Genomic DNA, 72089 nt, shown 5'->3' on the forward strand with positions numbered 1-72089 from the left:
GCAACCAAGGTGTGATATCACAATGTGCACAAGTGTGCCAAATCTTGCCCCAATCCATGGTGGTTTGGTCAGTTTTTGGCCATTTCCCCTCTTTTCGTCCGAAAACCCCTCTCTCGACACATCTCCACCATGGGGACACCATGGTGCCAACTCCAAAAAATCAAAACCCATAGCAACCAAGGTGTGATATCACAATATGCACAAGGGTGCCAAATCTTGCCCCAATCCATGGTGGTTTGGTCAGTTTTTGGCCATTTCCCCCTCTTTTCGTCCGAAAACCCCTCTCTCGACACATCTCCACCATGGGGCCACCATGGTGCCAACTCCAAAAAATAAAAACCCATAGAAACCAAGGTGTGATATCACAATGTGCACAAGGGTGCCAAATCTTGCCCCAATCCATGGTGGTTTGGTCAGTTTTTGGCCATTTCCCCCTCTTTTCGTCCGAAAACCCCTCTCTCGACACATCTCCACCATGGGGCCACCATGGTGCCAACTCCAAAATATCACAACCCATAGCAACCAAGGTGTGATATCAGAATGTGCACAAGGGTGCCAAATCTTGCCCCAATCCATGGTGGTTTGGTCAGTTTTTGGCCATTTCCCCCTCTTTTCGTCCGAAAACCCCTCTCTCGACACATCTCCACCATGGGGACACCATGGTGCCAACTCCAAAATATCAAAACCCATAGAAACCAAGGTGTGATATCACAATGTGCACAAGGGTGCCAAATCTTGCCCCAATCCATGGTGGTTTGGTCAGTTTTTGGCCATTTCCCCCTCTTTTCGTCCGAAAACCCCTCTCTCGACACATCTCCACCATGGGGACACCATGGTGCCAACTCCAAAATATCAAAACCCATAGAAACCAAGGTGTGATATCACAATGTGCACAAGGGTGCCAAATCTTGCCCCAATCCATGGTGGTTTAGTCAGTTTTTGGCCATTTCCCCTTCTTTTCGTCCGAAAATCCCTCTCTCGACACATCTCCACCATGGGGACACCATGGTGCCAACTCCAAAAAATCAAAACCCATAGCAACCAAGGTGTGATATCACAATGTGCACAAGGGTGCCAAATCTTGCCCCAATCCATGGTGGTTTGGTCAGTTTTTGGCCATTTCCCCCTCTTTTCGTCCGAAAACCCCTCTCTCGACACATCTCCACCATGGGGACACCATGGTGCCAACTCCAAAATATCAAAACCCATAGCAACCAAGGTGTTATATCACAATGTGCACAAGGGTGCCAAATCTTGCCCCAATCCATGGTGGTTTGGTCAGTTTTTGGCCATTTCCCCCTCTTTTCGTCCGAAAACCCCTCTCTCGACACATCTCCACCATGGGGACACCATGGTGCCAACTCCAAAATATCAAAACCCATAGAAACCAAGGTGTGATATCACAATGTGCACAAGGGTGCCAAATCTTGCCCCAATCCATGGTGGTTTAGTCAGTTTTTGGCCATTTCCCCTTCTTTTCGTCCGAAAATCCCTCTCTCGACACATCTCCACCATGGGGACACCATGGTGCCAACTCCAAAAAATCAAAACCCATAGCAACCAAGGTGTGATATCACAATGTGCACAAGGGTGCCAAATCTTGCCCCAATCCATGGTGGTTTGTTCAGTTTTTGGCCATTTCCCCCTCTTTTCGTCCGAAAACCCCTCTCTCGACACATCTCCACCATGGGGACACCATGGTGCCAACTCCAAAAAATCAAAACCCATAGAAACCAAGGTGTGATATCACAATTTGCACAAGGGTGCCAAATCTTGCCCCAATCCATGGTGGTTTGGTCAGTTTTTGGCCATTTCCCCCTCTTTTCGTCCGAAAACCCCTCTCTCGACACATCTCCACCATGGGGCCACCATGGTGCCAACTCCAAAAAATCAAAACCCATAGAAAGCAAGGTGTGATATCACAATGTGCACAAGTGTGCCAAATCTTGCCCCAATCCATGGTGGTTTGGTCAGTTTTTGGCCATTTCCCCCTCTTTTCGTCCGAAAACCCCTCTCTCGACACATCTCCACCATGGGGACACCATGGTGCCAACTCCAAAATATCAAAACCCATAGCAACCAAGGTGTGATATCACAATGTGCACAAGTGTGCCAAATCTTGCCCCAATCCATGGTGGTTTGGTCAGTTTTTGGCCATTTCCCCTCTTTTCGTCCGAAAACCCCTCTCTCGACACATCTCCACCATGGGGACACCATGGTGCCAACTCCAAAATATCAAAACCCGTAGCAACCAAGGTGTGATATCACAATGTGCACAATGGTGAAAAATCTTGACCCAATCCATGGTGGTTTGGTCAGTTTTTGGCCATTTCCCCCTCTTTTCGTCCGAAAACCCCTCTCTCGACACATCTCCACCATGGGGACACCATGGTGCCAACTCCAAAATATCAAAACCCATAGCAACCAAGGTGTGATATTACAATGTGCACAAGGGTGCCAAATCTTGCCCCAATCCGTGGTGGTTTGGTCAGTTTTTGGCCATTTCCCCCTCTTTTCGTCCGAAAACCCCTCTCTCGACACATCTCCACCATGGGGACACCATGGTGCCAACTCCAAAAAATCAAATCCCATAGAAACCAAGGTGTGATATCACAATGTGCACAAGGGTGCCAAATCTTGCCCCAATCCATGGTGGTTTGGTCAGTTTTTGGCCATTTCCCCCTCTTTTTAGATCAAAGAAAACCCCTCTCTCGACACATCTCCACCATGGGGACACCATGGTGCCAACTCCAAAATATCAAAACCCATAGCAACCAAGGTTTGATATCACAATGTGCACAAGGGTGCCAAATCTTGCCCCAATCCATGGAGGTTTGGTCAGTTTTTGGCCATTTCCCTCTCTTTTCGTCCGAAAACCCCTCTCTCGACACATCTCCACCATGGGGACACCATGGTGCCAACTCCAAAATATCAAAACCCATAGCAACCAAGGTGTGATATCACAATGTGCACAAGGGTGCCAAATCTTGCCCCAATCCATGGTGGTTTGGTCAGTTTTTGGCCATTTCCCCCTCTTTTCGTCCGAAAACCCCTCTCTCGACACATCTCCACCATGGGGCCACCATGGTGCCAACTCAAAAAAATAAAAACCCATAGCAACCAAGGTGTGATATCACAATGTGCACAAGTGTGCCAAATCTTGCCCCAATCCATGGTGGTTTGGTCAGTTTTTGGCCATTTCCCCCTCTTTTCGTCCGAAAACCCCTCTCTCGACACATCTCCACCATGGGGACACCATGGTGCCAACTCCAAAAAATCAAAACCCATAGCAACCAAGGTGTGATATCACAATATGCACAAGGGTGCCAAATCTTGCCCCAATCCATGGTGGTTTGGTCAGTTTTTGGCCATTTCCCCCTCTTTTCGTCTGAAAACCCCTCTCTCGACACATCTCCACCATGGGGACACCATGGTGCCAACTCCAAAAAATAAAAACCCATAGAAACAAGGTGTGAAATCACAATGTGCACAAGTGCGCCAAATCTTGCCCCAATCCATGGTGGTTTGGTCAGTTTTTGGCCATTTCCCCCTCTTTTCGTCCGAAAACCCCTCTCTCGACACATCTCCACCATGGGGCCACCATGGTGCCAACTCCAAAATATCAAAACCCATAGCAACCAAGGTGTGATATCACAATGTGCACAAGTGTGCCAAATCTTGCCCCAATCCATGGTGGTTTGGTCAGTTTTTGGCCATTTCCCCCTCTTTTCGTCCGAAAACCCCTCTCTCGACACATCTCCACCATGGGGCCACCATGGTGCCAACTCCAAAATATCAAAACCCATAGCAACCATGGTGTGATATCACAATGTGCACAAGGGTGCCAAATCTTGCCCCAATCCATGGTGGTTTGGTCAGTTTTTGGCCATTTCCCCCTCTTTTCGTACGAAAACCCCTCTCTCGACACATCTCCACCATGGGGACACCATGGTGCCAACTCCAAAAAAATCAAAACCCATGGCAACCAAGGTGTGATATGACAATGTGCACAAGGGTGCCAAATCTTGCCCCAATCCATGGTGGTTTCGTCAGTTTTTGGCCATTTCCCCCTCTTTTCGTCCGAAAACCCCTCTCTCGACACATCTCCACCATGGGGACACCATGGTGCCAACTCCAAAATATCAAAACCCATAGCAACCAAGGTTTGATATCACAATGTGCACAAGGGTGCCAAATCTTGCCCCAATCCATGGTGGTTTGGTCAGTTTTTGGCCATTTCCCCTTCTTTTCGTCCGAAACCCCTCTCTCGACACATCTCCACCATGGGGACACCATGGTGCCAACTCCAAAATATCAAAACCCATAGCAACCAAGGTGTGATATCACAATGTGCACAAGGGTGCCAAATCTTGCCCCAATCCATGGTGGTTTGGTCAGTTTTTGGCCATTTCCCCCTCTTTTCGTCCGAAAACCCCTCTCTCGACACATCTCCACCATGGGGCCACCATGGTGCCAACTCCAAAAAATCAAAACCCATAGCAACCAAGGTGTGATATCACAATGTGCACAAGTGTGCCAAATCTTGCCCCAATCCATGGTGGTTTGGTCAGTTTTTGGCCATTTCCCCCTCTTTTCGTCCGAAAACCCCTCTCTCGACACATCTCCACCATGGGGACACCATGGTGCCAACTCCAAAAAATCAAAACCCATATCAAACAAGGTGTGATATCACAATGATCACAAGGGTGCCAAATCTTGCCCCAATCCATGGTGGTTTGGTCAGTTTTTGGCCATTTCCCCCTCTTTTCGTCTGAAAACCCCTCTCTCGACACATCTCCACCATGGGGCCACCATGGTGCCAACTCCAAAAAATAAAAACCCATAGAAACCAAGGTGTGATATTACAATGTGCACAAGTGTGCCAAATCTTGCCCCAATCCATGGTGGTTTGGTCAGTTTTTGGCCATTTCCCCCTCTTTTCGTCCGAAAACCCCTCTCTCGACACATCTCCACCATGGGGCCACCATGGTGCCAACTCCAAAATACCAAAACCCATAGCAACCAAGGTGTTATATCACAATGTGCACAAGTGTGCCAAATCTTGCCCCAATCCATGGTGGTTTGGTCAGTTTTTGGCCATTTCCCCCGCTTTTCGTCCGAAAACCCCTCTCTCGACACATCTCCACCATGGGGCCACCATGGTGCCAACTCCAAAATATCAAAACCCATATCACCCAAGGTGTGATATCACAATGTGCACAAGGGTGCCAAATCTTGCCCCAATCCATGGTGGTTTGGTCAGTTTTTGGCCATTTCCCCCTCTTTTCGTACGAAAACCCCTCTCTCGACACATCTCCACCATGGGGACACCATGGTGCCAACTCCAAAATATCAAAACCCATAGCAACCAAGGTGTGATATCACAATGTGCACAAGGGTGCCAAATCTTGCCCCAATCCATGGTGGTTTGGTCAGTTTTTGGCCATTTCCCCCTCTTTTCGTCCGAAAACCCCTCTCTCGACACATCTCCACCATGGGGACACCATGGTGCCAACTCCAAAAAATCAAAACCCATAGCAACCAAGGTGTGATATCACAATGTGCATAGGGTGCCAAATCTTGCCCCAATCCATGGTGGTTTGGTCAGTTTTTGGCCATTTCCCCCTCTTTTCGTCCGAAAATTCCTCTCTCGACACATCTCCACCATGGGGCCACCATGGTGCCAACTCCAAAAAATCAGAACCCATAGCAACCAAGGTGTGATATCACAATGTGCACAAGTGTGCCAAATCGTGCCCCAATCCATGGTGGTTTGGTCAGTTTTTGGCCATTTCCCCCTCTTTTCGTCCGAAAACCCCTCTCTCGACACATCTCCACCATGGGGCCACCATGGTGCCAACTCCAAAAAATAAAAACCCATAGAAACCAAGGTGTGAAATCACAATGTGCACAAGTGCGCCAAATCTTGCCCCAATCCATGGTGGTTTGGTCAGTTTTTGGCCATTTCCCCCTCTTTTCGTCCGAAAACCCCTCTCTCGACACATCTCCACCATGGGGCCACCATGGTGCCAACTCCAAAATATCAAAACCCATAGCAACCAAGGTGTGATATCACAATGTGCACAAGGGTGCCAAATCTTGCCCCAATCCATGGATGTTTGGTCAGTTTTTGGCCAATTTCCCCCTCTTTTCGTCCGAAAACCCCTCTCTCGACACATCTCCACCATGGGGACACCATGGTGCCAACTCCAAAATATCAAAACCCATAGCAACCAAGGTTTGATATCACAATGTGCACAAGGGTGCCAAATCTTGCCCCAATCCATGGTGGTTTGGTCAGTTTTTGGCCATTTCCCCCTCTTTTCGTCCGAAAACCCCTCTCTCGACACATCTCCACCATGGGGACACCATGGTGCCAACTCCAAAATATCAAAACCCATAGAAACCAAGGTGTGATATCACAATGTGCACAAGGGTGCCAAATCTTGCCCCAATCCATGGTGGTTTGGTCAGTTTTTGGCCATTTCCCCCTCTTTTCGTCAGAAAACCCCTCTCTCGACACATCTCCACCATGGGGACACCATGGTGCCAACTCCAAAATATCAAAACCCATATAAACCAAGGTGTGATATCACAATGTGCACAAGGGTGCCAAATCTTGCCCCAATCCATGGTGGTTTAGTCAGTTTTTGGCCATTTCCCCTTCTTTTCGTCCGAAAATCCCTCTCTCGACACATCTCCACCATGGGGACACCATGGTGCCAACTCCAAAAAAATCAAAACCCATAGCAACCAAGGTGTGATATGACAATGTGCACAAGGGTGCCAAATCTTGCCCCAATCCATGGTGGTTTGGTCAGTTTTTGGCCATTTCCCCCTCTTTTCGTCCGAAAACCCCTCTCTCGACACATCTCCACCATGGGGACACCATGGTGCCAACTCCAAAATATCAAAACCCATAGCAACCAAGGTTTGATATCACAATGTGCACAAGGGTGCCAAATCTTGCCCCAATCCATGGTGGTTTGGTCAGTTTTTGGCCATTTCCCCCTCTTTTCGTCCGAAAACCCCTCTCTCGACACATCTCCACCATGGGGACACCATGGTGCCAACTCCAAAATATCAAAACCCATAGCAACCAAGGTGTGATATCACAATGTGCACAAGGGTGCCAAATCTTGCCCCAATCCATGGTGGTTTGGTCAGTTTTTGGCCATTTCCCCCTCTTTTCGTCCGAAAACCCCTCTCTCGACACATCTCCACCATGGGGCCACCATGGTGCCAACTCCAAAAAATCAAAACCCATAGCAACCAAGGTGTGATATCACAATGTGCACAAGTGTGCCAAATCTTGCCCCAATCCATGGTGGTTTGGTCAGTTTTTGGCCATTTCCCCCTCTTTTCGTCCGAAAACCCCTCTCTCGACACATCTCCACCATGGGGACACCATGGTGCCAACTCCAAAAAATCAAAACCCATATCAAACAAGGTGTGATATCACAATGTGCACAAGGGTGCCAAATCTTGCCCCAATCCATGGTGGTTTGGTCAGTTTTTGGCCATTTCCCCCTCTTTTCGTCTGAAAACCCCTCTCTCGACACATCTCCACCATGGGGCCACCATGGTGCCAACTCCAAAAAATAAAAACCCATAGAAACCAAGGTGTGATATTACAATGTGCACAAGTGTGCCAAATCTTGCCCCAATCCATGGTGGTTTGGTCAGTTTTTGGCCATTTCCCCCTCTTTTCGTCCGAAAACCCCTCTCTCGACACATCTCCACCATGGGGCCACCATGGTGCCAACTCCAAAATACCAAAACCCATAGCAACCAAGGTGTTATATCACAATGTGCACAAGTGTGCCAAATCTTGCCCCAATCCATGGTGGTTTGGTCAGTTTTTGGCCATTTCCCCCGCTTTTCGTCCGAAAACCCCTCTCTCGACACATCTCCACCATGGGGCCACCATGGTGCCAACTCCAAAATATCAAAACCCATATCAACCAAGGTGTGATATCACAATGTGCACAAGGGTGCCAAATCTTGCCCCAATCCATGGTGGTTTGGTCAGTTTTTGGCCATTTCCCCCTCTTTTCGTACGAAAACCCCTCTCTCGACACATCTCCACCATGGGGACACCATGGTGCCAACTCCAAAATATCAAAACCCATAGCAACCAAGGTGTGATATCACAATGTGCACAAGGGTGCCAAATCTTGCCCCAATCCATGGTGGTTTGGTCAGTTTTTGGCCATTTCCCCTCTTTTCGTCCGAAAACCCCTCTCTCGACACATCTCCACCATGGGGACACCATGTTGCCAACTCAAAATAATCAAAACCCATAGCAACCAAGGTGTGATATCACAATGTGCACAGGGTGCCAAATCTTGCCCCAATCCATGGTGGTTTGGTCAGTTTTTGGCCATTTCCCCCTCTTTTCGTCCGAAAATTCCTCTCTCGACACATCTCCACCATGGGGCCACCATGGTGCCAACTCCAAAAAATCAAAACCCATAGCAACCAAGGTGTGATATCACAATGTGCACAAGTGTGCCAAATCGTGCCCCAATCCATGGTGGTTTGGTCAGTTTTTGGCCATTTCCCCCTCTTTTCGTCCGAAAACCCCTCTCTCGACACATCTCCACCATGGGGCCACCATGGTGCCAACTCCAAAATATCAAAACCCATAGCAACCAAGGTGTGATATCACAATGTGCACAAGGGTGCCAAATCTTGCCCCAATCCATGGTGGTTTGGTCAGTTTTTGGCCATTTCCCCCTCTTTTCGTCCGAAAACCCCTCTCTCGACACATCTCCACCATGGGGACACCATGGTGCCAACTCCAAAATATCAAAACCCATAGCAACCAAGGTGTGATATCACAATGTGCACAAGGGTGCCAAATCTTGCCCCAATCCATGGTGGTTTGGTCAGTTTTTGGCCATTTCCCCCTCTTTTCGTCCGAAAACCCCTCTCTCGACACATCTCCACCATGGGGACACCATGGTGCCAACTCCAAAAAATCAAAACCCATAGCAACCAAGGTGTGATATTACAATGTGCACAAGTGTAATGTCCCAGGTTTAGAGATGATCGAGGGGTAGATTTTAGAAAGGGATGTGCATTGCAAGGTAAATTCTGGGGAAATTTCGCGCTTTTGAACAAAAACTGCATCGAAGGGGGACAAGTTTTTCTCTCGACACCTTACAGGGTTAGGGTTTCGAGAGTGCGACAAACTTGCATCTCACTCAACTAGTTTAGGGTTTGGAGAAGAGAGGGGAGAGTTTGCATGATTGAATTATTTATAAAGTGACTTGGTTGAATTCAAACCAATGTTGAATTTGAATTTCAAATTCAAACATTAAATAATTACCCTAAATAATTCAATTGTGAGGAAATTCATTAAGAATATAATCAATAATAAACAATATGAACAATTATAATAAAGTAAAGCTCATTAGGGAAAACTTTGAGCTTTATTGATCATCACACAATTTACATTGTCATTACAATATTCAAAAGAGTAAATAAATGAATTACAACACATTACAAGAATTGTATAAATAGAAAAAGAAAAAGGAAAATTACAAGATATCTAAATGACCTAAACTACAATGTGATCTTCATGAATTCTTTGATTAAGATGATCTTGAGTTTCATCTTGATCATCTCCAAGTTCCCTGCACACACACAAAGAAGAAAGACAAGTTATGCCAAGTGGGCACTTGGCAGGTTAGAAATCAAATGAAAATATGAAATAAGCAGATAGGACCAAAGTGGCCGAGCTGATCCATGCCACAGTCAAGTTCCAGGTCCAGGTGCACAGCACCTGTCTACACACACACACAGCCTGCTCACAGGGCTGTGTGCATGCAGCACACACACACAGTGAGTCACCCAAAGAGCAAGGTGGAGCTGTCGACCAGGGATGCAATGGCTGGCCACATATAAGCTTTTTCCAGCCAAAACCCTAGTCATATGCTTCATCCATCGACAGGCAGCAGTGGTAAGCCACCAAGAACAGCAAGAGTAGCTCAAGAACACCAAGAACAGATGAACAGCTAAAGCTGTTTCATCCACTCCACAATCACCAGAAATTAAACCAAGACCACAAGCTTGCTAGGAGGAGCAGGGCAAGCAAAAGATCATCACAGAAGCAAAACCTCTACAACAACACTTTAATCTAGGAGCTGGAGTGAGGTATACCACACAAGAGCCTGAGCAAGATCATACCTTGCTCATACTTAAGCATGCTTGTATCACATGAGCACTGAAGGGTAGGAAAACCCTGGATGTATCATCATTTGGTTACTAAACCAAATGGTGCCAGCAAGTATAATCAGGGCTAGAAGGAAACTAAACCAGGGAACACTGGTTGTGACAACACAGTGTCAAAACCAGAGAAATCCAGCATGGATTACCCCTTGTAGCCATCCAAATTTGCAAAGCACCTATTAGCCTAGCTAAACCATCAGATTGACAGGCAACATGTGCCTATCCTGTTTATCAACATCAAGGCTACTGGAAGTTCACTAAGTGACTAGCCAGTGAGCATCTATCCATCACAGAAAGCCACCAAATAGGGGAGCTACCCTAGGGCAGCATATGAATAATGCCAGGGTCACCTCAAACCCTAGAACAGCCAAACCAACTAGCCTGATACCAATATCATCACCCTGGTTGGGTTCAAAGAAGGGCTAGGGTTCCCAACCACTGTGGGCATCCATCTAGCCTAAGCCAATCAAGTGTGATGATCATCACTGTATCACAGTTCACATCAATTATCCACTCCATCAATTAAAACAACACAGATAATTGATGTTAACAAGTAAACCTTGGAATAAACAATAGCTAATGATCCAGAGGATCACTGCAAGCATCAGCTGATGCTTGAGTAAGCACCAGCACTGATCTGTGCCACACACATACACATAAATAGGTAACAGCAATGCACAGGCACAGGTAAGCAAACCAATTATCAGCTGTTGATGATCACATGATCATCAGAGCTTGCCATAGCATGCTAGGGCATGCTAGAGCTTCACTAAGCAACAGAGCATGGACCAGGTATTTAATTGGCCACAGATAATCAACAAGTGTTGCACAGACAACCAAATAGATAATTAAATGATTGTATCCAGAAGCACATCCAAGGCAGGATGAACCCTAGATCAAGATAAATAAGTAAAGCACTTGGTGCTCATCACTGAATCATGCAGTTAACCAGCAGTAATGCTAAATCAAGCTTACACATGAAATTGAGCACAAGGGACAGTATATCAGTGCCCTGGAACTTGCAAATTGCAAGGATTACACATGGTAATCAAGCCAGGGCAGCCAAATTGAATACACATGAATGTCTAGCAAGAATAGTAAATAGAACAGAGGCACAGGAAAGGTTCCAAGCCAGATATGCAAGATTCAACAAGCATGTGGCTCTGGAACATGCACAGAACTGTGCACAATCAAGATAGCAAGAATTAAGCCCAGCTAATAGGCAGAATAGGGCAACACCATAGCTAGGATTCATGGCAGTAGCTCAAGCAGCAGCAGCACACGCCACACAGCAAGCTAGGCGCAACAGAGCAACAGCAACAGCACGGCAGGCCCTCCATTAGGAGGAAAGCCTTAGCTAGAGCTACTGAGAGAGGAAGAAGAACAGGCACATAAGGGAGAAGAAGAGGTGGAGGACGTACCAGGGTCGAGCAGGCCAAGCCAGGCCATGGCGGCCACAGCACCACCCCATCATGGCGGCCACAGCACCATCTCGCCCGAAGCTTGGGGAGCCACGGGATCAAGCGGATCCCGAACCCTAGGCATGGCGGCGAGGGTCGATGACGAGCGAGGGACGGCGTCAGCTCCAAATCGACGCGGAGAGAATGAATCGCTGTCGTCTGGCGGTTCGATTGCGCCCCATGGCGTAAGCCATGGTGGCCGGAGACCGCCGGAATCGGCCGGCGACGGTGCGGGCGACGCAGGTCGCCAGTGAGAGCGGAGGGGATTAGGGTTAGGTCGAGCGGCGCGAGGTGAGGGAGTGAGCGAGCGACCGCTCGGGTCGGTTGGACCCGAGCTAGTTTAGCCCAACCCACTGGGCCACCCTGACAGGTGGGCCCAGGGGCAAAAAGGACTTTTCACAATTCGATAAAAACATGAAACTTTGAAATTCAATAGAAAATTATTAAAAGCTCTTAAAAATAACTTAAAAATATGAAAAAGGATCAGCATAAAATTCTCTATTTAAATAAAATATCAAAGAGAATTTTTGAAGACAATTAAGAATAAGTCCTATTTTAAGGATTTAAATAATGATTTAAATCACACATATTATTTTCAATAATGAAAATAAGTCCATTAATGTATTTGGACTTTAAAAACACCTTGACAACATTTCAAGGTTGTATTTTACTTTAAATCAAGTATCCTCAAATTATTCTTAGTATCAACCTCTTACATGAAATAATAACGACATCGGAAGGGGGGAACAAACCCTAAAACTGGAATCATGCATAATCGTTTTCTTTAACCATTGCCCTTATCGGACAATGATGCTATTTTTCAGAGACAGAGGACAAGGGTCAGTCCACACCTTCCAACTGCAAAACTTTGCAGTGTTCAGGCAAGTTCATCACTTGCTCATGTCAATTGAGTATTTTTATCAAATTACTTGCAAAGTATTATGGTTATCTGTTGTCGTCAGAAACCCACCGGCGGGCAGCGACGGGCAACACCGTAGAGCCGGGAACAACCTAGAGCTGCGGCTGGCTGAGGTCCCTCCGAGCGACGGCCCGCAAAGCCTTCTGGTCACACGTCCGATGCTGATGCAAGGGCATGCCACCTGACCTATACCTGGTCAGGAAGGTGATGGAGATGCCTCGCTTAGTTTCCTGCATGGCATACACGTAAACATTAAATATGAGCCTCGATCGGCTCTCAGGTTATCCTGTGAATCGGCTCAAGGAGCCGATCCACCCATGATTCGTACGGGGTGCACGAATATATGGTGGTCCTGCTTGATCAAGATAAAGCTAATTAGATCTACGACGATTTAGGGTTTTCACCGCATAATCGGATCATCCTACTCCAGGTTGGGCCTCGCGGCCACGCACGGTGATCGTAAGCCGATCCTAAACAAGGCCTAAAAACCAACACGAAGTTGATCCCCGGAACATCCTGTTTAGGACTAGCGAACGACACCCTACGTGCCGCTGGATCCTCCCCCCCTTTGTAAGGCCTAACTATTGCAGATATTAAACTAATCCTTGTAGAACAAGGAGCAACCGTAACGGATCAGATCTACTAAATAATGATCAAGCGGAGTGCCGCCCCCACACCTAAGATAGGTGTGAGGGCGGCTAGACATGCAAGGGTTGCACTACGATAGCATGTTACGCGAAGAACTATGCTAACCCTAACACATCTATGATAACTACGTTGCTCGCCATCAACAAGGCTTCAGTACGAGCAACGCATGAACAACGTGGAGCTTGTGCTGCCTAGATCGCAAGATGCGATCTAGGCAGCATGTCGCTTACCGGTAGAAACCCTCGAGACGAAGGAGTTGGCGATGCGCCGAGATTGATTTGTTTGGTTGAACGTTGGTTGTTGTTTATTCCATAAACCCTAGATACATATTTATAGTCCAAGGGACTTTCTAACTTTAGACGTGCACCTAACCGTGCACGGGCAAAACTCTAACTAATCGACACGTAACCTAATATATTACAGATACAAGGGCAAACTAGCCCAAACTCAGCATAACAGGCCGATTCACGTAATTCTTCCATGTATATTTCCTTAAGTCCATCTTGATCGCGGCCCACCTCTTGACTCGGTCAAATTCTGGTGATAACATATGCCCCCCTGGTTTTGGAATTGGTAATTCCAAAATCACTCTGCTTTCCTTCGTCGGGTCATGTCGTGGCAGAACCGTTGCAGTATCCTTCATCATGATGCCTTGCCTTCTCAACTTCTCTGTGGGGACCCCGGACTAGCTGTCCGAAATTCCCTGTTATGTATACAGTTCACGATCCCATGATCAGTGCGCCGTGAACACATAACCGAACTGATATCAAATTACACCATCCATTACAAAGCGGAATAAGAAAATTACAACATGGTCACATGACCAATACTTACATAATAGCCTCGAAGGGCCTAACTAAACATCAGAGTAGCATCATCACTTCAGAACATAGCACCCAAGTCATCTCGCCATAACCCTACATGTAATCGATCGGGAAGACGTTCCTAGCTCGCATAGACGTCGCCAACTCCTTCTTCATCTGTCGAACTCCTTCAAGTCTGGCCAAGTAAATAGCCAGGGACAAAGCCGTGAGTACATTTGAATTGTACTCGCAAACCATCAAGAAGGTGATAACAATTCTAACTAAAGAAGACAAGAGAGGAAGAGTAGTTTCTCTTGTGGATATAGCATGTGGAAGAGAAGAGATGTTTTTGGTGGAGATAGCATCCCAACTTCTCAATCGAAGGGGACACTCCAAGAATTTATCTAAGACATCTCTATTTCTCTATTGAAGAAGAGTCCCTCTACATGAAACACTAGGAAGGGTCACCCAATTTTGTTTCATTTTCCTCGACCATCTCCATATGGTCGGCACCAGCCTTTCCGTACCTTCCGGTACATCCAACACACACATTTCCTTTGGAAATCATTTTTCAAAAACCAAAACTCGACACAGCTCGGTAACGGCCATCCCAACCATCCATGACCGCGGACGCGGCTATTCGAATAGTTTTAACTCTGCAGAGTGTGCGCACTTTCCCCACAAGATCTGATAAATCCGCCGGGATCATCCCCGGTTCGTCATACGAAAGTATGCGAGTCTCGGATAATCAGTCGAAGCCTTTCGCCTATTCAACTTAGCAAGAGGTCCTACCCTATGGAGTATGTACCTCCCCGGCACCGTGGTAGCTCACCTCCCTTTGAGCGTGGCTCCACCGCCAAGCCAGGAGACCCATAGTGTCTTCCAGACGGGTCAGCCCCGAAGGCCTCCCGTTATACGATTGTCTCCAACTACGACAACCCGGACTCGGGGGTAACCGTACCCTTGTATAGTTGTGCGGTGCCTCATGCTAAGAAGAACAAACGTCAAGCTAAGCCCCGTGCCCACGTTGGAGTAGTGTGGTTGCGCGGGTTAATTGTTCCGGGCGAATACAGAGAACCATGTGTCGTTTTTCTCAAAAACCCAAGTCACACACACATTTCCTCTTTCCAACCATCTTTGTCAAGATCCTTTCCTTTCATAAACCATACGCTTGGGTTAGATTGCCTCACCCAAGGTTTTCATAAACATTTACAACAAGGTAAACCTTGAGGGGTTCCCAACCTATAGTTTCATGAGTTGAACTAGTATTGCACTACGGCCGAGATGAGAGTCATCCCGCCATAGATGAGGTATAAAGGGGTAGTGGAGTGGATCATACTTGCTTAAGGTAAGCATGTATTATGACAACACAAGGAGGAATATACTCTCAGATTTGTGGTGCTAACTACACAACTTAGATAGTGGAGTGTCACTATCCAACATATTCTCCAAGATGGTACACGGCATACTCCTCTCAAGTTGAGAATACACCAAGATCATGACATTGATACCTCTATACTACAAAGGGGGTGGGTGTGGTGTAAGTTAATATCTTGAGATGGAACATGCTCAAGTTGAGCATACAAGATCACCAAGTGGAATAGCACGGCCATGTTACCATCCATCCCATAACACAAGGACAATAGTGGAGCATCACCACTAGGGAGTACCCCACTTGCAATCACACATAGATGACATAAATGGAGATAATAACACACATAGAATGAAGGTGCTTTGAACATCAACAAATGACATCCAACTAGACACCGGATCAGAGATCAAAAGATGGCTTGCCTTGGCTTATTTGTCCCTGTACTTCTTCAACTCCATCAATATAACAATCCCAACAATATAAATAAAATCTTCTCATCCGATTCCACTTGTTCTTCTTCTCCGGAATTGTTCGCATCTATCGCCGGAAAATATAAAAGAACACAATCAATCACATTGCACCAACAAACAAACATACAACAATCAACAACTAACCATGCAGCCAAGGTATAACATACAAAGAACTTATAGATACCACAAACAACTTAAAGAGAAACCATTTTATTTACCTAGTAAAGGTATGAGAGTATCACAACTTAGCAATTGCCTCTCTCGGTATCACCATGGCACAAGCTAAGTACCCCTGGTAGATAACATCATAAAGAGGACAAGAGCATTAGTTTGACATCAAATACTTTCACAAAACATTTTCAAACACTTTTGGAAAAGTAGAAAACAGTTTTCCTAATTTAATTTGCTCACTTAATCACTATACAAAAATAGGAAGCAAACCATATACCACATCATTTGAAAATTTAAACAAAACAAAAGAGATAATGTTAGGTTGCAGAGGTTTTGTTTTACAAGCATAAAACAAAGGTTGCCCATCTCTACTAAAAGAGTTGGTCAAGGGTTTTAAATAAACCGAAAAGTTTTGCTTCAACAATGCATGTCACACATAAACATTACTAACAGCAACAAATATGTATGAACAGAGACTAATAATATTTTTCCTAGATAGCTAATACTAATACAAGACTAACCCAATTGGAATCACCTAAAAATATTAAGCCTACAATTTTAGGAATTTCCTTGAATCTGACTGTACAGAAAACAAGATCTGTAAGCCATAAATCGTAGAAAAATCCTAAAAATATGAGGCTACTTGCATTTGAAAGGTAATTAAACAGAGATGCAAACACAATTGGATTTGGGTTCAAATTATTTCTGAAACTCTCACAAATGGATTGACAAGTTTACTGCATGTTTTCACCATTTGCTTTAACTATGGAGTTGCAGAACAGATAAAGGTTTGAAACTTGTTGGAGATGATTAAGAAAACATTCAGTAATCCTACAGAATTGGAATCACTCAATTAGGTTCAAAAATGGATTTTTGATGAATTAAAAGCTAACAGCCATGTCTGCAGAACATACAGAACAAGTTTAATTCGTCAAAAATCATACACAAATCATAAAAATATGAGGTCTACTGCATCTGAAAGGTATTGAATAGGTGGTTCTTACCCAGTTGGTTTCATTCAAAAATTCGTCTCCAAGCTCCTGGTTTAATTCGACAAAGTCAGATCTGACCAGATTTTGATCTGTGAACCATTTCAATTCCATTAGGTCATTTGAAGTGAACCCAACGCCAAAATGAAGGTACGGGAGAGGGCTTTCACCCAAAATTGAGTTTGCTCAAAAAGGTTTTGTAAAACGGAAGAAATCTAACAAACAATGATTCTGCATGTTTGCAGAACTTTATTTATCATGCAAAATCCGTAACGAATTTGAGGATGAGACCAACGCCAAGTTGTAGATATTTTCAATACCTATCTGCAGAACTTTGAACCACTCGAGTTGGATCTGCACACGAGATTTGGCGGATTTTACAAGATCGTACCAGAATCTGAAACAGCAAGAAACAGAAATTACTGCAAGGTTTTGGACGAACTTTGCTCAAGAACTTCAGATCTGAGGATAGCTCAACCTTCTCCATGCTTGGACCAACATGCACCTGCATCAAGATCCAATCTTAGCAATGGAGGGAGAAGAAGAGGAGATTAAACCATCTAAGGTTGGGGAGAAGATGGAGGGGAGGCTCTCATGGTGAGGATGAGCTTGAGGGAGGAAGGGAGCTTCATCTTGGTGGCTTTCCATGGCCATGGCCGGCCATGGGAGCAAGGGGAGCACCATTTTCGTGGGGAAGTGGAGGAGGAGAGTGTGAGGGAGTGGAGGAAATAGTAGGGAGTGAAAAGAAATGAGGCAAAGGAGAGGAGTGGAGAGGAGTGGAGAGTGGGAAATGAGAGCAAGTGAGGAGGGAGTGGGCTGCCAAGCCCCTTTATATAGAGGGAGAGGGGGTGGGTTGGCTGCCTCCTCATTGATTGAGTTGGTTGGGAGGTAGCCTCCTCATTGATTGAGTTGGTTGGGAGGCTGCCCATTTATGGATTGGGGTAGGTGGGAGGCATGGCTTGTATAAGAAGGAAAAGGGGAGATAGTGCTGGCCGAATTTTGAATGCAAACACAAATTGGCCGGCTCCATTCTTGCCAAAAAAAAATGAACAATGAGAGAGAGATGCACATCATCCATGTGCATGATGTTGAGGAGGTAATGTTGATGGAGGTTGAGACATAGAGATAGAAATGGAGAGTGAGAGTGATATGCATTAAAAGGAAAATTTGTTATCACTTTGTTTGTGGCAAACAAATGATGGAAAGAGATAGATCCAAGGTTTAGAGGAGTAGTGATGGAAGTACAGATACAATACCAATGGTGAATATGGTGGCATAAAATCAATTCAAGAGGTCAAGGTGTTGATGGAAAAGAATGGGGGAGTGAGATAGGTATGAGGAAAAATAAGTTGTTCTAAAAAAAAAAAGAGGTCAATTGGGAGTGGTTTGAAATACTCCCTGAGTCTAGGGTTCAGTTGAAGGGAGTCCATTTGAAAGTATCAAATGATCATCCATTTGATCAAGAATTGGAGGATGAGGGGATACAATGTGGTAAATCAGTGATGTGCATAAGATGTGCAAGGATTGTCATTTGAAAAAAAAAGAATTTATTTGAAAGGGATTTGAAACACCTCAATTGGGAATGAACTCAAGTGGAATGGAATTTGAAAATGTTGAGAGAAACTAGTTGGAACATAGGAGGTCAAAATGTTCTACTTACTTTCTCAAGTGAAGTAGAGTTTTTCTCAAATGTAAAATAAGCAAGAGGAAGACAAGAAATTGTATAGGTACCATAAACAAGCCTTTTGTAAAATGGACAACAAAATAGAAAATAATGTTTTAGAAAACAGTACTTGGTAGAAATGGGATGAAAAACAAAACCCGTTTCAGTTCTTTGTTTTCTTTGAAGAAATATCCTGAAAAGATTTTATAAAACTAGAAGTAGTTTTGTGATCAAAACTAGAGAAGGAAAAACAATAGGGTTTTTGAGAAAGAAAACTAATTTAGGGAGGAGTGTTCTCAAGGGTAGATGGTGGCCTCAAAATGTACCCATCATTCCCAATCTTGGTTTTGTGAAGATTAAACTTGAATAAAAACAAGAGGTAAAAGTGAAGGAAGTGATCTTGAGGTAAAACATTGGATAGGGTACAAGATCAAGTTGAATATATGAGCTGCAAGGATTGACTGAGACATGCAAGACGTGGAGGTTGAAGAGGATGTTGCATAGATGAGATCCATGCATTGAGGTCAACAATAACAGTGGTGGTTGCTTAGATATCAACTGCCAAAGTCTGGAACTTATAAGCTTGCCAAAACAGATTGTTGACTTGGCTTCAGAATCAACCTATGATGAGTGGGTATAAGAGAAGGATGTGATGAGGGTAGATGATCCCAAATTTTGGATTCAAGGATGGTTTGAGCTAGACTAACACAAATAGGAATATCAAGATGGCACACTCATGTTGCCATCAGGAGAAGAGTTTGATGTAGTAAAAAGGAAAACAATTTTACCTAAGTCACACATGTGTTTTATTAGGTGAGTTGTATGTCTGACCACTAGAGGTGTTGTTCTTTGAGGTACTCAACACAGAACTCAACAAGAAATCAAGACAATATATCTAGCGGCAGATCAAAGCAATTCATCACAACAAACAAATCAAGGCAACTCATCTAAATTAGTCTATAGAAAAAGTTTTTGTTCCCCCTAATTTTTGAAATATGGACAATTAATCAAGGTTGCAAAAGTTGGGGTGTTACAGATCTTCCACCCTTAAAATAATCTCGTCCCGAGATTACTGAGCGTAGAACTGGAGGGGTTGTAAAGTTTAACGAAAATTAGACTCCATTTTTATGTAGACATGCCTTTGTGTGGAGAGGGTCGCAACTTCAGCTTGTGAGAGACATGATGGATTTCTGACGATGGCGAGCTTCATGAAGAGGCTGACGACTCCGTGCAGATGTTGGATCTATACCTTCTTAATGATCCTAGCGGGGTTCATGATTGTGGGAGAGTTAGTGCACCCAATGGTGCTTGAGCAGGGTTGAAAACTTTTTAGAGTTAGCTTAAATTTAGTGGAAGACGAAGTCTTCCACCCTTAAAATTGTTCATCGGGGAGGGGGCGTTAAAAACTGTAAGCTTCGGCCACGAGTCTTGTCGGGCGCTTTTTGGAGAAGCCATTGATCTTTGGAGTTGAACATCTTCAGCGGGCGTTGAGTAGTCCACGGCTTCAAGAGGGGTTAGTGCATCCCACATTTCCAACGGTGTGTTAGAAAGGTTTAAAATGTTAGGGTTAGCTCCAACTTTTAGTGGAAGACTTCCACCCGTAAGATTTTTCATCCGGGCTTTCGGAAAATCTTAGAGCTTCTGCCTTGCGGTCCTGTCGGGGGCTTCTGAAGGAGTCATCGATCTTCCGTACTCAGTTGAAGAATCTTCAGGGGCGACGTGCAGACCGCAACTTCAAGAGGCACTCACGGTGTTAACTAAACCATAGGGGACGCGCCGTGAGTTAATAAGTTGATGAAACGCCTGGTTGGTACCCATATGAAGCAGCAACAGGGGTCGTCGAAGACAATCTTCAGCTTGAGGGTCGGTGCTGACTTCAGTAGCAACTAAGAAGTTAGCGGGTAAACTACGCCTAAAGTCTTGAGTCTTGAGGTATCTTCAGGAGCCTTCACTTGATGAGGACCAGACGAACCATGTGATGTAGCTTGGCTTTGACGCTATTGTTCTCTAAGCTTGTTAGACGGTGTGTCAGAGGATAGTTTTAAGAAGATATCCTCGAGGTTAGCGCGATTATGCTCCAAGGTTAGTCCAAATTAGTATGTCTCCTCGCAGAGGTGCAGTCATTCTTGAAGGTAGGGCTTCTTCTTTCTTGGCGTAGTCGAGATGCTCCAGCTGATATTGAAGGAAGTTAGCGTAGATGGGGGTTTGGGTTAGTTTTCCTGATGTTTGAAAAACAACTGCTAACGGGGGTAGAGTTAGAGCTTTTCGTTAACTTATCCAACTAACTAGCAGTTAGCAAAACATCGGCGAGGTAGGTGAGGGTGAAAACATCTTTGGGAGGCTTTCTAAGCTAGTTTATCACACTAAGGGTGTTTTTCAGACCGAAAAGCCAAGACAATTATACACACAACAAACAAACAAAAGACACTCAAGGCAGCACACAAGGGAACTACAAGCAATCATCAAACCAGGCATGGTAACCTAAGTACCCATGGAATGCCTAATGCGTGGGGGTAGCTCAATCAAAGCGATTGAGTTTGTCCTATCCATCCTATTCGCTTGGGGGCTGGTCACATATGTTGCCGTCTTCATTTTGCTCTTATGGACTCCAACATGGATTTTCGGGGCAGTTGGTTGCGAAGCAGGCCTGGTGTTCGGTCTTCTATGTTGAGGCGGAGGAGAAAACTGCGTAGTCTTCTTGCTCAACATCCCGGGGACGTGAGGTCTTCGAAGAGGTAGTTGTTGAGGTACTCCCGAAATCGTCAACTTCTTGTAGCTGGCCTAAAAATTACTAGTCAAGAACTGAGGACTTGATCCCAGATGACTGCAAAAAGTGCAAGTCCACGGAGGAAGAAGGTCAGCTCCTTGACAGACTTTGGTGACAACCAAAGACATGATGTTATCATCCCAACAAGCACACGGCTACGTCGGCATCCAATCTTCAATAGCTGCAGTTGGAGATATATGAGTCTTCCTGAGGGATTGAGCCATCTTCGAGTTCGAGTCTCCAGTCTGAGTTGGGGACATCGTCCAATATGTAGGTTTGAATTGGCTGAGACAATAGAGTAAGAATTTTCAAACCTTTTTATAAAGCGGAGAGGTAAGAATTTTAGAAGCTTTGAATAAATAAGAGGAGTAGAAGCTATACTTCCGACTAAAGAAACAATTTGTTTTGTAAATAGTTTTGTCCAAGTACTTGTTTCCTAACTAACGTCCATGCTAACTAAAGTCTCCTACAGTCAGGATGGCTCTGATACCAGCTCTGTGGGGACCCCGGACTAGCTGTCCGAAATTCCCTGTTATGTATACAGTTCACGATCCCATGATCAGTGCGCCGTGAACACATAACCGAACTGATATCAAATTACACCATCCATTACAAAGCGGAATAAGAAAATTACAACATGGTCACATGACCAATACTTACATAATAGCCTCGAAGGGCCTAACTAAACATCAGAGTAGCATCATCACTTCAGCGCAGTACCGAAGTCATCTGCCATATCCCTACAGTGTAATCGATCGGGAAGATGTTCCTAGCTCGCATAGACGTCGCCAACTCCTTCTTCATCTGTCGAACTCCTTCAAGTCTGGCCAAGTAAATAGCCAGGGACAAAGCCGTGAGTACATTTGAATTGTACTCGCAAACCATCAAGAAGGTGATAACAATTCTAACTAAAGAAGACAAGAGAGGAAGAGTAGTTTCTCTTGTGGATATAGCATGTGGAAGAGAAGAGATGTTTTTGGTGGAGATAGCATCCCAACTTCTCAATCGAAGGGGACACTCCAAGAATTTATCTAAGACATCTCTATTTCTCTATTGAAGAAGAGTCCCTCTACATGAAACACTAGGAAGGGTCACCCAATTTTGTTTCATTTTCCTCGACCATCTCCATATGGTCGGCACCAGCCTTTCCGTACCTTCCGGTACATCCAACACACACATTTCCTTTGGAAATCATTTTTTCAAAACCAAAACTCGACACAGCTCGGTAACGGCCATCCCAACCGTCCATGACCGCGGACGCGGCTATTCGAATAGTTTTAACTCTGCAGAGTGTGCGCACTTTCCCCACAAGATCTGATAAATCCGCCGGGATCATCCCCGGTTCGTCATACGAAAGTATGCGAGTCTCGGATAATCAGTCGAAGCCTTTCGCCTATTCAACTTAGCAAGAGGTCCTACCCTATGGAGTATGTACCTCCCCGGCACCGTGGCAGCTCACCTCCCTTTGAGCGTGGCTCCACCGCCAAGCCAGGAGACCCATAGTGTCTTCCGGACGGGTCAGCCCCGAAGGCCTCCCGTTATACGATTGTCTCCAACTACGACAACCCGGACTCGGGGGTAACCGTACCCTTGTATAGTTGTGCGGTGCCTCATGCTAAGAAGAACAAACGTCAAGCTAAGCCCCGTGCCCACGTTGGAGTAGTGTGGTTGCGCGGGTTAATTGTTCCGGGCGAATACAGAGAACCATGTGTCGTTTTTCTCAAAAACCCAAGTCACACACACATTTCCTCTTTCCAACCATCTTTGTCAAGATCCTTTCCTTTCATAAACCATACGCTTGGGTTAGATTGCCTCACCCAAGGTTTTCATAAACATTTACAACAAGGTAAACCTTGAGGGGTTCCCAACCTATAGTTTCATGAGTTGAACTAGTATTGCACTACGGCCGAGATGAGAGTCATCCCGCCATAGATGAGGTATAAAGGGGTAGTGGAGTGGATCATACTTGCTTAAGGTAAGCATGTATTATGACAACACAAGGAGGAATATACTCTCAGATTTGTGGTGCTAACTACACAACTTAGATAGTGGAGTGTCACTATCCAACATATTCTCCAAGATGGTACACGGCATACTCCTCTCAAGTTGAGAATACACCAAGATCATGACATTGATACCTCTATACTACAAAGGGGGTGGGTGTGGTGTAAGTTAATATCTTGAGATGGAACATGCTCAAGTTGAGCATACAAGATCACCAAGTGGAATAGCACGGCCATGTTACCATCCATCCCATAACACAAGGACAATAGTGGAGCATCACCACTAGGGAGTACCCCACTTGCAATCACACATAGATGACATAAATGGAGATAATAACACACATAGAATGAAGGTGCTTTGAACATCAACAAATGACATCCAACTAGACACCGGATCAGAGATCAAAAGATGGCTTGCCTTGGCTTATTTGTCCCTTGTACTTCTTCAACTCCATCAATATAACAATCCCAACAATATAAATAAAATCTTCTCATCCGATTCCACTTGTTCTTCTTCTCCGGAATTGTTCGCATCTATCGCCGGAAAATATAAAAGAACACAATCAATCACATTGCACCAACAAACAAACATACAACAATCAACAACTAACCATGCAGCCAAGGTATAACATACAAAGAACTTATAGATACCACAAACAACTTAAAGAGAAACCATTTTATTTACCTAGTAAAGGTATGAGAGTATCACAACTTAGCAATTGCCTCTCTCGGTATCACCATGGCACAAGCTAAGTACCCCTGGTAGATAACATCATAAAGAGGACAAGAGCATTAGTTTGACATCAAATACTTTCACAAAACATTTTCAAACACTTTTGGAAAAGTAGAAAACAGTTTTCCTAATTTAATTTGCTCACTTAATCACTATACAAAAATAGGAAGCAAACCATATACCACATCATTTGAAAATTTAAACAAAACAAAAGAGATAATGTTAGGTTGCAGAGGTTTTGTTTTACAAGCATAAAACAAAGGTTGCCCATCTCTACTAAAAGAGTTGGTCAAGGGTTTTAAATAAACCGAAAAGTTTTGCTTCAACAATGCATGTCACACATAAACATTACTAACAGCAACAAATATGTATGAACAGAGACTAATAATATTTTTCCTAGATAGCTAATACTAATACAAGACTAACCCAATTGGAATCACCTAAAAATATTAAGCCTACAATTTTAGGAATTTCCTTGAATCTGACTGTACAGAAAACAAGATCTGTAAGCCATAAATCGTAGAAAAATCCTAAAAATATGAGGCTACTTGCATTTGAAAGGTAATTAAACAGAGATGCAAACACAATTGGATTTGGGTTCAAATTATTTCTGAAACTCTCACAAATGGATTGACAAGTTTACTGCATGTTTTCACCATTTGCTTTAACTATGGAGTTGCAGAACAGATAAAGGTTTGAAACTTGTTGGAGATGATTAAGAAAACATTCAGTAATCCTACAGAATTTGAATCACTCAATTAGGTTCAAAAATGGATTTTTGATGAATTAAAAGCTAACAGCCATGTCTGCAGAACATACAGAACAAGTTTAATTCGTCAAAAATCATACACAAATCATAAAAATATGAGGTCTACTGCATCTGAAAGGTATTGAATAGGTGGTTCTTACCCAGTTGGTTTCATTCAAAAATTCGTCTCCAAGCTCCTGGTTTAATTCGACAAAGTCAGATCTGACCAGATTTTGATCTGTGAACCATTTCAATTCCATTAGGTCATTTGAAGTGAACCCAACGCCAAAATGAAGGTACGGGAGAGGGCTTTCACCCAAAATTGAGTTTGCTCAAAAAGGTTTTGTAAAACGGAAGAAATCTAACAAACAATGATTCTGCATGTTTGCAGAACTTTATTTATCATGCAAAATCCGTAACGAATTTGAGGATGAGACCAACGCCAAGTTGTAGATATTTTCAATACCTATCTGCAGAACTTTGAACCACTCGAGTTGGATCTGCACACGAGATTTGGCGGATTTTACAAGATCGTACCAGAATCTGAAACAGCAAGAAACAGAAATTACTGCAAGGTTTTGGACGAACTTTGCTCAAGAACTTCAGATCTGAGGATAGCTCAACCTTCTCCATGCTTGGACCAACATGCACCTGCATCAAGATCCAATCTTAGCAATGGAGGGAGAAGAAGAGGAGATTAAACCATCTAAGGTTGGGGAGAAGATGGAGGGGGAGGCTCTCATGGTGAGGATGAGCTTGAGGGAGGAAGGGAGCTTCATCTTGGTGGCTTTCCATGGCCATGGCCGGCCATGGGAGCAAGGGGAGCACCATTTTCGTGGGGAAGTGGAGGAGGAGAGTGTGAGGGAGTGGAGGAAATAGTAGGGAGTGAAAAGAAATGAGGCAAAGGAGAGGAGTGGAGAGGAGTGGAGAGTGGGAAATGAGAGCAAGTGAGGAGGGAGTGGGCTGCCAAGCCCCTTTATATAGAGGGAGAGGGGGTGGGTTGGCTGCCTCCTCATTGATTGAGTTGGTTGGGAGGTAGCCTCCTCATTGATTGAGTTGGTTGGGAGGCTGCCCATTTATGGATTGGGGTAGGTGGGAGGCATGGCTTGTATAAGAAGGAAAAGGGGAGATAGTGCTGGCCGAATTTTGAATGCAAACACAAATTGGCCGGCTCCATTCTTGCCAAAAAAAAATGAACAATGAGAGAGAGATGCACATCATCCATGTGCATGATGTTGAGGAGGTAATGTTGATGGAGGTTGAGACATAGAGATAGAAATGGAGAGTGAGAGTGATATGCATTAAAAGGAAAATTTGTTATCACTTTGTTTGTGGCAAACAAATGATGGAAAGAGATAGATCCAAGGTTTAGAGGAGTAGTGATGGAAGTACAGATACAATACCAATGGTGAATATGGTGGCATAAAATCAATTCAAGAGGTCAAGGTGTTGATGGAAAAGAATGGGGGAGTGAGATAGGTATGAGGAAAAATAAGTTGTTCTAAAAAAAAAGAGGTCAATTGGGAGTGGTTTGAAATACTCCCTGAGTCTAGGGTTCAGTTGAAGGGAGTCCATTTGAAAGTATCAAATGATCATCCATTTGATCAAGAATTGGAGGATGAGGGGATACAATGTGGTAAATCAGTGATGTGCATAAGATGTGCAAGGATTGTCATTTGAAAAAAAAAGAATTTATTTGAAAGGGATTTGAAACACCTCAATTGGGAATGAACTCAAGTGGAATGGAATTTGAAAATGTTGAGAGAAACTAGTTGGAACATAGGAGGTCAAAATGTTCTACTTACTTTCTCAAGTGAAGTAGAGTTTTTCTCAAATGTAAAATAAGCAAGAGGAAGACAAGAAATTGTATAGGTACCATAAACAAGCCTTTTGTAAAATGGACAACAAAATAGAAAATAATGTTTTAGAAAACAGTACTTGGTAGAAATGGGATGAAAAACAAAACCCGTTTCAGCTTCTTTGTTTTCTTTGAAGAAATATCCTGAAAAGATTTTATAAAACTAGAAGTAGTTTTGTGATCAAAACTAGAGAAGGAAAAACAATAGGGTTTTTGAGAAAGAAAACTAATTTAGGGAGGAGTGTTCTCAAGGGTAGATGGTGGCCTCAAAATGTACCCATCATTCCCAATCTTGGTTTTGTGAAGATTAAACTTGAATAAAAACAAGAGGTAAAAGTGAAGGAAGTGATCTTGAGGTAAAACATTGGATAGGGTACAAGATCAAGTTGAATATATGAGCTGCAAGGATTGACTGAGACATGCAAGACGTGGAGGTTGAAGAGGATGTTGCATAGATGAGATCCATGCATTGAGGTCAACAATAACAGTGGTGGTTGCTTAGATATCAACTGCCAAAGTCCTGGAACTTATAAGCTTGCCAAAACAGATTGTTGACTTGGCTTCAGAATCAACCTATGATGAGTGGGTATAAGAGAAGGATGTGATGAGGGTAGATGATCCCAAATTTTGGATTCAAGGATGGTTTGAGCTAGACTAACACAAATAGGAATATCAAGATGGCACACTCATGTTGCCATCAGGAGAAGAGTTTGATGTAGTAAAAGGAAAACAATTTTACCTAAGTCACACATGTGTTTTATTAGGTGAGTTGTATGTCTGACCACTAGAGGTGTTGTTCTTTGAGGTACTCAACACATAACTCAACAAGAAATCAAGACAATATATCTAGCGGCAGATCAAAGCAATTCATCACAACAAACAAATCAAGGCAACTCATCTAAATTAGTCTATAGAAAAGTTTTTGTTCCCCCTAATTTTTGAAATATGGACAATTAATCAAGGTTGCAAAAGTTGGGGTGTTACAGATCTTCCACCCTTAAAATAATCTCGTCCCGAGATTACTGAGCGTAGAACTGGAGGGGTTGTAAAGTTTAACGAAAATTAGACTCCATTTTTATGTAGACATGCCTTTGTGTGGAGAGGGTCGCAACTTCAGCTTGTGAGAGACATGATGGATTTCTGACGATGGCGAGCTTCATGAAGAGGCTGACGACTCCGTGCAGATGTTGGATCTATACCTTCTTAATGATCCTAGCGGGGTTCATGATTGTGGGAGAGTTAGTGCACCCAATGGTGCTTGAGCAGGGTTGAAAACTTTTTAGAGTTAGCTTAAATTTAGTGGAAGACGAAGTCTTCCACCCTTAAAATTGTTCATCGGGGAGGGGGCGTTAAAAACTGTAAGCTTCGGCCACGAGTCTTGTCGGGCGCTTTTTGGAGAAGCCATTGATCTTTGGAGTTGAACATCTTCAGCGGGCGTTGAGTAGTCCACGGCTTCAAGAGGGGTTAGTGCATCCCACATTTCCAACGGTGTGTTAGAAAGGTTTAAAATGTTAGGGTTAGCTCCAACTTTTAGTGGAAGACTTCCACCCGTAAGATTTTTCATCGGGCTTTCGGAAAATCTTAGAGCTTCTGCCTTGCGGTCCTGTCGGGGGCTTCTGAAGGAGTCATCGATCTTCCGTACTCAGTTGAAGAATCTTCAGGGGCGACGTGCAGACCGCAACTTCAAGAGGCACTCACGGTGTTAACTAAACCATAGGGGACGCGCCGTGAGTTAATAAGTTGATGAAACGCCTGGTTGGTACCCATATGAAGCAGCAACAGGGGTCGTCGAAGACAATCTTCAGCTTGAGGGTCGGTGCTGACTTCAGTAGCAACTAAGAAGTTAGCGGGTAAACTACGCCTAAAGTCTTGAGTCTTGAGGTATCTTCAGGAGCCTTCACTTGATGAGGACCAGACGAACCATGTGATGTAGCTTGGCTTTGACGCTATTGTTCTCTAAGCTTGTTAGACGGTGTGTCAGAGGATAGTTTTAAGAAGATATCCTCGAGGTTAGCGCGATTATGCTCCAAGGTTAGTCCAAATTAGTATGTCTCCTCGCAGAGGTGCAGTCATTCTTGAAGGTAGGGCTTCTTCTTTCTTGGCGTAGTCGAGATGCTCCAGCTGATATTGAAGGAAGTTAGCGTAGATGGGGGTTTGGGTTAGTTTTCCTGATGTTTGAAAAACAACTGCTAACGGGGGGTAGAGTTAGAGCTTTTCGTTAACTTATCCAACTAACTAGCAGTTAGCAAAACATCGGCGAGGTAGGTGAGGGTGAAAACATCTTTGGGAGGCTTTCTAAGCTAGTTTATCACACTAAGGGTGTTTTTCAGACCGAAAAGCCAAGACAATTATACACACAACAAACAAACAAAAGACACTCAAGGCAGCACACAAGGGAACTACAAGCAATCATCAAACCAGGCATGGTAACCTAAGTACCCATGGAATGCCTAATGCGTGGGGGTAGCTCAATCAAAGCGATTGAGTTTGTCCTATCCATCCTATTCGCTTGGGGGCTGGTCACATATGTTGCCGTCTTCATTTTGCTCTTATGGACTCCAACATGGATTTTCGGGGCAGTTGGTTGCGAAGCAGGCCTGGTGTTCGGTCTTCTATGTTGAGGCGGAGGAGAAAACTGCGTAGTCTTCTTGCTCAACATCCCGGGGACGTGAGGTCTTCGAAGAGGTAGTTGTTGAGGTACTCCCGAAATCGTCAACTTCTTGTAGCTGGCCTAAAAATTACTAGTCAAGAACTGAGGACTTGATCCCAGATGACTGCAAAAAGTGCAAGTCCACGGAGGAAGAAGGTCAGCTCCTTGACAGACTTTGGTGACAACCAAAGACATGATGTTATCATCCCAACAAGCACACGGCTACGTCGGCATCCAATCTTCAATAGCTGCAGTTGGAGATATATGAGTCTTCCTGAGGGATTGAGCCATCTTCGAGTTCGAGTCTCCAGTCTGAGTTGGGGACATCGTCCAATATGTAGGTTTGAATTGGCTGAGACAATAGAGTAAGAATTTTCAAACCTTTTTATAAAGCGGAGAGGTAAGAATTTTAGAAGCTTTGAATAAATAAGAGGAGTAGAAGCTATACTTCCGACTAAAGAAACAATTTGTTTTGTAAATAGTTTTGTCCAAGTACTTGTTTCCTAACTAACGTCCATGCTAACTAAGGTCTCCTACAGTCAGGATGGCTCTGATACCAGCTCTGTGGGGACCCCGGACTAGCTGTCCGAAATTCCCTGTTATGTATACAGTTCACGATCCCATGATCAGTGCGCCGTGAACACATAACCGAACTGATATCAAATTACACCATCCATTACAAAGCGGAATAAGAAAATTACAACATGGTCACATGACCAATACTTACATAATAGCCTCGAAGGGCCTAACTAAACATCAGAGTAGCATCATCACTTCAGCAGCGCAGTACCCAAGTCATCTGCCATAACCCTACAGGTAACTGACTGGGAAGACGTTCCTAGCTCGCATAGACGTCGCCAACTCCTTCTTCATCTGTCGAACTCCTTCAAGTCTGGCCAAGTAAATAGCCAGGGACAAAGCCGTGAGTACATTTGAATTGTACTCGCAAACCATCAAGAAGGTGATAACAATTCTAACTAAAGAAGACAAGAGAGGAAGAGTAGTTTCTCTTGTGGATATAGCATGTGGAAGAGAAGAGATGTTTTTGGTGGAGATAGCATCCCAACTTCTCAATCGAAGGGGACACTCCAAGAATTTATCTAAGACATCTCTATTTCTCTATTGAAGAAGAGTCCCTCTACATGAAACACTAGGAAGGGTCACCCAATTTTGTTTCATTTTCCTCGACCATCTCCATATGGTCGGCACCAGCCTTTCCGTACCTTCCGGTACATCCAACACACACATTTCCTTTGGAAATCATTTTTCAAAAACCAAAACTCGACACAGCTCGGTAACGGCCATCCCAACCGTCCATGACCGCGGACGCGGCTATTCGAATAGTTTTAACTCTGCAGAGTGTGCGCACTTTCCCCACAAGATCTGATAAATCCGCCGGGATCATCCCCGGTTCGTCATACGAAAGTATGCGAGTCTCGGATAATCAGTCGAAGCCTTTCGCCTATTCAACTTAGCAAGAGGTCCTACCCTATGGAGTATGTACCTCCCCGGCACCGTGGCAGCTCACCTCCCTTTGAGCGTGGCTCCACCGCCAAGCCAGGAGACCCATAGTGTCTTCCGGACGGGTCAGCCCCGAAGGCCTCCCGTTATACGATTGTCTCCAACTACGACAACCCGGACTCGGGGGTAACCGTACCCTTGTATAGTTGTGCGGTGCCTCATGCTAAGAAGAACAAACGTCAAGCTAAGCCCCGTGCCCACGTTGGAGTAGTGTGGTTGCGCGGGTTAATTGTTCCGGGCGAATACAGAGAACCATGTGTCGTTTTTCTCAAAAACCCAAGTCACACACACATTTCCTCTTTCCAACCATCTTTGTCAAGATCCTTTCCTTTCATAAACCATACGCTTGGGTTAGATTGCCTCACCCAAGGTTTTCATAAACATTTACAACAAGGTAAACCTTGAGGGGTTCCCAACCTATAGTTTCATGAGTTGAACTAGTATTGCACTACGGCCGAGATGAGAGTCATCCCGCCATAGATGAGGTATAAAGGGGTAGTGGAGTGGATCATACTTGCTTAAGGTAAGCATGTATTATGACAACACAAGGAGGAATATACTCTCAGATTTGTGGTGCTAACTACACAACTTAGATAGTGGAGTGTCACTATCCAACATATTCTCCAAGATGGTACACGGCATACTCCTCTCAAGTTGAGAATACACCAAGATCATGACATTGATACCTCTATACTACAAAGGGGTGGGTGTGGTGTAAGTTAATATCTTGAGATGGAACATGCTCAAGTTGAGCATACAAGATCACCAAGTGGAATAGCACGGCCATGTTACCATCCATCCCATAACACAAGGACAATAGTGGAGCATCACCACTAGGGAGTACCCCACTTGCAATCACACATAGATGACATAAATGGAGATAATAACACACATAGAATGAAGGTGCTTTGAACATCAACAAATGACATCCAACTAGACACCGGATCAGAGATCAAAAGATGGCTTGCCTTGGCTTATTTGTCCCTGTACTTCTTCAACTCCATCAATATAACAATCCCAACAATATAAATAAAATCTTCTCATCCGATTCCACTTGTTCTTCTTCTCCGGAATTGTTCGCATCTATCGCCGGAAAATATAAAAGAACACAATCAATCACATTGCACCAACAAACAAACATACAACAATCAACAACTAACCATGCAGCCAAGGTATAACATACAAAGAACTTATAGATACCACAAACAACTTAAAGAGAAACCATTTTATTTACCTAGTAAAGGTATGAGAGTATCACAACTTAGCAATTGCCTCTCTCGGTATCACCATGGCACAAGCTAAGTACCCCTGGTAGATAACATCATAAAGAGGACAAGAGCATTAGTTTGACATCAAATACTTTCACAAAACATTTTCAAACACTTTTGGAAAAGTAGAAAACAGTTTTCCTAATTTAATTTGCTCACTTAATCACTATACAAAAATAGGAAGCAAACCATATACCACATCATTTGAAAATTTAAACAAAACAAAAGAGATAATGTTAGGTTGCAGAGGTTTTGTTTTACAAGCATAAAACAAAGGTTGCCCATCTCTACTAAAAGAGTTGGTCAAGGGTTTTAAATAAACCGAAAAGTTTTGCTTCAACAATGCATGTCACACATAAACATTACTAACAGCAACAAATATGTATGAACAGAGACTAATAATATTTTTCCTAGGTAGCTAATACTAATACAAGACTAACCCAATTGGAATCACCTAAAAATATTAAGCCTACAATTTTAGGAATTTCCTTGAATCTGACTGTACAGAAAACAAGATCTGTAAGCCATAAATCGTAGAAAAATCCTAAAAATATGAGGCTACTTGCATTTGAAAGGTAATTAAACAGAGATGCAAACACAATTGGATTTGGGTTCAAATTATTTCTGAAACTCTCACAAATGGATTGACAAGTTTACTGCATGTTTTCACCATTTGCTTTAACTATGGAGTTGCAGAACATATAAAGGTTTGAAACTTGTTGGAGATGATTAAGAAAACATTCAGTAATCCTACAGAATTGGAATCACTCAATTAGGTTCAAAAATGGATTTTTGATGAATTAAAAGCTAACAGCCATGTCTGCAGAACATACAGAACAAGTTTAATTCGTCAAAAATCATACACAAATCATAAAAATATGAGGTCTACTGCATCTGAAAGGTATTGAATAGGTGGTTCTTACCCAGTTGGTTTCATTCAAAAATTCGTCTCCAAGCTCCTGGTTTAATTCGACAAAGTCAGATCTGACCAGATTTTGATCTGTGAACCATTTCAATTCCATTAGGTCATTTGAAGTGAACCCAACGCCAAAATGAAGGTACGGGAGAGGGCTTTCACCCAAAATTGAGTTTGCTCAAAAAGGTTTTGTAAAACGGAAGAAATCTAACAAACAATGATTCTGCATGTTTGCAGAACTTTATTTATCATGCAAAATCCGTAACGAATTTGAGGATGAGACCAACGCCAAGTTGTAGATATTTTCAATACCTATCTGCAGAACTTTGAACCACTCGAGTTGGATCTGCACACGTGATTTGGCGGATTTTACAAGATCGTACCAGAATCTGAAACAGCAAGAAACAGAAATTACTGCAAGGTTTTGGACGAACTTTGCTCAAGAACTTCAGATCTGAGGATAGCTCAACCTTCTCCATGCTTGGACCAACATGCACCTGCATCAAGATCCAATCTTAGCAATGGAGGGAGAAGAAGAGGAGATTAAACCATCTAAGGTTGGGGAGAAGATGGAGGGGGAGGCTCTCATGGTGAGGATGAGCTTGAGGGAGGAAGGGAGCTTCATCTTGGTGGCTTTCCATGGCCATGGCCGGCCATGGGAGCAAGGGGAGCACCATTTTCGTGGGGAAGTGGAGGAGGAGAGTGTGAGGGAGTGGAGGAAATAGTAGGGAGTGAAAAGAAATGAGGCAAAGGAGAGGAGTGGAGAGGAGTGGAGAGTGGGAAATGAGAGCAAGTGAGGAGGGAGTGGGCTGCCAAGCCCCTTTATATAGAGGGAGAGGGGGTGGGTTGGCTGCCTCCTCATTGATTGAGTTGGTTGGGAGGTAGCCTCCTCATTGATTGAGTTGGTTGGGAGGCTGCCCATTTATGGATTGGGGTAGGTGGGAGGCATGGCTTGTATAAGAAGGAAAAGGGGAGATAGTGCTGGCCGAATTTTGAATGCAAACACAAATTGGCCGGCTCCATTCTTGCCAAAAAAAAATGAACAATGAGAGAGAGATGCACATCATCCATGTGCATGATGTTGAGGAGGTAATGTTGATGGAGGTTGAGACATAGAGATAGAAATGGAGAGTGAGAGTGATATGCATTAAAAGGAAAATTTGTTATCACTTTGTTTGTGGCAAACAAATGATGGAAAGAGATAGATCCAAGGTTTAGAGGAGTAGTGATGGAAGTACAGATACAATACCAATGGTGAATATGGTGGCATAAAATCAATTCAAGAGGTCAAGGTGTTGATGGAAAAGAATGGGGGAGTGAGATAGGTATGAGGAAAAATAAGTTGTTCTAAAAAAAAAAGAGGTCAATTGGGAGTGGTTTGAAATACTCCCTGAGTCTAGGGTTCAGTTGAAGGGAGTCCATTTGAAAGTATCAAATGATCATCCATTTGATCAAGAATTGGAGGATGAGGGGATACAATGTGGTAAATCAGTGATGTGCATAAGATGTGCAAGGATTGTCATTTGAAAAAAAAAGAATTTATTTGAAAGGGATTTGAAACACCTCAATTGGGAATGAACTCAAGTGGAATGGAATTTGAAAATGTTGAGAGAAACTAGTTGGAACATAGGAGGTCAAAATGTTCTACTTACTTTCTCAAGTGAAGTAGAGTTTTTCTCAAATGTAAAATAAGCAAGAGGAAGACAAGAAATGGTATAGGTACCATAAACAAGCCTTTTGTAAAATGGACAACAAAATAGAAAATAATGTTTTAGAAAACAGTACTTGGTAGAAATGGGATGAAAAACAAAACCCGTTTCAGTTCTTTGTTTTCTTTGAAGAAATATCCTGAAAAGATTTTATAAAACTAGAAGTAGTTTTGTGATCAAAACTAGAGAAGGAAAAACAATAGGGTTTTTGAGAAAGAAAACTAATTTAGGGAGGAGTGTTCTCAAGGGTAGATGGTGGCCTCAAAATGTACCCATCATTCCCAATCTTGGTTTTGTGAAGATTAAACTTGAATAAAAACAAGAGGTAAAAGTGAAGGAAGTGATCTTGAGGTAAAACATTGGATAGGGTACAAGATCAAGTTGAATATATGAGCTGCAAGGATTGACTGAGACATGCAAGACGTGGAGGTTGAAGAGGATGTTGCATAGATGAGATCCATGCATTGAGGTCAACAATAACAGTGGTGGTTGCTTAGATATCAACTGCCAAAGTCTGGAACTTATAAGCTTGCCAAAACAGATTGTTGACTTGGCTTCAGAATCAACCTATGATGAGTGGGTATAAGAGAAGGATGTGATGAGGGTAGATGATCCCAAATTTTGGATTCAAGGATGGTTTGAGCTGGACTAACACAAATAGGAATATCAAGATGGCACACTCATGTTGCCATCAGGAGAAGAGTTTGATGTAGTAAAAAGGAAAACAATTTTACCTAAGTCACACATGTGTTTTATTAGGTGAGTTGTATGTCTGACCACTAGAGGTGTTGTTCTTTGAGGTACTCAACACAGAACTCAACAAGAAATCAAGACAATATATCTAGCGGCAGATCAAAGCAATTCATCACAACAAACAAATCAAGGCAACTCATCTAAATTAGTCTATAGAAAAAGTTTTTGTTCCCCCTAATTTTTGAAATATGGACAATTAATCAAGGTTGCAAAAGTTGGGGTGTTACATTCTCCGCGTGACCTGGCAGTTTTTTTTTTCTTTAGGCACCACTTCCTCGGAAACTGCTGTGGCATTGAATTTCCACTATATCCCCTTTTATTTAACCGCTATGAACAGTTCTCCTCTGCATCTCCTTCGCATTAGCACTCCAAAAGCCCTCCTGCGCCACCATGTCTTCTTCCTCCTCTGCTCCATCGGATCTTTCCAGCCAGTCCTCCCCTTCCCGTGAGCCGACGCCAGAGCTGACCCAGAAGGAAGTCCACGCGGCGAACACCCGCCGCGCCATCGAAGCTGGGGAGGAGTCCAGCCACGACTTCTCCGTCTGGTCCGAGGACGATAAGTCCTTGACCGACGGGGAAGGCGACCTCTGCTTCCTCGCCGTCGGGGAAACGGAGGAGGAGAGCGATGATGATCGCTTCTCCTATGACTTCACCTCTTCCGAGGAGGAGGAGGAGGAGCAGGAAGAGGAGGAGGATGACACCTCCTCCGACGAGCCGCCAGCCAAGCGGTTCTGCCCCTGGTCGGGCAACCTCAGCGACTTCGACAGCGACGATGACGCTGACGAAGAAGATGAGGACAATGAGGGCCCGGTCGGCGGCCACTGGAGCGACAACGAGCCCGTCGGGAGCAGCGCCGACAGCGGCGACGACGGCGACGACGAGGGCAGTGACGGCCCGTAGATAGGACCTCTAGTATAGGGCCAGTAGCAGTAGATGGGGCAATGTATCCCCTAGTATTTCCTTTTTGAGAGCAATCAGCTCTTTATGTAAGAAATCTCGCCTATCAATGAAGAACTTTTCCCCAATTTGATTTTGCCGATTTCCTTTGAGCTTAATTTAGCCGATTCCCTCTCATACTGACCTTGCCGATTCGCCCCCTTTGCCAATGCGTAATGAGCCGATAGCAACGCATCAATCCTTTACAATTCTCCCTTCAACTGATGATTTTGAAATCTGGTGGATAATGTAGAATCTTCAGGGAAGCTTTTGAATTCTTCCAACCAAACCTCATGGTCTTCTTTAGCACTCATCATCTGTGAAGAAGGTTGCAACGAAAGATCAGCCGATGGTATCCCAATCGGCTTCTGAACAAAGCAAAACAGAGTATCCACCAGGCTTGCTGCCCCCCGAGCCTTACTCGAGGCGAGAATGTCAGAGAGGATGCGCCAAAGCCGATCACCTTTCTTCCTCAGACAGCCGATACACCCTTTTTGTCAACACGGCTGAACTAGTATCAAAGATTGGAAATCCTCGACAAGAAGGTTAAGGAACCCGGATCGGCTCGAAACAGCTGAAGAAGTTCTCATTGTTTTACTCCACGAAGAAGCAGAAGGCCCCACAGCTGAACTGGATTTGGTGGAGACCCGGTAAACCTCGCATAATTGCACTAGAGTCGATGGCCACGCATCGGCTGTCCAAAAAAAAAAAATTTTACTGGCCGATTTTCTCCTATCGGCCCCAATATTTCGCTGCACACATGTTTACACACGTTTATCTGCACATGTTCATCTGACTGTATGCCCCCCGAGCCGATTCTGTCAGGGAATGGCAGATATCGGCTCTGTAATTCGCACGTCGGCTCCTGATAGGATCAAGGATGAACACAAGCAGAACATGTGGTGAGGATAATTTTGGCCGATCGCTGGAATCGGCCTCCATATCTATTGAAGTGTTGACTGAAGGTTCTGTAATGCTCCTTCATAATTTTTTGGGGCCGATCACAAGGATCAGCCTCGCCCCGTTTGCTCATTGCTTTGCCTCAGCTACATGGTCAGGCCAGTGGATAAAACCAGCTTAACCCTTCCCTTCGTCACGTCGATGCGCTCGCAGTCGTCCAAATTGATACCTGAGAGGGGTTCTTGTCCTGCTGCTTCCCATGCGTTCATACCAGCCGTTGAAATTTCGGCTGAGTCATCGGCCTGGACGACCTCTACCTCATCTCCATCCCACTGTATTATGCATTGGTGCATCGTGGAGGGAATGCAGCAGTTGGCGTGGATCCAATCTCTTCCTAGCAGAACAGCATAAGTGCTCGTGCTATCGACGATGAAGAACGTTGTAGGGATAGTTTTCCTTCCTACGGTCAGATCCACGTTCAGAACACCTTGTGCATCAGACGCTTGGCCGTTGAAATCGCTCAATGTCACGTTGGTCTTGATTAGATCTGAGCTAGAGCGTCCCAGCCGACGTAGCATAGAGTACGGCATCATGTTGACTGCCGCTCCGGTGTCCACCAGCATCTTATTTACAGGCCTCCCATCGATATAACCTCGCAAGTACAGGGCCTTCAGATGTCTGTAGCTTTTTCCTCGTGGCTTCTCAAAGATAACCGGCCGTGGGCCGCAGTCAAGTTGTGCCACGGGTACCTCGTCTAATCCTGGAGCACTGAACTCCGAAGGGAGGATGAACACCATGTTTGTACCAGCCGATGCTTTATCATCGGCTCTCCTTTGCTTGGGGCGCCACTCCATTTTTCGTGGACGACCCTCTTCATCCAGGGTTCGCTGAACCTTTGCAGCCAGATCAGGTCGTGCCTTCCTTAAAGTATGCAGGTATAACCTTTCGGCTTCCTCCAGGCCGCGCAATCGCTGAACCCTACGCTTTTGTGAACGGCTGAGTCCGTCAGGGCACCACCTTGGACGGTGGTACCTGTCTTCTTCTTCTTCTTGTCCCTCGTCTTCTGAATCCTCGAGATCTGCCCACCGAGGGGACTCAGCACGTTTGCTTTGTGGCGGGAGAGGCCCTAAGCGCCTGAACACAGACACGTTGGCTGCCTCCTTCTTCTTCTGGTTGCATTCTGGGCAATTGCCGATTGTGGGCAATCGGCTCATTCCTGAATCCCAGCAGTGTCTGAAGAAGGGGCAGTCCCAGTGCCTGTTGTTGTCGTCTTGCTCCCTTGATTGTCCTATGGCACGGCGCTTTTGCTCCTCCTCATCGCGATCGTGCCGACGATGTCTTCTGGCTTCTCTAGCCAGACGATCTCCTTCATCATCATCGGTGGATCGTCGGCGTTGGTCATACTGACTCACATACTTGTTGAGGAGGTGATCAGAGAGGGGTCGCTGATATCTCATGTTTTTCACTTCTCCCTCTGTGACGTAGCGCTTGCCATCATGACGGAGCCGATCGCGTGGAGCGGCCTCCTCTGTGTCCTTGCTACGAGAGCAGCTGCCCTCGTCTCCATCTTTGCCAGAGTGGTGCCCAGGTCCTACCATGTTGATGCTGAACGAGGATCCTGGCTGGCAACCTTCAGGGTAAGTGCACTCCACCATGTTAACGGCGGGAAAGGGCTGGGTGTCGACCTTCATGGCGTACTGGTTGAAAATTAGACGCCCTTTTTCTATCGCCGCTTGGATGTGCTGACGCCATACCCTGCAGTCGTTGGTGGCATGGGAGAGCGAGTTGTGCCATTTGCAGTATGGCTTTCCGTTCAGCTCTTGCACCGTGGGGAATTTGAGACCTTCAGGAATCGTCAACTGTTTCTCCTTGAGCAGGAGGTCGAAGATTTGCTCAGTCTTGGTCACGTCAAAATCAAATCCCCTGGGTGGGCCTGGTGGCTTTACCCATTTGCAGGACACGGGGGTTCCTCCCCGAGTCCATTCAGCCACTGCTACCTCTTGGTCTCCCGCATGAACTCCGTCTTCCTCTGCATCGACCAGGACTACTGCACGCTTGAACTTGTCTTGGTACAGGTCCAGGTGGCGCTGTTCATATGCCGATAGTTTCTGAACCATGTGCGCCAGCGAGGGATAATCTGCTTGGGAGGCCATGTCCTTGAGCTGTGTTGCAAGGCCTGCTACTGCCAACTCGACTGCTTCTTTTTCAGTTATACGAACCGAATAACATCGGTTCCTAAGATTCCTGAAGCGCTGGATGTATTCTGTCACAGTTTCTCCGCGCTTCTGACGTAGTTGTGCTAGATCGGCAATGCCAGACTCGGAAGCCTCTGAATGGTACTGCATATGGAACTGCTCTTCCAACTGCTTCCAAGTCCGGATGGAGTCTGGTGGCAAAGAGGTATACCATCCGAAAGCCGATCCCGTGAGGGACTGTGAGAAGAGCCTCACGCGTAGTTGATCCGACACTGAAGCCGGTCCTAGTTGCGCCAAATATCGGCCGACGTGCTCGATGGAGCTGGAACCATCTGATCCACTGAATTTGGAGAAATCAGGGAGCCGATATTTGGGTGGTAGCGGGATCATCTCGTAGTCGTCGGGGTACGGCTTGGAATAGCCGATTGCCCTCCTTTTCGGCACCATGCCGAACTGGTCTCTCAGTATGGTACTGATCTGATCCGCTGTGCTGGCTGCAGGAGTTGAACTCTGAAGATTCGCCGGGGTGGCGTACTTAGCCAGCCATGTTTGCTTTTCCAGCTCTGAGCCAACTGCAGGAGCTGAGCTCTGGAGGTTCGTCGGGGTGGCGTACTTAGTTAGCCACGTCTGCTTCTCAAGCTCTGTTGCTGACGTCCCTCCTGTTTTCCCAGAAGTCCCTGATGTTGTGGCCTGGTTTGTGAGTGCCCAGTTGCCACAATCTGGCACATACGTGCACGTGTACCCGTGAGGGATCTCCTTAGGCGCCTCAGGCAAGAACTGGTAGTCACTAGGGTCACCACCAATCTTGTAGACAACGAATGCCGGTGTAGCCGGCACTTCTGGTGCTGCCAACGCATATGGCAGCGGTGGACGGGACTGGAGTGGCAACTCTCCTTGATGCGTCCCGAGAGCTGGTCCTGCCGGCGAGTACTGGTGCCTCACGATCTCCTGGATCACGCGAAGAGCGACACGCTCCAATGTGTTGACCAGGTTCTCAGAGTGACGGTGTAGCGAGTGAGCCACCAAGTAGTTGATCTCCTGCCGCAGGGACCTGGTGCGTTCCTCCGACGGGGCAGAGAGGTCTATCCCATCGAGTGCACCGTGCCGTGAGACCCCCTTCCCTCTGACGCCAGGTGACCGGGTTCTCTGAAAAGAGCCGATGAGGTCGGCTTCGAGGGTGACTTTGATCTCGTCATACCTCTTCTTGAGCTCGTCGGGCAGCTCCTCGTAGGTGACTGGCGTGCCGTCCGCCATCTCAGATGTAGATGGCGATGTGGTTGATGTAGAAGCTGGTCCCACCGGGCGTGCCAGAATGTGTTGTCGTCAGAAACCCACCGGCGGGCAGCGACGGGCAACACAGTAGAGCCGGGAACAACCTAGAGCTGCGGCTGGCTGAGGTCCCTCCGAGCGATGGCCCGCAAAGCCTTCTGGTCACACGTCCGATGCTGATGCAAGGGCGTGCCACCTGACCTATACCTGGTCAGGAAGGTGATGGAGATGCCTCGCTTAGTTTCCTGCATGGCATACACGTAAACATTAAATACGAGCCTCGATCGGCTCTCAGGTTATCCTGTGAATCGGCTCAAGGAGCCGATCCACCCATGATTCGTACGGGGTGCACGAATATATGGTGGTCCTGCTTGATCAAGATAAAGCTAATTAGATCTACGACGATTTAGGGTTTTCACCGCATAATCGGATCATCCTACTCCAGGTTGGGCCTCGCGGCCACGCACGGTGATCGTAGTTTCCATCCTAAACAAGGCCTAAAAACCAACACGAAGTTGATCCCCGGAACATCCTGTTTAGGACTAGCGAACGACACCCTACGTGCCGCTGGATCCTCCCCCCCTTTGTAAGGCCTAACTATTGCAGATATTAAACTAATCCTTGTAGAACAAGGAGCAACCGTAACGGATCAGATGTACTAAATAATGATCAAGCGGGGTGCCGCCCCCACACCTAAGATAGGTGTGAGGGCGGCTAGACATGCAAGGGTTGCACTACGATAGCATGTTACGCGAAGAACTATGCTAACCCTAACACATCTATGATAACTACGTTGCTCGCCATCAACAAGGCTTCAGTACGAGCAATGCATGAACAACGTGGAGCTTGTGCTGCCTAGATCGCAAGATGCGATCTAGGCAGCATGTCGCTTACCGGTAGAAACCCTCGAGATGAAGGAGTTGGCGATGCGCCGAGATTGATTTGTTTGGTTGAACGTTGGTTGTTGTTTATTCCATAAACCCTAGATACATATTTATAGTCCAAGGGACTTTCTAACTTTAGACGTGCACCTAACCGTGCACGGGCAAAACTCTAACTAATCGACACGTAACCTAATATATTACAGATACAAGGGCAAACTAGCCCAAACTCAGCATAACAGGCCGATTCACATAATTCTTCCATGTATATTTCCTTAAGTCCATCTTGATCGCGGCCCACCTCTTGACTCGGTCAAATTCTGGTGATAACAGGTTATCACTATTGCACAAAAATCAAAAACCACTACTTTCATAACTATGAATATGACTATGTGGTGGGCAATGGAACCATGGATTGTGTTGATATGGTGGAGGTTCCATTGCACGGGTTTATATCCATCTAGGATTAAACAACAAATGTCGCCAGTGATTCTTGTGCCGTAATACCCGTGTTAACCATAAGATCCGGAGTGGGACGGAGTAGTCAAAAGTGTTTCCACCTCTCGTTCATCAACGGATGCTCTTTACCGTAGTACACTTGTAATCCAAGGGGGCAAGCTGGTGAGGCTGGGGAGTCCTAAGTCCCCACGGCATAGTCCGTAGTACACTTGTCGCCCGAAGGAGCAAGATGGTGAGGCTGGGGAGTCCTAAGTCCCCACGGTATTGCGGTCTAGGATGGGTTGCAGCTACCGGCGTAGGAGTGTATGGTAGAGCCCAGCACTGACGTCGTGGTCGGGGTCCACCTTGAAATCTACAGGAATAATGGGACCGACGTGGACCCAGGGTCGGGGCATGCAACAAAGGGTGGGTGTTCGAGGTAGCGGAGGAACATGATTGGCTAGACCTTATACCGGGCCTCACACCAAAGGAAGTGTGGACGGGAAAGCTGCCCGGTTGGCACCAAGGTTAAGATCTCTTATGGGTAAAGCAACACACCTCTGCAGAGTGTAAAGAATCGTGACTGTCACTCCCTGTTCCGGGATGAGGAACTGCGAACGCGGCCGGAAAGGAGCTCCATGAAGTTCTAGTAAACCGGTGAAGGCTGACGGACATAGCTCTTTGAAATAAAAGCAATCTCTTGAAGAAATGTTTATCAAAACTTGCATTGGTATTAGAATTTCTGATCTAATATCGTAGCTAGTGCATTAAACACCTCTTATCTATAATGAACTTGTTGAGTACGCTCGTACTCATACCACTCTTAAATCCCATGCTTAGATTGTCTGAATCGTCTGGAGGAGGACTACGACAACAATGAAGAAGCCGAGATCATCGGCTACGAGGAACCAGACCTCTCAGGAGGTGTTGAAGGCGTAGACTACCTCATCGTCTACGGATCCGGGGAGGCTTCCGGAGGAGAACAAGCCTAGAGATATCCGATAGTAGTAGTAACCGAGCAGCCCGAACTCTTAATATTTAGCTGCTCGAGGAAATAAATGTTTAGCTTAATGAGACACTTATATTGTAAGTTAAGTTGGGTTCGCCTCGAACCCAGGAGTACTCCTCTGAGGACCCAAGAGGAGCTCCGAGACGACATGTGTTTGTTAATTGTAATAATATGTGAATGAGTTATGGACCTGCTATGTTCTGTTGTACTACTCTGAGGAATGTAACATTTGCGGAATGGTACTTCGTGAATATTATATCAACGACTGGCATACTACAACATGCAGTGGTATGCAGGGTCACCACAGTTGGTATCAGAGCAAAAGCTTTGACCTTAGGTTGGAACCTAGTAAATGGGACCAAACGTTAGGAGTCAAATAGGACTAGTAAAGAATTCTCTAAAAATATGGTGTATATTCAATTGAGAATATAACAATCATATCTTTTAGTGCGATAATTCTTTATTATCTCTATTATGATGCATTCTTACTAATCTTATAATCTTTCTATTTCTACAGCCAACATGGCAAGTTCACGACCGGGAAGAAACGTGAAAGTTATGGATTCCACACTGAGCGAATACCAAGGAGGACTTGCAGACATCTTACGAGCCATGCTACTTGAATTTGGGTGCGATCCCCAAATTCCAGTAAAGAAATACATGTTCTATGATGGTCCGGTATTGGCCAAGTGCAGAGTAGGACTGCGACTTCCCGAATCTTTGGGAATGAGCGTAGTCATGCCAGCAGGAGAAGCTAGGACAACCAACACAGCCTATCATATAGCTGTTATGAGAGCCATAACCGACATACGGGAACATAAGACGAAGGAGCTTATGGATTCCGAGTTCTCCCATATTCCTCATAATCAGGAGGAAGAAGATCCCATGCTCAACCACTACAAATATGCCAAACGCAAACCCATAGCAGCGGCTAAATATATGGATAATAGCCGCAACTTCATATCATTACTCTTTCAGTTGAACCATCATCTGATAGGAGCAATTGATACGATGCTTGAGGAATTTACTGAAACCAAGGAGGAGAGTAGGGGGAAAGAACCTATGGAGAATGTGGTGCACACACCAGTTTATTCAGCTGGTGACTACATCAGTATTGATCCACTTGAGCGTGAACCTACACCTGTTACACCTGGGAACTATCTGGGTAGTTCCTATGGGGGATACGAGGGCGGAGAGGAATCCGGAAACAACCAGCGTTCCGAGACTCCTATCGAGAATTCCACGGGTTGGCGTTGGGGATCTGATACTGGAACCCATAGTACTTCTGTGTATTATGATGGGGATATGAATGATGATGCAACAACCCAGAACCAGAGTTATCCCAGTAATGAAGGAGTTGATGGAGGGTATCCGACACAGGTAGAGTCGGGTATGAGTTTTGGTAACCCTTATGGTGGGGCTACAGGGGAGTACACCCGATGGGTGGACTATGATGCACTCAACGATCAGTTTGTGAACACTGATTTCTCCCTAGGATCATCATCGGATTCGGATTACAAGCCAACGGGGAGACCTTATGTTCCGGGGTCTATCAGGAGGACGACACGTTCGACCGGATGGAAGCCTGGAATGTACCGGGAGTGAAGATCGACTAGAGTCCACCAAGGGAGGCGAGGCTATAATACACAAGTACCACGTGTATTATAGTATGTAATATTTGTATAAATTTGTACATATACTTTAATAAGTGAGTTTGCATACTCACATCGACTTGAGTATTGTAATAAGACCACTTAAGTATGTATATACAGGGTATATGTTTTGTATGATTTGGATTTGCCTCTTGATTTCCATTGCGTGACTAGTTCTGTGCACAAAGTTGAGCTCAGAAAACTTGTGCATGGAGTAATTATGAGTATCATCTTTTGTTGCAGAACTAGGGGGTTATGTCGGGAACGCTAGGAGAGGAGACCGAAGCGCAGCGCATGGAGCGCGAAGCAAAACAAAAGGAAGAGGCTGAGGGTGCAGCCAGAGATCAGTTTCCACCACCACCACCACCCATGACGCAGCAAAATTTCATCCAGTACATGCAGCTGGTAGAAGAGAGGCAGCGTGTAACACTGGAACAGCAGAACAAATTCTTTCAAGAATTGTTGCAGCAAAACAGGGTGGAGAGACCTGAGAACCCGGGAGTCACCTTAGCAGACTTCCAAAACACTAAGCCTATATCTTTCGCATACGCGCCCGAGCCAATGGACACGGAAGATTGGCTGATGGATACTGAGCGAAAGCTCAACACCCAAGAGAAGGTTCGTTATGCTACCCATCTGCTGTGTGGACCTGCCGCATCATGGTGGGACAATATTGTAGCCGTTTTGTGGGGACCCCGGACTAGCTGTCCGAAATACCCGTTATGTATACAGTTCACGATCCCATGATCAGTGCGCCGTGAACACATAACCGAACTGATATCAAAATTTCATTATCCTTTACAAAACGGAATAAGAAAATTACAACAAGGTCACATGACCAATCTTTACATACTAGCCTCGAAGGGCCTAATCTAATCATCAGAGTAGCGGAATCACTTCAGCAGCGTAGAGCCCAAGTCATCTGCCTTAACCCTACAGGCAACTGACTGGGAAGACGTTCCTAGCTCGCATAGACGTCGTCAACTCCTTCTTCACCTGTCGAGTTCCTCCAAGTCTGGCCAAGTAAATAGCCAGGGACAAAGCCGTGAGTACATTGGAATTGTACTCGCAAACCATCAAGAAGGTGATAACAATTCTAACTAAAGAAGACAAGAGAGAAATAATAGTTTCTCTTGTGGATATAGCATGTGGAAGAGAATCAGTTTCTCTTGTGGATATAGCATGTGGAAGAGAATCAGTTTCTCTTGTGGATATAGCATCCCAACTTCGCAGTTAAAGGGAACACTAAGAGGGTTCTATGACATCTCTATATCTTTGTTGAAGAAGATACTCTAAAAGATATCCTATGACATCTCTATATCTTTGTTGAAGAAGTTACTTCAAAAGAGTTCCACAACATAAAACACTAGGATGGGGTAACCCAATTTTATTTATCCTTCCCGACCATCTCCATATGGTCGACACATCCTTTCCCGTACCCTTCCGGTACTTCAAAACAAGTTCTTTCCTTTCCTTTGTCAAACAATTTTGTAAAACAAAACTCATCAGGCTAAGCAACAGCCATTCCAACCGTCCATGACCGCGGACGCGGCTATTCGAATAGATTTTACTCTGCAGAGTTTGCACACTTTCCCCACCTCTATCCGGATACCTATCGTGTGGGCATCATCCCCGCATAACAACATATGCCACGACGGATACCCGAACATAGCCTTTCGCCCATTCGACTTAGCAAGAGGTCCTACCCTATGGAGTATGTACCTCCCCGGCACCGTGGCAGCTCACCTCCTCTTGAGCGTGGCTCCACCGCCAAGCCAGGAGACCCATAGTGTCTTCCGGACGGGTCAGCCCCGAAGGCCTCCCGTTATACTATTGTCCCAACAATGACAACCTGGACTCGGGGGTAACCGTACCCTTGTATAGTTGTGCGGTGCCTCATGCTAAGAAGAACAAACGTCAAGCTAAGCTCCGTGCCCATGTTGGAGTAGCTGTGGTTGCGCGGGTTAATTGTCACGGGTGAATACTTAGGCGCCAAAGTTTTCATAAACAAGATTCTCTTTCCAACCATCTTTGCCAAGATCCTTTTCTTTCATAAACACACACTTAGGTAAGTCCAACTCACCCAAGGTTTTTCAGAAGTTCTTTTCAACAAGGTATTTTTCCAAGGGGTTCCCAACCTATAGTTTCATGTAAGAACTAAGAGACAACAATGGCGTGATGCTAGCCATCATACCACTAAGGAGATGATAATTGAGGTGTCAAGGGGATCATACATACTTAGGATAAGCATGCATAGGGACATCATAAATAGCATGATTCAACAAGGGTCATGATGTTAATCATCATACCACTAAGAAGATGATAATATAGGTGGTCAAGGGGGCATACATGCTTAGAGTAAGCATGCATAAGATCAACACGGGGTTCAACACACTGGAGAGTAAGTATGTATAACAGCAACAAGGGGTTCACAAACTTGGGAGTAAGTATGCATGGCATCAACAAGGGGTTTAAAATACGACAAGGGCATGATGCTAACCACCATACCACTATGGGGTGCAAAAAGGGTGTCAAGAGGTCGACACACACAAGACAAGTGGGCGTACCCATCACACTTAGAGGGGTACACCAAGAACATGATGATGAAGACCACCATTTCACTAAAGGGGGTTGTAGGTGAGGTGTCAAAGAGAATAAACATGCTCATGGTGAGCATGCTCCATCAACATAAGTAGAAACAACACAAGATAGATCGAGAGACAAGAATAACAACAAAGTAACCACAATATGTGATTAAACATTCAGAGATCAAGAGATGGCTTGCCTTGGTTGGCTTGTCCCTGGTCCTCTTCAAACCCTTCTCCAAAATCTTCCCCTTCAACTTCTCCCTCGTTTGTGTCTAGCGTCGCAAAAATAAAAAAAATACATACAATCAATACCAAACTCAAGATCCAAGTTTTGAAATGTAAAATAAATACGCAGGGGAGTTGTGTAACAGTAACAAATCATGGTTGGGCTACTTTTAAAATAAAATGGGTGGTAAGGTTTTGGATAAAACAAATGGATTTTAATTCTTATCATTGCCTGTGACACACATACACTCATAACCCGAGACAAAAATTCATGAACAGAGGCCGAAATTATTTTTCCTAAATGGACAGTAACAAAACAAGACTAACACAATTGGATTCATCCAAAAATATTAATTTTCCAAATTTTTGCAGTAGAAATACTAACCAGAATACAGTGTTCATGTTAAATACACTAAAAATCGTAAAAAAAAATCCTAAAAATACAAGGACAGTGGAATTGGAAAGGTATTGAAATTTGTGATCCAATGCAATTGGTTTCACTTGATTTGGGTCTGTATATCTCGAGTTATTCAAATATGAAGATATCTGGTTTTATAAACAATTAACAGCGACTTCTAATTTTCAAACGAAAATAAAAGGGCAGGAAGGTTTTCTGGCCGTGCGGTGGTGGAAGTTGGGCCAGCCTAGGGAAGGGATTTCCAGGTGGCGGTGGGGATAAAGGAAAAAGAGAAAAGGGAGGGGGCCCAGGCGGGCCAGCCTGCATGGCTGCAAGGCCACGTCGGCCCATGCAGACACACGAAGCACGCCTCCCTCCTCGCGACTACGCACTCGATCGGAAAACGCAGGCGAAGGACGGGGCGGTCCAGGGACTTACCGGTGAGCAGCGGAGGTCGCCGGCGGAGCTCCGGCGGGGCGGGGGCGGGTCGAGGCGGTCCTGGGGCGCCTCCGGCGGCATCTCCTCCCGCAGCAGCGGCCCCTCCCGACACACGTCCAGGTGGCTCCTCAGCAGGTGTTCACGGTCAACAGCGACGGCGGCGTTCTCCGGCGAGCTGGGCGGCACGCAGAAGTGCGTTAGAACGAGGAGATGGGGGCGGGTTTAGTGGAGCAGAGAGGGAGGGAGGAGGACGTCGGGGGCGAGCTCGTCCTTGCTCGCCAACCCTCTCGGTGAGCATGGGCGGCGGGAAACTTTCCTCGCCGAGCAGCGGCCAGAGAGGTATTGCGGCGCTCTCTGCTGAACAAGAGAGGCGAGGGGAGTTGGGAGGGAGTGCTCTGGAGCGGTGTGGCTAAGCGAGAGGCCGAGGGGCGGCTTATATAGCTGCGGGCGGGTGTACGGTGGACGCGGCGTACAACAGCGGTGCACGAGTCCAGGGCTTCGCCATTGGCCGACGCGGCGGCGGGGGAGCGTTTCCGCGCGCACAAGGTTTTCGGACGCGAGGTGCTGCGCGGGAAACGGTCGGGAGTGAGGTGGGGCAGAGATGCAGCGAGGGTGTTCGACTTCGACCGCGTGCTGGCGTCAGGGTGCAGCATCGATCGAAGTGCGGCTGACGTTTCCGCGCTGGCGTCAGCAAGGGAGTGCACACGCGTGCATATGGAGAGGAGAGCACGCCCGGCTCGATGGGCTTCGGTTCTGGTTCGCGAGGTGATCGTGGTGAGCGTGGGCACACGACCTGGTGCGATCGGGAGCAGGAAAGAGAGGGTTCTGGGAGAGGTGTGCGTGCGCTGGCTCGAGGCGTGGTGAAGGATGACATGAGCCAGGGCGGGGTGGTTTCAAACTTGGCTTGAACGGATGGGTGATGTGGTGGCCGTGATGATCGTGAGCAGTGTTCTGTGCGTGTGCAGAAAAGGCATCAGAGAGGCAAAGAATGGGTGGGTTGGGTTGGACGTCAAAAATGGCATGAGGCCATGCATGGGTAGGTTTAAGTTTTTGCCAAAAACTTGCTCGGCCTAACTCAAGAATTGATTTGGAAATAATACTTTCAGATTATTATTTTTTTTACAAGGGAAAAGTGTTAGGGTTGCAACGTGAAGGTCTAGGTGTGGAGCAAGAATAGAGTATGCCTTTTAATTTTCAAAACTATAAGTGCTGGTTTTGTTCATTAAATCTGAGATGATCCAAATTTGATTGAAAAACAAATGAAAATCTTGAAAGTAGCAAGATAAGATTTTGAGTTGGAAAGGATCTACTTACATGAGCTAGCATGCTAGATTGGTTTCTCAAATGTAAAATGAGAGAAAAGAAATAATTTGGCATAACAATTCCATAAGCAAATATTTTGCTAAAAGAAAGTAGAAATAAGAGAGGTAATTTTCTAGAAATTATTTTAGAACCGATATGATAAAACATATCACTAATATTTCCCAGTTTTATTTGAGAAAGCTTTGGTAAACTAGAAATAGTTTTACTTGAAATATTTTGAAATGAGAGAGGGTCTTAGAAGAGTAGAATGATCCATAGAGGAAATAGAAAATATGGATCATTCCATTGTTTTTTTTAGGAAACCAAACCTACACATAAAAGTTTTCACAAGATTAAAGTCACAAAACGTAAGGGTAAATCATTTGGTAAATACTTTATGTTACAACAAAATAACTTTAGAAACTATTTTGTGATACTATGATCTGAGGTGATCATAGCCAATTTAAAAGGGAAGATTTTAGACAAGATCCTTTGAATTAAGATTTTGAGTCAAAGGACACAACAAAAAGAGGGTTTGTGATTTGAAAAAAATAAAAAAACTTTTGAATAGGGGAGTTTAAGGGAATACAAGAGGGGCCATAGCTCAACTATTTTTCTTAAAAATAGGAATGGTGTGTTGAGGTACTTACGGGAAAACACCAAGTCATAGAAGGGTTTAATGTATTGGTAGGGAAAGGGAAAGGATTTTCCAGGGCCGCACATGTGTTTTATTTAGTGAGTTGCTAACTTGTTTTAATACTAGAGGTCTTATTCTTTGAGGTAGCTCAAGACAAAACTCAACAATCAAATCAAGACAATTCATCTACCAGCAGATCAAAGCAATTCATTATAACAAGCAGATCAAGGCAATTCATCTAATTAGTCTTAAAAAAAAGTTTTTGTTCCACCAGATTTTTGTAATAAGGACAACTAATCAAGGTTGCAAAAGTTGGGGTGTTACAGCTCTTCCACCCTTAAAATAATCTCGTCCCGAGATTACTAAGCGTAGGACTAGAGGGGTTGTAATTTAACTAAAGTTAGACTTCATCCTTCTATAGATGTGCCGTTGTTGAGAAGATCGCAACATCAGCTTCTGAGAGACACGGTAGTTTTTTTTTAGGGCAAGCTTCGAGAAGAAGTTGTCTACTCCATGTAGATGTTAGATCTGTAACTTCTTAACGATCCAAGCGTAGTCCACAATTTTAGAAAAGTTAGTGCACCCCAATGGTGCTTTAGTAGGGTTGAAACTTTTTAGAGTTAGCTTTCCACCCTTAAAATTGTTCATCGGGGGAGGGTTTAAAAACTCTAAGCTTCGACCACGGGTCTTGTCGGACGCTTTCCAAGAAGTCATTGATCTCTCATCTTGAGTCGAACATCTTCAGAGGGCGTTGTGTAGTCCACGGCTTCAAGAGGGGTTTGTGCAATCCCACGTTTCCAACGGTGTTTTAGAAAGGTTAAAACTTTTAGGGTTAGCTCCAATTTTTAGTGGAAGACGAAGTCTTCCACCCTTAAGATTTTTCATCGGGCTTTCGGAAAAACTCTGAGCTTCTGCCTTGTGGTTCTGTCTGGGGCTTCTGAAGAAGTCATCGACCTTCCGCATTCAGTTGAGAGTCTTCAGGGGAGACATGTAGACCATGACTTCAATAGGTAACACGGTGTTGACTAAACCATATGACGCGCGGTAAGTTAGTAAGTTGATAAAGCGCCTGGTTGGTATCCATATGAAACAGCAACAAAGGTCGTCGAAGACAATCTTCAGCTTGAGGGTCGGTGCTGACTTATACCACTTAAGAAGTGGTTGGCTAACTACACCTAATCTTGAGTCTTGAGGTATCTTCATGAGCTTCTCTTGATGAGGACCAGATGAACCATGTGATGTAGCTTGGCTTTGACGCTCTTGTTCTCTCAGCTTGTTAGACGGTGTGTTAGAGGGTAGTTTTCAAGAAGATATACTCGAGGTTAGCGCGATTATGCTCCAAGGTTAGTCCAAATTAGTATGCCTTCTCGCAGAGGTGCAGTCATTCTTGAAGGTATGGCTTCTTCTTTCTTGGCGTAGTAGAGATGCTCCAGCTGATCTTGAAGATAGTCAGCGTAGATAGGGGTCTGGGTTAGTTTTTCTGATGGTTGAAAAACAACTGCTAACGTGGTTAGAGTTAGAGCCTTTCGTTAACCTATCCAACTAACTAGCAGTTAGCAATACATCGGCGAGGTAGGTGAGGGTGAAACAATCTTAGGGAGGCTTCCTATGCTGGGTTATCACACTAAGGGTATTTTTCAGGCTGAAGAATCAAGACAATCATACACACAACAAACAGATAAAGGTCACTCAAGGAAGCACACTAGGGAACTATAAGCAATCATCACACCAAGCAAAACACTCTAAGCATCTAGGGATGCCTAATACGCCGGGTAGCTCAATCAAAGCGATTGAGTTTGTCCTATCCATCCTATAGGTTTGGGGCTGGTCACATATGTTGGCGTCTTTAACAAGGATTCTCGAAGCAGATGGTGGTGATGCATCCTGGTGTTGAGTCGTTGATGTTGAGGCAGAGGCTAAAACTGCGTAGGACTCCTAGTCTCAACATCCTGGGAACGTGAGGTCTTCAGAGGGGTAGCTGTTGAGGTGCTCCCGAAGTCAAGATCTTCTCGTTGCTGGCCTAAAAATTACTAGTCAAGAAATTGATGACTTGATCCTTGACGACTGCAAAAGTGCGAGTCCAAAGAGGAACAAGGTCAGCTTCCTGACATACTTTGGTGACAACCAAGGACATGATCTAATTATCCCTTTGTGTGCACCCTAAGTCGGCCTCCAGTCTTCAATAGTTGCTGTTGGAGATACATGAGTCTTCCAAAAAGGTTGATCCATCTTTGACTTCGAGTCTCCGGGTCTGAGTTGGGGGCATCGCCCAGTATGTAGGTTTTGAAGTGGATGAGACAATAGAGTAAGAATTTTCAAACATCCTTATAAAGCGGAGAGATAAGAATTTAGAAGTTTAGAAGAAATAAGAGGAGTAGAAGCTATGCTTCCGACTAAAGAAAAAATTTGTTTGGTAAATAGTTGTGCCAAAATACTTGTTTCCTAACTAACGTCCATGCTAACTAAGGTCTCCTACAGTCAGGCTGGCTCTGATACCAGCTCTGTGGGGACCCCGGACTAGCTGTCCGAAATACCCGTTATGTATACAGTTCACGATCCCATGATCAGTGCGCCGTGAACACATAACCGAACTGATATCAAAATTTCATTATCCTTTACAAAACAGAATAAGAAAATTACAACAAGGTCACATGACCAATCTTTACATACTAGCCTCGAAGGGCCTAATCTAATCATCAGAGTAGCGGAATCACTTCAGCAGCGTATAGCCCAAGTCATCTGCCTTAACCCTACAGGCAGGCGGCGGGAAGACGTTCCTAGCTCGCATAGACGTCGTCAACTCCTTCTTCACCTGTCGAGTTCCTCCAAGTCTGGCCAAGTAAATAGCCAGGGACAAAGCCGTGAGTACATTGGAATTGTACTCGCAAACCATCAAGAAGGTGATAACAATTCTAACTAAAGAAGACAAGAGAGAAATAATAGTTTCTCTTGTGGATATAGCATGTGGAAGAGAATCAGTTTCTCTTGTGGATATAGCATGTGGAAGAGAATCAGTTTCTCTTGTGGATATAGCATCCCAACTTCGCAGTTAAAGGGAACACTAAGAGGGTTCTATGACATCTCTATATCTTTGTTGAAGAAGATACTCTAAAAGATATCCTATGACATCTCTATATCTTTGTTGAAGAAGTTACTTCAAAAGAGTTCCACAACATAAAACACTAGGATGGGGTAACCCAATTTTATTTATCCTTCCCGACCATCTCCATATGGTCGACACATCCTTTCCCGTACCCTTCCGGTACTTCAAAACAAGTTCTTTCCTTTCCTTTGTCAAACAATTTTGTAAAACAAAACTCATCAGGCTAAGCAACAGCCATTCCAACCGTCCATGACCGCGGACGCGGCTATTCGAATAGATTTTACTCTGCAGAGTTTGCACACTTTCCCCACCTCTATCCGGATACCTATCGTGTGGGCATCATCCCCGCATAAAAACATATGCCACGACGGATACCCGAACATAGCCTTTCGCCCATTCGACTTAGCAAGAGGTCCTACCCTATGGAGTATGTACCTCCCCGGCACCGTGGCAGCTCACCTCCTCTTGAGCGTGGCTCCACCGCCAAGCCAGGAGACCCATAGTGTCTTCCGGACGGGTCAGCCCCGAAGGCCTCCCATTATACTATTGTCCCAACAATGACAACCCGGACTCGGGGGTAACCGTACCCTTGTATAGTTGTGCGGTGCCTCATGCTAAGAAGAACAAACGTCAAGCTAAGCTCCGTGCCCATGTTGGAGTAGCTGTGGTTGCGCGGGTTAATTGTCACGGGTGAATACTTAGGCGCCAAAGTTTTCATAAACAAGATTCTCTTTCCAACCATCTTTGCCAAGATCCTTTTCTTTCATAAACACACACTTAGGTAAGTCCAACTCACCCAAGGTTTTTCAGAAGTTCTTTTCAACAAGGTATTTTTCCAAGGGGTTCCCAACCTATAGTTTCATGTAAGAACTAAGAGACAACAATGGCGTGATGCTAGCCATCATACCACTAAGGAGATGATAATTGAGGTGTCAAGGGGATCATACATACTTAGGATAAGCATGCATAGGGACATCATAAATAGCATGATTCAACAAGGGTCATGATGTTAATCATCATACCACTAAGAAGATGATAATATAGGTGGTCAAGGGGGCATACATGCTTAGAGTAAGCATGCATAAGATCAACACGGGGTTCAACACACTGGAGAGTAAGTATGTATAACAGCAACAAGGGGTTCACAAACTTGGGAGTAAGTATGCATGGCATCAACAAGGGGTTTAAGATACGACAAGGGCATGATGCTAACCACCATACCACTATGGGGTGCAAAAAGGGTGTCAAGAGGTCGACACACACAAGACAAGTGGGCGTACCCATCACACTTAGAGGGGTACACCAAGAACATGATGATGAAGACCACCATTTCACTAAAGGGGGTTGTAGGTGAGGTGTCAAAGAGAATAAACATGCTCATGGTGAGCATGCTCCATCAACATAAGTAGAAACAACACAAGATAGATCGAGAGACAAGAATAACAACAAAGTAACCACAATATGTGATTAAACATTCAGAGATCAAGAGATGGCTTGCCTTGGTTGGCTTGTCCCTGGTCCTCTTCAAACCCTTCTCCAAAATCTTCCCCTTCAACTTCTCCCTCGTTTGTGTCTAGCGTCGCAAAAATAAAAAAAATACATACAATCAATACCAAACTCAAGATCCAAGTTTTGAAATGTAAAATAAATACGCAGGGGAGTTGTGTAACAGTAACAAATCATGGTTGGGCTACTTTTAAAATAAAATGGGTGGTAAGGTTTTGGATAAAACAAATGGATTTTAATTCTTATCATTGCCTGTGACACACATACACTCATAACCCGAGACAAAAATTCATGAACAGAGGCCGAAATTATTTTTCCTAAATGGACAGTAACAAAACAAGACTAACACAATTGGATTCATCCAAAAAAATTAATTTTCCAAATTTTTGCAGTAGAAATACTAACCAGAATACAGTGTTCATGTTAAATACACTAAAAATCGTAAAAAAAAATCCTAAAAATACAAGGACAGTGGAATTGGAAAGGTATTGAAATTTGTGATCCAATGCAATTGGTTTCACTTGATTTGGGTCTGTATATCTCGAGTTATTCAAATATGAAGATATCTGGTTTTATAAACAATTAACAGCGACTTCTAATTTTCAAACGAAAATAAAAGGGCAGGAAGGTTTTCTGGCCGTGCGGTGGTGGAAGTTGGGCCAGCCCAGGGAAGGGATTTCCAGGTGGCGGTGGGGATAAAGGAAAAAGAGAAAAGGGAGGGGGCCCAGGCGGGCCAGCCTGCATGGCTGCAAGGCCACGTCGGCCCATGCAGACACACGAAGCACGCCTCCCTCCTCGCGACTACGCACTCGATCGGAAAACGCAGGCGAAGGACGGGGCGGTCCAGGGACTTACCGGTGAGCAGCGGAGGTCGCCGGCGGAGCTCCGGCGGGGTGGGGGCGGGTCGAGGCGGTCCTGGGGCGCCTCCGGCGGCATCTCCTCCCGCAGCAGCGGCCCCTCCCGACGCACGTCCAGGCGGCTCCTCCGCAGGTGTTCACGGTCAACAGCGACGGCGGCGTTCTCCGGCGAGCTGGGCGGCACGCAGAAGTGCGTTAGAACGAGGAGATGGGGGCGGGTTTAGTGGAGCAGAGAGGGAGGGAGGAGGACGTCGGGGGCGAGCTCGTCCTTGCTCGCCAACCCTCTCGGTGAGCATGGGCGGCGGGAAACTTTCCTCGCCGAGCAGCGGCCAGAGAGGTATTGCGGCGCTCTCTGCTGAACAAGAGAGGCGAGGGGAGTTGGGAGGGAGTGCTCTGGAGCGGTGTGGCTAAGAGAGAGGCCGAGGGGCGGCTTATATAGCTGCGGGCGGGTGTACGGTGGACGCGGCGTACAACAGCGGTGCACGAGTCCAGGGCTTCGCCATTGGCCGACGCGGCGGCGGGGGAGCGTTTCCGCGCGCACAAGGTTTTCGGACGCGAGGTGCTGCGCGGGAAACGGTCGGGAGTGAGGTGGGGCAGAGATGCAGCGAGGGTGTTCGACTTCGACCGCGTGCTGGCGTCAGGGTGCAGCATCGATCGAAGTGCGGCTGACGTTTCCGCGCTGGCGTCAGCAAGGGAGTGCACACGCGTGCATATGGAGAGGAGAGCACGCCCGGCTCGATGGGCTTCGGTTCTGGTTCGCGAGGTGATCGTGGTGAGCGTGGGCACACGACCTGGTGCGATCGGGAGCAGGAAAGAGAGGGTTCTGGGAGAGGTGTGCGTGCGCTGGCTCGAGGCGTGGTGAAGGATGACATGAGCCAGGGCGGGGTGGTTTCAAACTTGGCTTGAACGGATGGGTGATGTGGTGGCCGTGATGATCGTGAGCAGTGTTCTGTGCGTGTGCAGAAAAGGCATCAGAGAGGCAAAGAATGGGTGGGTTGGGTTGGACGTCAAAAATGGCATGAGGCCATGCATGGGTAGGTTTAAGTTTTTGCCAAAAACTTGCTCGGCCTAACTCAAGAATTGATTTGGAAATAATACTTTCAGATTATTATTTTTTTTACAAGGGAAAAGTGTTAGGGTTGCAACGTGAAGGTCTAGGTGTGGAGCAAGAATAGAGTATGCCTTTTAATTTTCAAAACTATAAGTGCTGGTTTTGTTCATTAAATCTGAGATGATCCAAATTTGATTGAAAAACAAATGAAAATCTTGAAAGTAGCAAGATAAGATTTTGAGTTGGAAAGGATCTACTTACATGAGCTAGCATGCTAGATTGGTTTCTCAAATGTAAAATGAGAGAAAAGAAATAATTTGGCATAACAATTCCATAAGCAAATATTTTGCTAAAAGAAAGTAGAAATAAGAGAGGTAATTTTCTAGAAATTATTTTAGAACCGATATGATAAAACATATCACTAATATTTCCCAGTTTTATTTGAGAAAGCTTTGGTAAACTAGAAATAGTTTTACTTGAAATATTTTGAAATGAGAGAGGGTCTTAGAAGAGTAGAATGATCCATAGAGGAAATAGAAAATATGGATCATTCCATTGTTTTTTTTTAGGAAACCAAACCTACACATAAAAGTTTTCACAAGATTAAAGTCACAAAACGTAAGGGTAAATCATTTGGTAAATACTTTATGTTACAACAAAATAACTTTAGAAACTATTTTGTGATACTATGATCTGAGGTGATCATAGCCAATTTAAAAGGGAAGATTTTTGACAAGATCCTTTGAATTAAGATTTTGAGTCAAAGGACACAACAAAAAGAGGGTTTGTGATTTGAAAAAAATAAAAAAACTTTTGAATAGGGGAGTTTAAGGGAATACAAGAGGGGCCATAGCTCAACTATTTTTCTTAAAAATAGGAATGGTGTGTTGAGGTACTTACGGGAAAACACCAAGTCATAGAAGGGTTTAATGTATTGGTAGGGAAAGGGAAAGGATTTTCCAGGGCCGCACATGTGTTTTATTTAGTGAGTTGCTAACTTGTTTTAATACTAGAGGTCTTGTTCTTTGAGGTAGCTCAAGACAAAACTCAACAATCAAATCAAGACAATTCATCTACCAGCAGATCAAAGCAATTCATTATAACAAGCAGATCAAGGCAATTCATCTAATTAGTCTTAAAAAAAAGTTTTTGTTCCACCAGATTTTTGTAATAAGGACAACTAATCAAGGTTGCAAAAGTTGGGGTGTTACACGTTTATCCGGCTGGAAAGGTATTTACCTGGGAGGAATTCACGAGGAAGTTCAGGGAATCCAATGTCCCTGAAAGTATTGTGGAGCTGAAGCGTCGAGAATTTGAAAGTCTCGAGCAGAAGGACAAGGCAATCCTGACCTATGTCAGGGAGTTCTATAAACTGTCCCGGTACGCCGTTGAAGAAGTCAACACCGAGGACAAGAAGAAAAAGAGATTTCTGAGGGGGTTAAGTCCCCAGTTCAAAGTACAGCTCCGTATGATGAGAGTGACGGAGTTTCAAGAGTTGGTGGATGCAGCCATCACTCTGGAAGATGATTTCAAGCAATTGCAGGAGGAGAAGAGGAAAAAGGCCAAGTTTGAGCCTAAGAGGTTTGTTAGTAACAAGCCCAATACCAGCTTGAGTTTCAAGCCCAGATACAACAACAACAACAACAATAGCAACTACTACGGTAGTAGGAAGAATCAGGCATTTCAGACTGCAAATCAAAGCGTTTGCAGGAGTTGTGGACTCACAGGGCATTTCGCCAAGGATTGCAAGAAACCAAGGATTATATGCTTTGGTTGTCGCCAGGAGGGGCACATGCTGAAGGACTGCCCCAAGAGAAACACCGGAGGAGGTCAGTCTGGAGGAGGTGGAGGTCGAGGAGGAAACACCGGAGGCAACTGGAAGAATAAGAAGCCCTTCGGCAAGTTGAACTGTACCAGTCTGGAGGAGGTGGTCAACTCCGACCAGGCGGTGATAGGTACGCTCCAGATACTCACGCATCCTGGCAAAGTACTTTTTGACACTGGTGCAACTACATCATTCATTTCTCAACAATTCATTACCAAACATGGGATTAGTTGCACTAAGTTAGATACACCCATAACCATACTTTCTGCGGGGGGAACGATAGTAGTAACCCATGCCAAACAAAAACAAGTCATTATGATCAATAAGTGCGCGTTTGACGTGGACCTGTTCATTTTACCAATGAAGGACATTGATGTCATTCTTGGTATGAACTGGTTAGAAGCTAATGGAGCATTGATCGACTGTGTAAACAAGACGGTGTCTTCGAAAAGCCCCGATGGAAGTAGAATGATCTACCAAGGTGACAAACATACACAGATTGAAGTTGAGCTACAGTTGAACAGCATGAAGGAGGTGAAGTTAGAAGATATACCTGTAGTAAATGAATTCCAGGATGTGTTTCCTGCGGAATTACCTGGTATGCCACCAGATAGGGAGATAGAGTTCACTATCGACCTAATTCCAGGAACAGCTCCGATTGCCAAAGCACCATATAAGATGGGGCCTAAGGAGTTGAAAGAACTTAAAGAGCAACTGGATGACTTGGAACAAAAGGATTCATTCAGGAGAGTGTTTTACCATGGGGATCACCTGTGATCTTCGTGGATAAAAGAGATGGAGGAAGAAGGATGTGCGGAGACTACAGGAATCTGAACAACGTCACAATCAAGAACAAGTACCCACTTCCAAGAATACAAGATCTATTTGATCAAGTAAGAGGCGCGGGAGTCTTTTCCAAGATTGATCTAAGATCCGGTTATCACCAGATAAAGATCAAGAAGGAAGACGTTCCGAAAACTGCCTTTGTCTCAAGGTACGGACATCATGAATACCTTGTAGTACCTTTTGGATTAACCAATGCCCCAGCAATATTCATGAATCTCATGAATAAGATCTTCATGCCATATCTAGACAAGTTTGTCATCGTATTTATCGATGATATCTTGATATATTCCAAGAACAAGGCCGAACATGCTGAACATTTGAGGTTAGTGTTGCAAACACTAAGGGAACATCAACTCTATGCCAAACTTAGTAAGTGTGAATTTTGGCTAGATCAAGTGGAATTTCTTGGTCATGTTATTAGTAAAGATGGAATAGCTGTTAACCCGAGTAAGGTAGCAGCAGTTCTAGAATGGGAAGCACCCAAGACTGTCAAGGAAATCCGAGGATTCCTAGGAATGGCAGGATATTATCGGAGATTCATTGAAGGATTCTCTAAGATAGCAGGACCAATGACAAAGTTGCTAAGGAAGAACACACCATTCGTGTGGTCAGAGGAGTGTGAGAAGAGTTTTCAAACTCTGAAGGAGAAACTCACCACGGCACCGGTGTTAGCGGTTCCAGAAGTTGGCAAGGATTACAGGTGTCTTGTGACGCATCCAAGCATGGATTGGGTTGCGTACTCATGCAAGATCGGAAAGTGATATCTTATGGATCGAGGCAACTCAGACCTCATGAAGTGAATTATCCAACACATGACTTAGAATTAGCAGCTGTCGTATTTGCACTCAAAACATGGAGACATTTTCTCTATGGAGCTAAGTGTGAGCTCTATACAGATCATAAAAGCCTCAAATATTTCTTCACTCAGAAGGAACTCAACATGAGGCAGAAAAGATGGCTAGAATTGTTCAAGGATTATGACCTGACCATCAATTACACACCAGGGAAGGCTAATGTTGTAGCAGATGCCCTGAGTAGGAAGAGCACCGGAGGAGTGGAACAAGAATTATCACCGGAGTTGAGGAAGGAAATAAGTCAAGCCCAAATACAACTTTGGGAGAAGGAAGCCCATGAAGGATTATCGGCGTTGCAAGTAGCCGATGAGTTGAATGTCAACTTAAAGAATGAAATAATGATGGGTCAGTTAGACGATCCATTCATCATGGAGGAGATGAGAAGAATAGATGAGGGAAGACCATCAGAGTTTCACCGAGGAGAATCTGGATCTTTATGGTTCCAGAAAAGAATTTGCGTTCCGGATATTGCTGAAATTAAGGAAGTAATACTCCGGGAAGCTCATCAAACACCATATTCTATACATCCGGGAAGTACAAAGATGTACATGGACCTAAAGGAACTATTCTGGTGGAATAACATGAAGAGGGAGATAGCACAATATGTGGCAGAATGCCATACCTGCCAGAGAGTGAAGGCTGAACACCAGAGTCCGGCAGGAAAGTTACAACCTTTACCTATTCCAGAGTGGAAATCGGAGGAAATAGGGATGGATTTCATCACCGGACTACCCATGACTAATAAAAAGAAGGACATGATATGGGTAATCGTGGACCGGCTGACGAAAAGTGCACACTTTTTAGCGGTAAACCAGCAGGATAAAGGAGAGAAACTCATCGATCTTTACATCAAAGAGATCGTGAGTAAGCATGGAGTGCCTAAGAAGATCGTGTCGGATCGAGGATCCGTGTTCACATCAGCATTCTGGAAGCAACTTCACGAAGCTTTAGGATCCAAGTTGGACTATAGTACTGCTTACCATCCCCAGACAGGTGGACAAACGGAGAGAACTAATCAAATCCTAGAGGATATGCTTAGGGCTTGTGCCCTAGACTTCGGAGGATCATGGGAAGAACACTTACCACTAGCAGAGTTTTCATACAATAATAGCTATCAAAGCAGCATCAAGATGGCACCATTTGAAGCTTTGTATGGAAGGAAGTGTAGATCACCTATATGTTGGTATGAAGCCGGAGCAAGCAAGGAGTTCAACCCTGATTATGTCAAGGAAAAACAACAAATCATTGACATTATCAGAGATAGGCTCAAGATAGCCCAAAGTCGGCAAAAGAGTTATGCCGATCAGAAAAGGAGGACATGGGAGCCACGAGTTGGAGACATGGTTTATCTTAAGGTAAGCCCGATGAAAGGACTCCAGAGGTTTGGAGTAAAAGGAAAACTCAGCCCTAGATACATAGGACCTTTCAAGATACTGAGTCAGAACCGAGGTTTAGCCTTTGAATTGGATCTACCGGGAAGGCTAGCTCAAGTTCACAATGTATTCCATGTGTCACAACTCCGGAAATGCTTAAAGACCCCAGATGAACCAGTATCACATGATGAGCTCGAGTTACAACCAGACTTGACTTACATCGAGAAGCTAGCCAAGATTCTCGAGGAGAGCTGGAAACAACTCAGAAATAAAGCTATCAAGTATTGCAAGATACAATGGAAGCATCACCCCGAGAGGGAAGCCACCTGGGAAAAAGAGGAAGACCTGAGGAAAACATACCCCGAGCTGTTCAGGTATTACAACCACAACTTCGGGACGAAGTTTTCTTTAAGGGGGAAAGGCTGTAATGTCCCAGGTTTAGAGACGATCGAGGGGTAGATTTTAGAAAGGGATGTGCATTGCAAGGTAAATTCTGGGGAAATTTCGCGCTTTTGAACAAAAACTGCATCGAAGGGGGACAAGTTTCTCTCTCGAAACCTTACAGGGTTAGGGTTTCGAGAGTGCGACAAACTTGCATCTCACTCAACTAGTTTAGGGTTTGGAGAAGAGAGGGGAGAGTTTGCATGATTGAATTATTTATAAAGTGACTTGGTTGAATTCAAACCAATGTTGAATTTGAATTTCAAATTCAAACATTAAATAATTACCCTAAATAATTCAATTGTGAGGAAATTCATTAAGAATATAATCAATAATAAACAATATGAACAATTATAATAAAGTAAAGCTCATTAGGGAAAACTTTGAGCTTTATTGATCATCACACAATTTACATTGTCATTACAATATTCAAAAGAGTAAATAAATGAATTACAACACATTACAAGAATTGTATAAATAGAAAAAGAAAAAGGAAAATTACAAGATATCTAAATGACCTAAACTACAATGTGATCTTCATGAATTCTTTGATTAAGATGATCTTGAGTTTCATCTTGATCATCTCCAAGTTCCCTGCACACACACAAAGAAGAAAGACAAGTTATGCCAAGTGGCAAAGCCACTTGGCAGGTTAGAAATCAAATGAAAATATGAAATAAGCAGATAGGACCAAAGTGGCCGAGCTGATCCATGCCACAGTCAAGTTCCAGGTCCAGGTGCACAGCACCTGTCTACACACACACACAGCCTGCTCACAGGGCTGTGTGCATGCAGCACACACACACAGTGAGTCACCCAAAGAGCAAGGTGGAGCTGTCGACCAGGGATGCAATGGCTGGCCACATATAAGCTTTTTCCAGCCAAAACCCTAGTCATATGCTTCATCCATCGACAGGCAGCAGTGGTAAGCCACCAAGAACAGCAAGAGTAGCTCAAGAACACCATGAACAGATGAACAGCTAAAGCTGTTTCATCCACTCCACAATCACCAGAAATTAAACCAAGACCACAAGCTTGCTAGGAGGAGCAGGGCAAGCAAAAGATCATCATAGAAGCAAAACCTCTACAACAACACTTTAATCTAGGAGCTGGAGTGAGGTATACCACACAAGAGCCTGAGCAAGATCATACCTTGCTCATACTTAAGCATGCTTGTATCACATGAGCACTGAAGGGTAGGAAAACCCTGGATGTATCATCATTTGGTTACTAAACCAAATGGTGCCAGCAAGTATAATCAGGGCTAGAAGGAAACTAAACCAGGGAACACTGGTTGTGACAACACAGTGTCAAAACCAGAGAAATCCAGCATGGATTACCCCTTGTAGCCATCCAAATTTGCAAAGCACCTATTAGCCTAGCTAAACCATCAGATTGACAGGCAACATGTGCCTATCCTGTTTATCAACATCAAGGCTACTGGAAGTTCACTAAGTGACTAGCCAGTGAGCATCTATCCATCACAGAAAGCCACCAAATAGGGGAGCTACCCTAGGGCAGCATATGAATACTGCCAGGGTCACCTCAAACCCTAGAACAGCCAAACCAACTAGCCTGATACCAATATCATCACCCTGGTTGGGTTCAAAGAAGGGCTAGGGTTCCCAACCACTGTGGGCATCCATCTAGCCTAAGCCAATCAAGTGTGATGATCATCACTGTATCACAGTTCACATCAATTATCCACTCCATCAATTAAAACAACACAGATAATTGATGTTAACAAGTAAACCTTGGAATAAACAATAGCTAATGATCCAGAGGATCACTGCAAGCATCAGCTGATGCTTGAGTAAGCACCAGCACTGATCTGTGCCACACACATACACATAAATAGGTAACAGCAATGCACAGGCACAGGTAAGCAAACCAATTATCAGCTGTTGATGATCACATGATCATCAGAGCTTGCCATAGCATGCTAGGGCATGCTAGAGCTTCACTAAGCAACAGAGCATGGACCAGGTATTTAATTGGCCACAGATAATCAACAAGTGTTGCACAGACAACCAAATAGATAATTAAATGATTGTATCCAGAAGCACATCCAAGGCAGGATGAACCCTAGATCAAGATAAATAAGTAAAGCACTTGGTGCTCATCACTGAATCATGCAGTTAACCAGCAGTAATGCTAAATCAAGCTTACACATGAAATTGAGCACAAGGGACAGTATATCAGTGCCCTGGAACTTGCAAATTGCAAGGATTACACATGGTAATCAAGCCAGGGCAGCCAAATTGAATACACATGAATGTCTAGCAAGAATAGTAAATAGAACAGAGGCACAGGAAAGGTTCCAAGCCAGATATGCAAGATTCAACAAGCATGTGGCTCTGGAACATGCACAGAACTGTGCACAATCAAGATAGCAAGAATTAAGCCCAGCTAATAGGCAGAATAGGGCAACACCATAGCTAGGATTCATGGCAGTAGCTCAAGCAGCAGCAGCACACGCCACACAGCAAGCTAGGCGCAACAGAGCAACAGCAACAGCACGGCAGGCCCTCCATTAGGAGGAAAGCCTTAGCTAGAGCTACTGAGAGAGGAAGAAGAACAGGCACATAAGGGAGAAGAAGAGGTGGAGGACGTACCAGGGTCGAGCAGGCCAAGCCAGGCCATGGTGGCCACAGCACCACCCCATCATGGCGGCCACAGCACCATCTCGCCCGAAGCTTGGGGAGCCACGGGATCAAGCGGATCCCGAACCCTAGGCATGGCGGCGAGGGTCGATGACGAGCGAGGGACGGCGTCAGCTCCAAATCGACGCGGAGAGAACGAATCGCTGTCGTCTGGCAGTTCGATTGCGCCCCATGGCGTAAGCCATGGCGGCCGGAGACCGCCGGAATCGGCCGGCGACGGTGCAGGCGACGCAGGTCGCCAGTGAGAGCGGAGGGGATTAGGGTTAGGTCGAGCGGCGCGAGGTGAGGGAGTGAGCGAGCGACCGCTCGGGTCGGTTGGACCCGAGCTAGTTTAGCCCAACCACCGGCCACCCCCGACAGTGGGCCAGGGCAAAAAGGACTTTTCACAATTCGATAAAAACATGAAACTTTGAAATTCAATAGAAAATTATTAAAAGCTCTTAAAAATAACTTAAAAATATGAAAAAGGATCAGCATAAAATTCTCTATTTAAATAAAATATCAAAGAGAATTTTTGAAGACAATTAAGAATAAGTCCTATTTTAAGGATTTAAATAATGATTTAAATCACACATATTATTTTCAATAATGAAAATAAGTCCATTAATGTATTTGGACTTTAAAAACACCTTGACAACATTTCAAGGTTGTATTTTACTTTAAATCAAGTATCCTCAAATTATTCTTAGTATCAACCTCTTACATGAAATAATAACGACATCGGAAGGGGGGAACAAACCCTAAAACTGGAATCATGCATAACTGCTTCTTTAACCATTGCCCTTATCGGACAATGATGCTATTTTTCAGAGACAGAGGACAAGGGTCAGTCCACACCTTCCAACTGCAAAACTTTGCAGTGTTCAGGCAAGTTCATCACTTGCTCATGTCAATTGAGTATTTTTATCAAATTACTTGCAAAGTATTATGGTTATCACTATTGCACAAAAATCAAAAACCACTACTTTCATAACTATGAATATGACTATGTGGTGGGCAATGGAACCATGGATTGTGTTGATATGGTGGAGGTTCCATTGCACGGGTTTATATCCATCTAGGATTAAACAACAAATGTCGCCAGTGATTCTTGTGCCGTAATACCCGTGTTAACCATAAGATCCGGAGTGGGACGGAGTAGTCAAAAGTGTTTCCACCTCTCGTTCATCAACGGATGCACTTTACCATAGTACACTTGTAATCCAAGGGGGCAAGCTGGTGAGGCTAGGGAGTCCTAAGTCCCCACGGCATAGTCCGTAGTACACTTGTCGCCCGAAGGAGCAAGATGGTGAGGCTGGGGAGTCCTAAGTCCCCACGGTATTGCGGTCTAGGATGGGTTGCAGCTACCGGCGTAGGAGTGTATGGTAGAGCCCAGCACTGACGTCGTGGTCGGGGTCCACCTTGAAATCTACAGGAATAATGGGACCGACGTGGACCCAGGGTCGGGGCATGCAACAAAGGGTGGGTGTTCGAGGTAGCGGAGGAACATGATTGGCTAGACCTTATACCGGGCCTCACACCAAAGGAAGTGTGGACGGGAAAGCTGCCCGGTTGGCACCAAGGTTAAGATCTCTTATGGGTAAAGCAACACACCTCTGCAGAGTGTAAAGAACTGTGACCTGTCACTCCCTCTTCCGGGATGAGGAACTGCGAACGCGGCCGGAAAGGAGCTCCATGAAGTTCTAGTAAACCGGTGAAGGCTGACGGACATAGCTCTTTGAAATAAAAGCAATCTCTTGAAGAAATGTTTATCAAAACTTGCATTGGTATTAGAATTTCTGATCTAATATCGTAGCTAGTGCATTAAACACCTCTTATCTATAATGAACTTGTTGAGTACGCTCGTACTCATACCACTCTTAAATCCCATGCTTAGATTGTCTGAATCGTCTGGAGGAGGACTACGACAACAATGAAGAAGCCGAGATCATCGGCTACGAGGAACCAGACCTCTCAGGAGGTGTTGAAGGCGTAGACTACCTCATCGTCTACGGATCCGGGGAGGCTTCCGGAGGAGAACAAGCCTAGAGATATCCGATAGTAGTAGTAACCGAGCAGCCCGAACTCTTAATATTTAGCTGCTCGAGGAAATAAATGTTTAGCTTAATGAGACACTTATATTGTAAGTTAAGTTGGGTTCGCCTCGAACCCAGGAGTACTCCTCTTAGGACCCAAGAGGAGCTCCGAGACGACATGTGTTTGTTAATTGTAATAATATGTGAATGAGTTATGGACCTGCTATGTTCTGTTGTACTACTCTGAGGGATGTAACATTTGCGGAATGGTACTTCGTGAATGTTATATCAACGACTGGCATACTACAACATGCAGTGGTATGCAGGGTCACCACAACAAGGGTGCCAAATCTTGCCCCAATCCATGGTGGTTTGGTCAGTTTTTGGCCATTTCCCCCTCTTTTCGTCCGAAAACCCCTCTCTCGACACATCTCCACCATGGGGACACCATGGTGCCAACTCCAAAATATCAAAACCCATAGCAACCAAGGTTTGATATCACAATGTGCACAAGGGTGCCAAATCTTGCCCCAATCCATGGTGGTTTGGTCAGTTTTTGGCCTTTTCCCCCTCTTTTCGTCCGAAAACCCCTCTCTCGACACATCTCCACCATGGGGACACCATGGTGCCAACTCCAAAATATCAAAACCCATAGAAACCAAGGTGTGATATCACAATGTGCACAAGGGTGCCAAATCTTGCCCCAATCCATGGTGGTTTGGTCAGTTTTTGGCCATTTCCCCCTCTTTTCGTCCGAAAACCCCTCTCTCGACACATCTCCACCATGGGGACACCATGGTGCCAACTCCAAAATATCAAAACCCATAGAAACCAAGGTGTGATATCACAATGTGCACAAGGGTGCCAAATCTTGCCCCAATCCATGGTGGTTTGGTCAGTTTTTGGCCATTTCCCCCTCTTTTCGTCCGAAAACCCCTCTCTCGACACATCTCCACCATGGGGCCACCATGGTGCCAACTCCAAAAAATCAAAACCCATAGCAACCAAGGTGTGATATCACAATGTGCACAAGTGTGCCAAATCTTGCCCCAATCCATGGGGGTTTGGTCGGTTTTGGCCATTTCCCCCTCTTTTCGTCCGAAAACCCCTCTCTCGACACATCTCCACCATGGGGACACCATGGTGCCAACTCCAAAAAATCAAAACCCATAGCAACCAAGGTGTGATATCACAATGTGCACAAGGGTGCCAAATCTTGCCCCAATCCATGGTGGTTTGGTCGGTTTTTGGGCATTTCCCCCTCTTTTCGTCCGAAAACCCCTCTCTCGACACATCTCCCCCATGGGGCCACCATGGTGCCAACGCCAAAAACTCAAAACCCATAGAAACCAAGGTGTGATATCACAATGTGCACAAGTGTGCCAAATCTTGCCCCAATCCATGGTGGTTTGGTCAGTTTTTGGCCATTTCCCCCTCTTTTCGTCCGAAAACCCCTCTCTCGACACATCTCCACCATGGGGCCACCATGGTGCCAACTCCAAAATATCAAAACCCATCGCAACAAAGGTGTGATATCACAATATGCACAAGTGTGCCAAATCTTGCCCCAATCCATGGTGGTTTGGTCAGTTTTTGGCCATTTCCCCCTCTTTTTCGTCCGAAAACCCCTCTCTCGACACATCTCCACCATGGGGACACCATGGTGCCAACTCCAAAAAATCAAAACCCATAGAAACCAAGGTGTGATATCACAATGTGCACAAGGGTGCCAAATCTTGCCCCAATCCATGGTGGTTTGGTCAGTTTTTGGCCATTTCCCCCTCTTTTCGTCCGAAAACCCCTCTCTCGACACATCTCCACCATGGGGACACCATGGTGCCAACTCCAAAATATCAAAACCCATAGCAACCAAGGTTTTATATCACAATGTGCACAAGGGTGCCAAATCTTGCCCCAATCCATGGTGGTTTGGTCAGTTTTTGGCCATTTCCCCCTCTTTTCGTCCGAAAACCCCTCTCTCGACACATCTCCACCATGGGGACACCATGGTGCCAACTCCAAAATATCAAAACCCATAGCAACCAAGGTGTGATATCACAATGTGCACAAGGGTACCAAATCTTGCCCCAATCCATGGTGGTTTGGTCAGTTTTTGGCCATTTCCCCCTCTTTTCGTACGAAAACCCCTCTCTCGACACATCTCCACCATGGGGACACCATGGTGCCAAAAGAAACATATCAAAACCCATAGCAACCAAGGTGTGATATCACAATGTGCACAAGGGTGCCAAATCTTGCCCCAATCCATGGTGGTTTGGTCAGTTTTTGGCCATTTCCCCCTCTTTTCGTCCGAAAACCCCTCTCTCGACACATCTCCACCATGGGGACACCATGGTGCCAACTCCAAAAAATCAAAACCCATAGCAACCAAGGTGTGATATCACAATGTGCACAGGGTGCCAAATCTTGCCCCAATCCATGGTGGTTTGGTCAGTTTTTGGCCATTTCCCCCTCTTTTCGTCCGAAAATTCCTCTCTCGACACATCTCCACCATGGGGCCACCATGGTGCCAACTCCAAAATATCAAAACCCATAGCAACCAAGGTGTGATATCACAATATGCACAAGGGTGCCAAATCTTGCCCCAATCCATGGTGGTGTAGTCAGTTTTTGGCCATTTCCCCTTCTTTTTCGTCCGAAAATCCCTCTCTCGACACATCTCCACCATGGGGACACCATGGTGCCAACTCCAAAAAATCAAAACCCATAGCAACCAAGGTGTGATATCACAATGTGCACAAGGGTGCCAAATCTTGCCCCAATCCATGGTGGTTTGGTCAGTTTTTGGCCATTTCCCCCTCTTTTCGTCCGAAAACCAATCTCTCGACACATCTCCACCATGGGGCCACCATGGTGCCAACTCCAAAAAATCAAAACCCATAACAACCAAGGTGTGATATCACAATGTGCACAAGTGTGCCAAATCTTGCCCCAATCCAAGGTGGTTTGGTCAGTTTTTGGCCATTTCCCTCTCTTTTCGTCCGAAAACCCCTCTCTCGACACATCTCCACCATGGGGACACCATGGTGCCAACTCCAAAAAATCAAAACCCATAGCAACCAAGGCGTGATATCACAATGTGCACAAGGGTGCCAAATCTTGCCCCAATCCATGGTGGTTTGGTCAGTTTTTGGGCATTTCCCCCTCTTTTCGTCTGAAAACCCCTCTGTCGACACATCTCCACCATGGGGCCACCATGGTGCCAACTCCAAAAAATCAAAACCCATAGAAACCAAGGTGTGGTATCACAATGTGCACAAGTGTGCCAAATCTTGCCCCAATCCATGGTGGTTTGGTCAGTTTTTGGCCATTTCCCCCTCTTTTCGTCCGAAAACCCCTCTCTCGACACATCTCCACCATGGGGCCAACTCCAAAATATCAAAACCCATCGCAACAAAGGTGTGATATCACAATGTGCACAAGTGTGCCAAATCTTGCCCCAATCCATGGTGGTTTGGTCAGTTTTTGGCCATTTCCCCCTCTTTTCGTCCAATCTCTCGACACATCTCCACCATGGGGACACCATGGTGCCAACTCCAAAATATCAAAACCCATAGCAACCAAGGTGTGATATCACAATGTGCACAAGGGTGCCAAATCTTGCCCCAATCCATGGTGGTTTGGTCAGTTTTTTGCCATTTCCCCCTCTTTTTGTCCGAAAACCCCTCTCTCGACACATCTCCACCATGGGGCCACCATGGTGCCAACTCCAAAAAATCAAAACCCATAGAAACCAAGGTGTTATATCACAATGTGCACAAGTGTGCCAAATCGTGCCCCAATCCATGGTGGTTTGGTCAGTTTTTGGCCATTTCCCCCTCTTTTCGTCCGAAAACCCCTCTCTCGACACATCTCCACCATGGGGACACCATGGTGCCAACTCCAAAATATCAAAACCCATAGCAACCAAGGTGTGATATCACAATGTGCACAAGGGTGCCAAATCTTGCCCCAATCCATGGTGGTTTGGTCGGTTTTTGGGCATTTCCCCCTCTTTTCGTCTGAAAACCCCTCTCTCGACACATCTCCACCATGGGGCCACCATGGTGCCAACTCCAAAAAATCAAAACCCATAGAAACCAAGGTGTGATATCACAATGTGCACAAGTGTGCCAAATCTTGCCCCAATCCATGGTGGTTTGGTCAGTTTTTGGCCATTTCCCCCTCTTTTCGTCCGAAAACCCCTCTCTCGACACATCTCCACCATGGGGCCACCATGGTGCCAACTCCAAAATATCAAAACCCATCGCAACAAAGGTGTGATATCACAATATGCACAAGTGTGCCAAATCTTGCCCCAATCCATGGTGGTTTGGTCAGTTTTTGGCCATTTCCCCCTCTTTTCGTCCGAAAACCCCTCTCTCGACACATCTCCACCATGGGGACACCATGGTGCCAACTCCAAAAAATCAAAACCCATAGAAACCAAGGTGTGATATCACAATGTGCACAAGGGTGCCAAATCTTGCCCCAATCCATGGTGGTTTGGTCAGTTTTTGGCCATTTCCCCCTCTTTTCGTCCGAAAACCCCTCTCTCGACACATCTCCACCATGGGGACACCATGGTGCCAACTCCAAAATATCAAAACCCATAGCAACCAAGGTTTTATATCACAATGTGCACAAGGGTGCCAAATCTTGCCCCAATCCATGGTGGTTTGGTCAGTTTTTGGCCATTTCCCCCTCTTTTCGTCCGAAAACCCCTCTCTCGACACATCTCCACCATGGGGACACCATGGTGCCAACTCCAAAATATCAAAACCCATAGCAACCAAGGTGTGATATCACAATGTGCACAAGGGTACCAAATCTTGCCCCAATCCATGGTGGTTTGGTCAGTTTTTGGCCATTTCCCCCTCTTTTCGTACGAAAACCCCTCTCTCGACACATCTCCACCATGGGGACACCATGGTGCCAAATCCAAAATATCAAAACCCATAGCAACCAAGGTGTGATATCACAATGTGCACAAGGGTGCCAAATCTTGCCCCAATCCATGGTGGTTTGGTC

At 45.1% G+C, this 72089-nt stretch overlaps 2 protein-coding genes across 17 annotated transcripts; both read right to left on the reverse strand.

The window, feature by feature from the left end:
- Positions 1-13519: 13519 nt before the first annotated feature.
- On the reverse strand, positions 13520-34921 carry LOC127311913 (uncharacterized). 12 transcript variants are annotated; one of them, XR_011749696.1, is made up of 8 exons: positions 33630-34883; positions 33508-33541; positions 33203-33279; positions 32246-32319; positions 31980-32094; positions 25144-25220; positions 24187-24260; positions 23722-24035 (listed from the first exon to the last, which is right to left on the reverse strand). XR_011749696.1 is itself a non-coding variant. In XM_071824631.1 (7 exons), exons 1-6 carry the CDS (start codon positions 33696-33698, stop codon positions 24207-24209), a joined length of 426 nt encoding a protein of 141 aa, XP_071680732.1. In that variant the 5' UTR covers positions 33699-34905; the 3' UTR covers positions 23722-24035; positions 24187-24206. The 12 variants fall into 12 exon arrangements, 4 of the variants coding, with proteins under 4 accessions (XP_071680732.1, XP_051198355.2, XP_071680731.1 ...); XR_011749700.1 differs by lacking the exons at positions 23722-24035; positions 24187-24260; positions 25144-25220 and adding exons at positions 13520-13966; positions 30218-30382 and having other exon boundaries at positions 33630-34880; XR_011749697.1 differs by lacking the exon at positions 33508-33541 and having other exon boundaries at positions 33630-34882.
- Positions 14172-18765, reverse strand: LOC139830124 (uncharacterized). 5 transcript variants are annotated; one of them, XR_011749693.1, is made up of 6 exons: positions 17547-18765; positions 17389-17465; positions 17084-17160; positions 16127-16200; positions 15861-15975; positions 14172-14262 (listed from the first exon to the last, which is right to left on the reverse strand). XR_011749693.1 is itself a non-coding variant. In XM_071824629.1 (5 exons), exons 1-5 carry the CDS (start codon positions 17567-17569, stop codon positions 14240-14242), a joined length of 315 nt encoding a protein of 104 aa, XP_071680730.1. In that variant the 5' UTR covers positions 17570-18751; the 3' UTR covers positions 14172-14239. The 5 variants fall into 5 exon arrangements, 2 of the variants coding, with proteins under 2 accessions (XP_071680730.1, XP_071680729.1); XR_011749694.1 differs by having other exon boundaries at positions 17389-17422; positions 17511-18124; XR_011749695.1 differs by lacking the exon at positions 17389-17465 and having other exon boundaries at positions 17511-18122.
- Positions 34922-72089: the final 37168 nt, after the last annotated feature.

This window comes from Lolium perenne, chromosome 7 (genome assembly GCF_019359855.2).
Source record: "Lolium perenne isolate Kyuss_39 chromosome 7, Kyuss_2.0, whole genome shotgun sequence".
Taxonomy (NCBI): Eukaryota; Viridiplantae; Streptophyta; class Magnoliopsida; order Poales; family Poaceae; genus Lolium; species Lolium perenne.

Coding starts and splice junctions, on each gene's coding strand:
- LOC139830124 (XM_071824628.1), bottom strand. CDS start 17,579: ATGCAGGTGCATGTTGGTCCAAGCATGGAGAAGGTTGAGCTATCCTCA. Junction 17,423..17,510: donor ATCTGAAGTTCTTGAGCAAA/GTTCGTCCAAAA, acceptor TCTCGTGTGCAG/ATCCAACTCGAGTGGTTCAA. Junction 17,161..17,388: donor GTTCAAAGTTCTGCAGATAG/GTATTGAAAATA, acceptor AATGGTTCACAG/ATCAAAATCTGGTCAGATCT.
- LOC127311913 (XM_071824630.1), bottom strand. CDS start 33,698: ATGCAGGTGCATGTTGGTCCAAGCATGGAGAAGGTTGAGCTATCCTCA. Junction 33,542..33,629: donor ATCTGAAGTTCTTGAGCAAA/GTTCGTCCAAAA, acceptor TCACGTGTGCAG/ATCCAACTCGAGTGGTTCAA. Junction 25,221..31,979: donor ACAGGGACAAATAAGCCAAG/GCAAGCCATCTT, acceptor AATGGTTCACAG/ATCAAAATCTGGTCAGATCT.